The sequence below is a fragment of the Motacilla alba genome, chromosome 2 (assembly GCF_015832195.1).
Source record: "Motacilla alba alba isolate MOTALB_02 chromosome 2, Motacilla_alba_V1.0_pri, whole genome shotgun sequence".
NCBI classification, from domain to species: domain Eukaryota; kingdom Metazoa; phylum Chordata; class Aves; order Passeriformes; family Motacillidae; genus Motacilla; species Motacilla alba.
The window spans coordinates 144,735,255-144,807,343 of record NC_052017.1 but is presented as its reverse complement, the minus strand read 5'-3'; the positions used below and the strand labels follow the sequence as shown (position 1 = coordinate 144,807,343).

Here is a 72,089-nt window from a genome sequence, read left to right as displayed (position 1 = left end):
CTTATGATGGCATCCTGATGGATTTTTGAATGTAAAGTTTCTTCTACTCTCAACCATGATCTATCAATTCCTTTCACCTCACTTCTGCTCACTAAGCATGGCAAAGAGGGGCAGGAACATATGAGATACCCCCACCTTGATTAAGGCTCCTGATAACCAACAGCAGGTCCACAAGTATATCTGATATTTGGAACATTTCTTAATTCACTGCTAGCCTTCAAGAAACTTCTTTGTTTCTGCTGCAGTGCTTGTGTGTCCCTTCTCTTGCTATCCCTGTCCCTTACAGCAAGCACAGATGCAGCAATTTACCCAGTAGTGCCTGGAATTGCTCTCCACAAAAGGAGGCTGCGTTTCACCGTTGCGTAGTTTGCTTTAATCAGAGACTTCAGCGTGAAAGCCGACGTACGCCTCCCTTGAAGCTCACAGAGGTGCTGGGAAACTCATTCCATTCAATTCTGCGAACATCCATTGTGGCTCGGGGCTGCGGTCAAGCATCCTTAATGAAAAGCTGTTTGTGCAATACATTTCCTGCTGATCACGAAGAACACCTCCTTGGAAAATAAACACACTAAAATAAAAATCCCAGGAAGCTTTCAAGTTTATAGACTCTTCCATGGTAACTGAACTTTGAAAACTACAAACTCCATCTCAAAGCAGCCAGAAGACTCAAGTAAATGATGACTGAGAAGTGTCTCTGATAAGACATAACTGTTTGTGTTGAGCAGCTCGTTCATTTTTCCACTGCAGAATAGTTTCCAAGCATGGTAAAAGAAAAAAGCATTTCCATTTTACTTTCTCTCTTCTCCCATGCTTTTCAATAACCCATATCACAACTCCCTGACTCCAGAACCAGCACTGAGTTTCTCAGAGCTGTATCACTTTCTGCAGCAGTTTCATGCACATGGGCTATTGAATGTTTTGCTTAGCCAAGGGGAAAGGATGTGATACACACTCATCTGAGTGTACTCACTTTGAGTTTCATTGAAAGAGAAACATTATCATATGTATAGTGACAAGCAGAAATCTTCCTCAGTCCTTCACAAGCTTTGCAATTTGCCTGGGGTGCCAGTGCTAGTACAGTGCTCTGTCACGACATCCTCAGGAAAATGCAGCACAGTGATGCATGGGGACCATGGAGTTTGGCAATCAAGTCATGTTAAAAAGTGGAGTCTCTTGCCCCCTTTCACTGGTCAAACCTTGCTCTTTCTCAGCTCTCAGGTTTAATGAGAATACATCCTTTTGTCTTCAAGTCTCTCTAAGTTACCAGAGGTCTTCTGAAAGCAAAAGAGGAAGTTCTTCTAATGAAACAATTGCAAAACTTGAGTCACAAGTTTCAAAATACACTAAAATGTGGTGTCCTAAAGCTTAAAGGAAGGGCTGAGTGTCAGAAAGTTCATAAACTTTTGTTCCAAGATCTCCACTGTGAAATATTGCCTGGAGACTGGAAAGACTCATCCACTCCTATAAATATCTCCTCTTAGTGCAAGTACTAAGGATATACATAAAAGGATAAATGCTCCTGGGTACTTTAGACAATAGTCCTGCATCAGAAAAAGCTGGTCAAAATGAGCAGTAATAGCTTTAACAACTGGTTTTCCTAGCTCAGGCTTCATAGCTGGTTTGTCAGATATAGAATAATTTTCAAATTCTTCACTTAAATGATGCAAAATTTTGCGTGAAGAGAAAAGGAGGAAGAAAGGACAGACTTTGAGAATAATATTGCCACTAAAAAGCATGAGAGGGTCAACCTGCTACACTTGGTGAGCTGTCTGTGAGGAGCCTGGCCATTGAGAGCTGGACTGCATGGAGTAGAAATGGCTGCTGCACAGGGGCAAGTGCAGACATTGCTACCTTTGCATCCAGCTGTGTGCCCATAGCTCTGATGGCACTGAGCATGTTTCACTCCTCACCATCATACCAAGGGCTCTGTCTTCAGTACCTGCTTTTCCTGCTGCTAGGAAAAAGGCTTATTTCTACAGACTTCTTTCAAACTTTCCTGGATTGGACTTGGTCTTAGCACTGTCTCAGAAGGGTATATGTTACTACTTGAATGGCTGGGAGAAGGGATTGGAGCTTTTTTTTTGTTTAGGTTTCCTGTTGGTTTTATTTATAATTTTACACTCCTTAGTGTTTAGCTATTTAAAATTCTGCTATAAGCTCCCTTTGTTCTTCCTTGTTGCCAGCAAAAAGAACTTGAATGTCGACCAAAAACACTGCAGACATTGTTTGGCTTGCTTGACTCCTTGCATGGTTTGGTTTGAAGGGAGGAAGGGAACGGTTGGACTGCAATTACCAAACTCTGGCAAGTTTTGTGTTTTGCTTTCCTCAACTCCTGAAATGTAACTTCCGAGAGAAGTAATTTAGCTGGGAGCTTTAGATCTGTAGAGCTCTTTTACTCCAAACACAAATCTCAGTATTTAATAGATTGGGTGGGGTTCGATCTGCTGAGAACTAATTGAAGGAGCTGCAAATACAGACATTCAACCCTGATTAATTAGAAGAGCAAAAAAGAACACTCTAATTCCATTTCCAAATCAAACCAGTTGTACCACAATTATCTCAAGTACCTCAGAGATGGCTGAGTTCACATTTAGTCCCTCCCTCCTTTCCCTCAGGGAGGAATGGATAGCCTTATGCACAAGGAGAATTGAAATGCTTTGAGCTCTATATTTGCAGAGTTCTTTGTCTCCCCCAGGAATATAGTATCTTAAAAATACGTCATTTATATTTTGCAGTTTTCAAAGGTGCTTTGTATGCGTGTTCAATAGAGTTCAGCTCATGGAGAGTTCTGATTTCCCTGAAAATCTGCCCACTTTTTAAAATAGCTAGAAAGAAGGAGTTCTGCAAACCTGATTTTGATAGGCATTTTGAAGATGGGATGCTTCAGAAGTCTATATAACAATTTCTGCCTTCCTCAGCTTTCCAAATGATCAGGGTAACAGTATGTATGGGATCTCCAAAGCTAGAAAATCTAGTTTTTCCCTGTAAGTAGAAAAAGTCTCATCTCCTGGAGATTCATCTTGTTCCTTGAACAATTCCCATGTCTGCCTATTTCTCCAGCTGGAAGGTTTGGTACTGCTTTGCTGGTTTAACATTTCTGACATATGGTAAAACAACAACCCTGGGTCCCTTCCTGACCACACAGTCCTTCTACGTCTTGTCATTCTGGGTTCATCTCCATCCACCATCAAAATGCAGCTGTCTTTGCAGCAGACCGCAGCTGTTTTAAGAAGGCTGCAAACAGTACACAAAAGCTCAGAAAAAGAAGAAAAAAGCTTTCCCAGTTTGTAACCGCAACAGGAATTTCAGGCCAAAGGCAAGAAACGGACCATTGTTTTCTAGGTAGCTCTGCAAGCCATTCTTCAAACAACCACAACTGGCCAGGGCTTCTCATTTTGTGTTTCAATTGAAAGACAGCTGTTCCATTTTCTAAATGGGAAGATAGTTCACCTTGATCCTGGCTTCAGCTGCTGCAGCTTTTTACCATTAAACATAATTCTAAATAAATTATCATCATGGGGAAAAGACGGAGAGTGTTTGAACAAAACAAGTCATCAATTTTCTACACAGAAGAGAACAACTCTCATCCCAGAGACACTGCTGTGCTGTTGTCTGAAACACAATTTTCACCTGAAATTGGACAAACCATTTGGGAAGTAATTCAAGTTCCTCCAAAGGGAGGACATATTGCATACAGCCAGTGGTGGAGGGATTCAGCACCCACAACTATATTAACCATGTGTAATGAATTAGAAGCATCTTGTTTTAATAGGTCCTAATTGCAACACCTTTTCCCAGCATCTCATTTGCAAACACCCCAGGTGTTCCACCTCTTTAACTCATTATTAACAAGCTTCACTTTGCTCATTCTGCTCCAGTGGCATCTCTACAAACTTGCCTCTCTTGTCGTGGAGCTTATATTCACTCATGATCTAAAGTCAGGAAAACAACTGCCAGGAAGACCTCCTAGAAAGAATCTGTCTCTGAGCACAACATCACCAAAACATGAGGACTCCCACATTCAGAGTGTTATGACTGATGTGTCAGCAACTCTCTACACATCTCATGGCATGACCAGTGTTTTAGGACAGATGCTCACCAAATTAAAGACCAAGTTGGGCAATGCATCAATCCTTTCCTAAGACACAGATACACACAGAGCTTTCCACACTCTATCTAGCATTAAAGGAAATAAAGGGGACTGGAAGCCCAGAGATGATCCTTGTGAACAAGTTTGCCCGGTATTTGACCTCTCCAGTGCCTCTTACTCTGAATCAAAACAGCTTCCTTCCCACACAAGGATGGCTGAACACCCCACCTCCACCCAGCGCAGTCACAGGCTGATGGGCTCCATGCCAGCCTCTTGTAAATGACATGCAGACATGATGCAGAAACTCCTCCCTGCCAGCTGTAGACTGTGAAGTGCCATTTCTTGGCATTCCTTTCCTGAGTTTAGTTTGGGAAACCATACAGAACTGTCCATCAAGTGCCACAGGAGCAAAGGATATAACCCAAGATTGCTGTGTAAACCCAAACTATATAAAGTAAAACCAGATTTTTATTTTGATTTACATCAGTATCTCCAAACAATGGAAGATTCATCTGAGTTTCATTTTTGTGGATGCATGTGATCAAAACTTTTGTGTTCCCTGCAATGCTGACATAAACCTGTAATTTTCAAAAATCAGAATACACTATATACAGAGTGATAGATGAACTTCTACTACATCATTGCTTGCAATTTACTCCTAAAAAAATTTCCAGGGTTATTTTGCCCTCTGAATATCAATCAAGCCCAGGAGGAGAAAAAGGAAGGAGGATGGATGAGGGAGCAATTGGAGTAACAAGCCTTTCTACTGTAATTTAAGTAACAGATGAGATTGCATCTGCTTCTTTGCTGGATCCTAAGCAAGCACAGGGAAAAGATGGCTCCTACAGAGTCAAGCATAAACACTGGGTTTGTGCACATGAAGACAACAACAGGGTAGAAGGCAGCATGTGAAAGACAAATTTTAACAGCTAGCTTTGGATCTGTCTTAGATTTCAGAAACACGTTAAATATAAACTTACTGAAATGCTTTCAGCCCAGCCCTGGCTACAATTCAATATGCTTTCCATTAACTGCTTGGTTGTAAAGATTTTTTCCCAAACCACCTTAATAATTTTTAATTCAAGACAAGGTATCTTTAGTGAAGTTAATTATAAAATAATGAGCAGTCTTTTTGTGGCTTAGGAAAGGGTTTATTTTGGTTTAGGTTAAATCAGCATGGAACAGATTTAAACTATATTGAAATAAGGCATTATTTAATCAGAATAGACACTTACACTGGGGTTCATACAGACATAATTAAAAAGAGCTGTACATGGGTACAGTCTCATGTGGTCCAAGCATCTGTGTTGTATTGATCTAACAACAGCAGCATAACATGATACAGCCTGAAACATGAGAGGCACAATGCTTATTAAAAGGTTACTTAAAGCAGTGGGTCTAATTCCGTGGGAGAGAATTTGTCTATGGTTTGTTTTTTTTTTTAAATTACCACTTACCCCCAAAATTATTATGAGCACCAAACCTATGTGAAGCAAAACTGTACTTGAGCACCTCTCATGGACTAGAGCCAGGTGACAGAACAGACACACAAACAGGACAGACACACAGAAGAGCAACAGAGTGCTGTGGAAATGGTGCTGTCTCCAGCATCACTCAGCTAAACACAGAGTGCTGTGAAAATGCTCTCCTTTCTCCCACCACCACACCTCTCATGGCTTCCTCCTATTGAATTATAATGTATTTTGTCTACCAGACACCTGGACAAGAATTAGTGCTGCCTCATTGCACCGATGTGCTTAGCCAAGCCATCTCAGTATTTCCAAGGTCAGTGTCTATACTCTTCGAAGGCTGTTGATCCTTTGGTTTGTCTTTAGAGAAGCAGGGGATATAAACTTCAAAAGCAGAGATAAAGGACAAAAGACAGAAAAAAATCAAAATACATGTCAATTTTATATAATAAAAAAGATGGAGGTCAGTTAACCTTGGCTGAAATGCACTGCCATTGTTCACACCAAAAAAAAATTCTAAAAAGTAACCAAACAGAATTCCAAACAACACATACAACTCCACCATATATTTAGTGGTGGTGGATTTGTTGAGCTTTTTTTTTAGTTTTATCCACAATGCAGACAAGGACATCTGCTAGAGAGACTTTCTTCCCAAAGGCAGTGACTTCATAACTTTAGCTTGAGTAAGCTACTGCTGTCTAATCCCATTCATTTGCACGACCACCTCTCTCCTCACAGCAATAATGAGCTGCAACAGACCTGCTGGTAGGTGATGGAACAACTTGCATTTGTGCACTGAGCAGAAACTGATTTTCTTTTTTTTTTTTTTTTTTTGGTGTTTCTTTCTCCTACCCCATCCTATGCAGACAAAACTGCACTCTGGTTTACCAAATGATTGCTCTTGGTTGGTGCACAAAATCACAGGGTTAGCACTGCCATTCTTGCTATCTTCTGCTTTCAGCCTTGCAAAAATCCACAGGAGCTGAACCATGTTGAGCTGGTCATTGAGTGGTGGTGGAAATCATTTGCCATGAGGTCTTTAAAGCATTTGGCAGTTGTTAACTGGTTGGATGTCTGGTGTTTACTACTGTGGTGAGTTGACCCTAGACAGCAATCCAGTCACCCACTCCTTCCCCCTCCAGCAGAACACAAGGGAGAGAATCTGAAGTACAAAAGCTGAAAACTGATGGAATCAGACAGTTTGATAAGTGAAACAAAGCTGTGCTCAAGAAAAGCAAAGCAAGCAAAGCATTCATTGCTTCCATGGAGTGGCAGATGTCCAACCACTTATTAGAAAGCAGAGTCTCATCACATGTAAAGGATACTTGAGAAGACAAATGTCATAATCATGCATGTTCCCATCTTCCTTCTTATTTCCCCCAGTTTTATTGATGATCATGATGCCATATGGCCTGGAATATCCCTTGTATCAGTAAGAGTCAGCTGTCCTGGCTGTGTCCCTTCCTTACTCCTTGTTCCCTCCCAGCCTCCTAGTTGGTGGGGTGGGGTAAGGAGCAGAAAACACCTTGGCTCTGAGTGAGCTCTGCTGAGCAGTAATGGAAACATCGCTGTGTTACCAACACTGTTTTGGTGACAAATAAAAACTAAGGCTGACATCCAAGGCAGAACCACTATAAGAACCATGTTTGTATTTGTTTCCTTTCCTTTTTTCCTATTCTGCCTGTTTCATCTCAATTTTGTATCTCTGCTGTTTTGGAAAAGGTCTGTCTTTATCTGATATTTACCTGCAGATGAGGCACGCAGTACAAAAAGCTGACAGTGGCAGAAAAAATATTTTTCTAAAAAAGTAGTTAGGAGAGCCATGACTTATTCTCCTTTATTTATTTGTTTTACTGTATTTTGTTTTTAGTGCATGCAGAAGTGTCTTTTAAGATGGGGAACAATGTTGTATTGGGTGATATAGAAATGCTTACTAAGGAAAACTCTATGCCTCTATGCAATTTTAATCTCCGTACACAACAGGAGAAAGGTGAGCACAGCAAGTCATTCTGCAGAAGCTCTGCAGTCTTAGTTCATTGCCTTACTCAGTGATCCATGCTGCCTCTGCTTTGAGCTGTGAGGCAACCTCTGCCTTTCCCAAAAGATGCCAGTTTTCACACTTCTTTTCCAAAGGTCTTTGTTATCTGGAGATAGGATTTGAAAGCTATTTCTATAGAAGTCACCAGAATGAAGAACTCTGCTTGAGAGGCATTTAAATGTCAGGTGCTTCCCCTAATAGAAAATAAGACACTATGTTTGAAAGATTCTTTGAGGAGTTCTATTTATAGTCAGCCTTTCCAGCTAAATGAAGACCTATGTACAAATATTTTTAAGAAGTCCCATGAACTATACTAGCAGATAACAAGTCTTGTCTCTTTCTTCCCATGGAGATGTGATTATTTTATTTTTTGCTGAAGCAAGAAAAAAACCTTTAAACTAAAGAAAAAGTTGATTCATAATAATGAAATGAGGAAAATGGAGTGCATAGTTTTTTTTCAGTAGAAGTGTAGCATATTGGCTGAGTTTCTCAGTGGGTTCTGGTTTTGACTGCAGATTTACCTGAAAAAAAGGAAGACATGAAGCCAGTAAAATACTTGAAGCCACATTTGGAGCTTTAATCATGTGAACAATCTCCTCTAAGCCTTAGAGTTGTCATCCTGCACTTCTGAAGATAATTGGAGTTCTATTATGCTGAAGGAAATTGAGAATACTTAAACATGATTTAGGGATGCTGCCTGCAACTTGGGAATCAGATGTATTTCTTATTCCTGACTCCATGACCCCAGTCAACTCACTTGCATCTCTTGGCTTTGCACCTCTGAAAATGGAACCAGGGAGCCCTTCCTTCCTTCTCTGGAAAGAGTCTTTCTAGAGGAAAAATGGTGTGTCAATCTCCACAGCCACTCAGGCCTGAACTTCTGTTATAAAACCACCTGTAATAACTTCCAGTACCCATAATGTAAAATTTAGACCATTAGCACCTGAGCTGAGACCACCAGTTCCTTTTGTGTAAGCTGTCAAAAAGCTGTCAAGGCGACCTACTGCAGAGCAAAACTCTCTGCCAGTGCCACTTTCCTGTGTCACTCCAGCAACCTGTCCCCTGCCTCCACCCAGGTTCCACTCTGACTGCTACATTTCTGGGGTTTATTTAGCAGCTAGACGAGAAATGGGACTGTGCTTTTGGGCAATTTCTAAGTAGAGGAAATAATACCAAGGGGAGGCACAATAACTATCTGCAGATAGAGAAAAGAATGTTGCACCAGAGGACAGGAAGCAATTATTATCATTAGTCAGCAATGATAGAGAAAGAAGTAATTAAACTTCAGCTGCATCAGGGAAAATTTTAGACAGAATATTAGAGAAAACAGCTGAAAAAAAGACATGTCTGTGCTGCCAAGGAAAGTGGTGTTGTCACTCTGATATTCAAAGTCACATTTCATGAACTCCTTTCCCTAAAGAGGCTAAGAACACACTATGCCTAATCAGCATTCTTGGGGGCTGAGATGGGAAAATGTCTCTATTCACAGGAGTAGCTAAACATGCTTAAATCCCATTCACCTAATCTGAAAAGGCAAAGAATTTAGGTAGAACTGCAGCTATTGAAGGGCACTGGATGACAAGGGAGTAGATGTGAATCCTCCTCAGGCACTAATATTTTTCCCAGTACTTGAGGACTGGTGAGTATCTGCTACAATGAACCTTCACCTCAAATGGATATTGTAGAGCCAGATTACCTGCTCCTACCCAGACTGTCGCCATGCAGTTGAGATTTCCTCATGACAAGCAGGAGGATACGGAGCAAAGGGAACACAGTCCCCATCCCAGCACAATGTAAGGACAGAAGGGAGGCAGCAGATGTTCCCTGTGGCTGTGACAGAAGAGAGCAGCCTGATCACAAGGGCAATGGGGGAGACTCTTTCCTTTCTACCGCTCTGCTTTAGCCTTGCAGAAGGAATTACCCTTGAGGGTTACTCCAAGCAGAAAACGAGTTAATATATTCTGAATTCTCTCTAGAAAAGCCTCTATCCTCAGGAAAAATACATGAAAGGGAAGAGCAAGTCCTCTTCCCCTCCTCCCTGTCCTCACCCTACCTAAAGCCCAGGCAAGGGTAGGTCACAGACTTTCTTTCTGTTTTGAGCTCCCTTCCCTGTTGCAGTCCGGCTTGCTGCGGCCCCAAGTCCAGTCCAGCCGGGGGGAGCGTGGCAAAAATAGAGGGATGGGAATGATGGAATTGCCTGGAAAATAAAGAACTTTAATAGCAAAATAACAAACACAGAAACCACACAATCTGAGGGGCAAGATCCAAAGATGGTGGGGCGTGGTGAATGTACCAATATATAGGGGTATTCTGAGGGCAGGGCTCCAATCACAAATGTAAACTCAGAACATGACCTTGTATGTGACAGGTCCCGAACCAACTGAGAACAAGAACCAGAAACACGACCTATTATAGAATAATTCCATTAACATACCATTAAAATACTAACTCACATCACCACACTTCTCGCCATGACCTGACCAGGTATCTCCCTTTCAGGATTCCACTTCCCATGGTCTCAGGTTGATGCCTCCTGTATGTACCAGTGAGGCTAAACCACTACTCATCCTAGCCAGTTGTGGTCCCACACTTTCATTTTGGTGGATGAGGCAGAACAGAGAGACAAATTACAAGGAACTCTAATTAGTATTTAGAGTAAAATAAGAAAGAAGGAGAGAGAGAGCGAGCATGTAGACCTAATGGCATTGTTTCTACTGCCCTAGTGTCTCCACATTTCATTCATTTTGCTAATCCACTGGAGAAATGGCTCACTGACAGGCAGAATCTTGAAGTAGCCATTTAAATTTGCTTGATGGCCCCCAAGGCAAGTCAATTTTCAGTCTGACTGGCTTTAATCCCAGTGGAGAGCCCTGCCATGCCATTACATGGCACAGCAGGAGTAAGACTGGGGAGGCAATCACATTATAGTGCCATTCCATTTAGCCATAATCTGTAAGGATCTCATGAAAGCATCAACCATTATTATGACTCCTCATGTCCTTCAGGCAAAGTCTTTGTGGGAAAAAGGAAGAAGAAAAAAAAATGTCCACCTGTCAAAAGGAGACAGGCCCTTTCATTCAAGGAAAAGGGAGGTGAAATGTAAAAGTGACACAATATTATTTAAACATCCTATTACTAAAATTACAGTTCATCTATATAAAACTGAGCTATAGGACCTTAGTCTGTCAGCCAGATCGATGTACCTGCCGTGGTCACAGAGATGCAACGAGCTGAGGAAGCATTTGGGAGACAGAATTTGCTGTAAAGGCTTCCAGCCTCAGTTCATCATGCCTGGTGTCCTTCCCATGGCACTAAATAGCTGCAGGAAGCGATGCTGAGGAGGGACAGGATGGCTTTTCCTCAGCCCATTGCTGCTACATTCACATCCAGAGGCTTGAGGCAAATTTAGCATAACCACAGCTGGTTTGGGGCCAGCAGCTTTATTCAGAATTGTATTTAAAATCCATCTCTGGCACATGACTCTCTGACCTCTCATGGCAGATGCAGGCTGATTGCACTCTGTGTGTGGAAATAGCTGGCATCTGGGGCTGCAAATCTGCACAGCTACTCATTAAAGTGGCCAGCTCCAAGACAGAGTGTAGATGAACTGGACAGGGTATTTGGAGAATTGCTCCTATTTCCACACCTGCTTTGGACGTTTGGTAAATCAAGTCAGATTTTTGGCCTCTGGTTCTCTGTTTGTAAATGAAAATTCCTGCCCATGTGTGTAAATGGACTAGCAAATGCAAACGGTCACAAATGGGATCATGGAAACAGCACGTCATCTGACCATGAGGCAAGGGAAAACAGTCCATTTCTGTGGGCTTTTTCTCCCTTTTTTTAGCAGCAATATTTTGTGAACTGGCCTAAGAGAGGCAAATAGAACTAAGGAATCTCAGTTTGGAATGGTGGCATACAGAGGGAAACCAGCAGGATCCAAAGAAAGAGCACAAGGAGTGCATCCATGAAGATGACTGTTTTCCAGAGGTGCAGGACAGGGCCAGGGAGAAACAAGGATGACACAGTGGCAGGATTGAAAGTGTTATACATTGGCATTCAGCCTGTAGGAAAGGATGCCAAGAATGGCTGTATTTCCTAGGAGGGCATTGATCCAGGAGATGATGTGTAGTACCAGTGACGCAGCTGACAGCAGTCCAGGGCATCTGAATTGTGCAGGGACTCCTGATTCTCAGGGTAGGATGCACATGGAGCACCACAGCAGGAAGTCTAGGCATACCAGAGGGGTAATGCCGGGGATGCTGAGGCACAGCTGCAGTGCCTGTTGGTGGCCTGGGGTCCAGGGGAGCTCAGTCAGAGCAGTGAGTTCACATGGAGGAGAGGCCACCATTCCCTCACTACCATACCCAGCGACCTGGGTGCTGCAACAGATATCTCTGGCAAGAAGAAGGCAACCAAGGAAGGTAAGACTTGGATAACTGGGAGAATTCAAAAGAGCTGGAGTGCAGATCGGTCTCAGAAGGAAAAGGTGTTAAGCTTCCAAAACTGGGAAAATTCACGAAAGGCTCTCCTCCTAAGCTGCAGGTCTGGTTTCTGCAGTGGACTCAGGAGAGGGGCGGATGAAAAAAAAGGTAGAGGAGGAGGTGATGTTCCCCTGCAGGAAGGCAGAAATAACAATCCATAAACAAACAGTGGAATGGTGTGAGAGAAAAGCCAGATGAGGAAGAAGGTGCTTGAAATAATATCTTCAGTCTCCCTATCCACTAGAGGGATACAGGGGAGGCCAAAGGGGCCCAATCTACAGACACTTGTATGGATTTTGTTTGCCTGGTACAAATGGGTCATGTTGTGCCTGACCTGCCCAGGCAACTGAGAAACAGGACATCACACCTTCTGTGAAAAGTTCCATGCAGACCCAGGGAAAAAGCAAAATAAGAGCCTGGATGGATGCAATACTGTTCTGGCAGCTCATTGAGAAGGCAGCATCTCAGACTGTGCAGGGCTTTTCTGTTTATAAGAAAAATATACATATATATATGTGTAACCAGAGATTTATGGGGAGAAGGGGCATGGAAAGTTTCACCCCCCTGCTGTATTTTAATGTGGCACTCGATGACTTGTAATGGAAAAGATCTATTGTTTCTCCAGTAGCAATAAAGTAAGGTTAAAACAAACTCAAACATAAATTTTGCAAACAACCCCATATAAACACAGCTGTTCAATGAACTCATAGGACTGGCTGCTAGCTGAGGACTGCCCCCTAATGTTATCATTTCATGGAAATGTCCTTTACAATGTCTTTTATTAATAAAACACCATTATCATGTAGAACAGTGGAGGAAAAAAATATAATTTTGAGATTAGGCTACATTTAACATAAATGTAACACTTACATTAAGAGATGTTGTTTTGGCTTGGCTGCCTACAAAGTCAGTTATTTTCTACATCATCAAATAGCTGATGTTTACAAGGACTTTTAGAAACTGGTTGTTTTTTGTTTTTTGGGGTTTTTTTTGAGAAAAAGCTTGCTGTGGTTAGAAGAAGTTGCTTGGAAAGCATACCTGGGAATTAGTTCATAAACATCTCTCTTTTTTTGTGAGCAAAATCAGCCTGAATGTCCAGCATCTGGAACAGATGGACCTTGCTCACAGCCTTTCAAATGTTCTGGTGCTTCTCACAGCCTCTGGGAAATTGAATTCCAAAATGGCAGGATCTCCTGGGGGTTTCTGGTGCTTTCAGCCTTTTAGAAAAATGTGACTCTCCCCTCCTCCAAGATTTTTATATCAGTCCACACATAAAATTCACCTTTCATACTATTTTAGAGTACACATGGTTTGTATAGATATCCAGGCATATTTTCCTTTGTGGGTCCTAGAGGTGCAGCATCACGAGAAATAACTCATAAAGTTAAATGTTGGCTTTTGCCCTGATGGGGAAGATTTTTATCCCTTTCAGTCTTTTTGTGTAGGATGAACTGATCAGCGCCATGCCCTCGTGGTGCTGGAGAGCACTCCGGTATGGCTGAGCCCAGTGCAGGGCTTTAAAACAACAGGAAGGTGCATTTCTCATCACTCTCCCCAGCCTTCATTGCTTTCCAGGCTTCTACAAACCCTTCTTCATTTTTACCCCTGATGGTACCATTTCTAAGCTTTTATCCTGGTCTACTGGTGATTCTCACCAAGCCCTCTCTGTTCCTCTTGCTATCAGAGTCCCCAGCTGGCAGCACATCCCATGACGGTCCATGCAGGCTGTGGGGCGCACAGGCTTTGAAGTCAAACTGTGGCACAGCTGCCTTGCAAGAAGGCACCAAGTGACAGATCTTGCTCATGGCTCGGGCACTTATTTTCCCTGATGGCAGCTGGCTCTGACTCACCTTTCCTGAGTCACTCTTCCTGACACTGTCATACCTACCTGACAGCATTAAGTCCCCCACTGTCACTTTACCAAATCCTTCCAACGTCATTTGCCTGGGACAGAACAATTTTCTTTGGGGGGCTATTTCTCATTCTTTCTCCTCTTATTGCTGCTTGACAGGAAGCTATCCCCTGTTGTTCTGCTCCAAAATGTCACCTGTCTGTGGAACTGCAGTCCCAATTTGCCTCCCTTCTTCCCACACCCTGCTGTTTTGCCTGACTTTAAAATGGCAAATCCTTTATTTATTTATTTATTTATTTATGCACAGGAAAATGTAAATATATATATATATATATATATATATATATATATATATATATATATATATATATATATATATATGCCAAAAATTAGCATCTGATGTGGGAATAGGAAGAAGAAGTTTCGGGGCAGACCCCCATGGCTTGAATTAATAAGTATAGAAGCAGAAGGAAACACTGAGGTGTTGACTAGGTAGATAGATAAGGTAGTTTTCATTTAAGAGCTCTGCCTATTACAGCTTAAAGGCAAGTGCCTTTATGCAGATGTGAGGTCTGCTGCCATTTCAGAATGGATAAGGCTATGTGCTCTAAATTACTGCAGGAAAAAGAAGCACAAATAGCACTGTCTCCTGGATCTGGGCAGATTCCCTTTTTATTGTCACCAGCCTGACAGCCAGGCTGCTGCTGCTTACTAAAACCTGTCTGTAACTGAAATCCCTAGGGTAATAAGCTCCCTGTGAAACAGGTTCCTAAGTGGAAAAATCTGCACATCTCCAGATTAAATCAATAACAATTAAGAATTCTTTGAAATCTAATTGGAAAAGCAGCTATTTTGATCAGCACCATGATGTTATCTGGAAATTGTATTTTGTTTATCTACAGCAGAATGTTTTCTTCTTTGTGGGATTGGTTTGCCAGCCTCAGACACATCCTTTGATCTCTGAGATGATACAGTGAACTGAAACATGGGGGCAATCAGAGGGATTATCATGGGATGGGGAAATCATTTGATCTATTTTTAAAAGTAATTTTTATGAATAACTTTGGAGATTGGTTATCATTAAGAAAGGAAGAGACGTCTCTCCCATCTTTAGCAGTGTTATATTTCTCTGAAGAAGACTGATTCATGTAGTTAATAATACTTAGCATTTATATAGTGCTTTCTAACTTCAAAGCACTCTACAAATGCTGCTCACTAGAACTGCACACAAAACTTCTGTGTTATTACTTTCAAGGAGGGATGAGTCTATTTGATGTCTCTCATATTCCTGTGGATGGTTTTCTGTTCAGGGCCCTCTTTAGCTGCCTCAGGTTAACTGGGACAGAAAACCTCAGTGAGAGAAGAGAAAAGACTAAAGTTCTGGTCAAGAATACAGTGAGACTCTTTCAAGCACATCACCTGAAAAATCTCATGCTCATCTTCAGAAGGCCTCCTACACCTTGCAAGGACTATCCTACCAAGTTAACTGAGTTCCTAGTGCTTATTGTAAGGACAGAACCCTTGTCTGAAGATATTTAGCAATAGCAATCCTTAACAAAAGAAAGAAAGAAGGGATCATAAGAACTCAAGAACAGAAGATACACTGTGCTTTGTGTGAGCCTATCCAATATTTGAAACAAAACAAAATCGAAACCTTTGAATGAACTTTAAACTCTAAAAGGTTGGTGAGGGTTTTTTTGTTTGGGTTTTTTTTTACCCTTGAACCTAGTTTCCTTATAGTACTCATTCATGCCAACAAATAGCAGATGGTGATGGCAGATATGTACTAAAGCAGCTAAAACTGTGTTCTTTGCAGGAGCATCTATCATGCTGATAGGGCTGAACAGTCTGTACTGGCAGCAATGTCTGGTCCATGCCAGGAAGGAAAAATCAAAACCTTTCTCAAGATCTCACTGGATGATATTTCAAGGGGCTCCACAAACAAAGGTAGAATTGGTCCTGTGGTGCCTGGGCAGTGCTCAAGGCAGGAATACAGCCGTGTTAGCCATGTGTCTGCTCTGAAAGGGTGCCTTGGAACAAGCCAGCATCAGGGATAGAAAGGAGGGACCCTGGGTTCATGGTGCTCCCCTGCTCTGGCAGGGGCCCTCCCTCTCGTGGGGAGTTGAAAGCAGCTTTGCTGGCCTGACAGCTGCAGAGCCTGGCTGACCCAGCGCTTCTGCTTGGGCTTACTGTGGTGTAACCTTTCCTCCTTTCCAGAAAGATCTCCTAAGAGGTCTCTGAGTCTTCAGGTCTTTGGATTCTGTCTGGTTTACTGCAGTCAGCTGTGACAATGTTTCTTGCACACATCAATCTGTTTACTAGGAGCTGGCATAAGACCCATTTTGGAAAGGGTGCTAAGTCTGTCATGGATAAGAAAGAATTAAGGGAAGCTTAAATGTCCAAGGAGCTCATCAAGAATTACAGTTGCCCTGGCCTCCAGGAGATCACTCCATCTGTGCCAGCATATTAAAGAGGGACTTTTGAGGAGTTTTCAGATGCTAAGATTTATCATTCCAGTCTCTCAAAACTTCAAGTGGCACAGACCTTGCCCTTCCCTGTTATCTTCATTCTCCAAATACTTTGGCACAAGACTGCAGGGTAGGATTATCTTACAGGAAGAGCAGGTGGTCTGAGAGTCACGGGTCCTGAGCTCTGAGCAGATCTGTCTCTGGTTTGTGATGTGGTCTCAGGCCAGTCACTGAGTGCCTGGTGTTGGGAGAAGCTGGACACCCACATCTCCCGCTGGCTCCAGAGGAAGCATTGTTTGGTACCTTGGAACCAAAAATCCTTGACTGTCTGGATTTTTTGATGTCTGTAATGAAAAGATGTGATTTCTCATACCTACCTCCATGGGCTATTGTGCCACTTCACCGGTATTCATATGGCACTGTCACATATAAACATTGTGAAAGAAACTACATTAACCCCGTTATGTTCCTCTCAGTGTTGGTGTAGCACAAAGCCTTGGCTTTGAGGAATTGGCCAGATTTTTCTCTACAACCCTTCCAGCACCTCAGCAAGCTTATCTCTCATATTTGACAGAGCTGGCTTTCTCCAGGCATCCTGGCTGGTGATTTACATGGACTTTTTTGTAGTGATACTCATTTTCCTCTATTCACACTGCCTACTGATGAGCTGATTTGAAGTTACCTCTCACTCACAGGTTCAGTCTCTTGTTCAGTCCCTTTGCATTCTTTTATCTGATTGCTGAAGTGGAAACTGGGCCTTGCTCTTAGGCAGAGGCAAAGTCACAAAGCAGCACCAAATCCTGGCATGCATGTCCAAGCTTTGAAAAATGCAAGTGTGTTGGGCTCTAATAGAAGAGAAGGCAGACCCTGTGCCTGCAGGGAGCTCAGCCAGATCCAGCATTCTTCATAGATGCCCCATGCCTTCATCAGTATGCAGATCCATCTGCGCTGCTGAGATATCTGCATAGTACAGACAGGGAGTGGGGGAATACATTTATAAATAGGATCACTTCATCTTTCCCTTTCCTGCTGTCCTCTCTCTCCTTTATTCCCTACTGATGGAGGTACTTCACTGCTGAGAGCTGCCAGTCCCACCCTACCTTCATACCTGCTCTCATGTCATCAAACTTTGCATTGCAAACGTGAGAAGAATGGATGGAAGGAGAGGGAGGGATGGGCTCCAGGGGCTGTTGGGACTCTTAAAGTAACTTTTTACCTTTCAATTAACAATGACAGGTACTAGAAATTATAAGAGTCTGACATTAGAATGCCTGCCTGCTATTTGTAATGGGTGTTTTTTTTTAATTCAACAGCTAAATTCTTAGAAAGGTTGCACACTATCTACCTACCTGCATAGCACAGCAGCCTGCACCAAAATACTTCAGAACTCCAAGTGCAGCTCACTCTTCCTGCTCACTGTGCTAGAAGGTTGTTAAATGTTGTATGGTCACAGAGAAATTAAACATTGCTCCTACTCATGCTTACTCACAAGAGAAGCTGTTGGAGCTGGAGTCACACTGAATGCAGCAATCATCTTAGTACATCACAGTAACAGTTGCTTGGAAGAAAAACACAGAAAAAAAAACCCCAACTATATGAAACAGAACTCTTCTGCAATTGGGTTGAAGTTTTTTTCTCCTAGCATCTCAGTGTGATTTTCTGGAAGTCAGAAGAATTCCAGAATCCCAATTCTCTACTCCTGTGCCCCAACACATGAAAAACCTCTAGTGAAGTTGTCCCACAAACTATTGTGGTTTAGCTCCATGGCCTTCATGTATGGTTTTTTTTTTCCTCAAGCTTACACCAAACACCCTTTGGTTAACAGATTTGTCCTTGTTTTTTTCTGATTGTAGATGTAGAAACTGAACTCGGTCCTCTGGCATCAGAGAACCCAACCCAAACTCCTTGGGAGAGACCAATGTCCTTCCAAAAAGTTTTAAAAAGTCACATTTTCCATTTTAATTTTTTTTCTTATTAAGGAAGTAATAGAGGAAGTTCTACAAATTTGATAATCTGACACTGAGGATGTAAATGTTCACAGATAATGAAACTATGCTTTGAGAAAGTGACTTTTGAACAAAAGATGAAAAGGACACTGAAGGAATTTAGCCTCTAGACAGATGACTGACAGATTTGTCAAAAACCAAAAGGTCACAGCAAACACTTGGGGCAGTTCTACTATTTCCCCTGGAAAATAGATGTCCTTGCAATTGTTAAGTGATGCTTCTTGAATCACATAATTCGTATACATCAACCCACACAGCCATGAAAGCAAGGGAGAAAAGCAAGTGTCCCTTGGACACAAAGTGTGGAGAAACTCCATGGACTGGCAGTACAGTGGCAATGACGGTCAGTGGCAGATCTGTCCCTGGATCCTGTTATGATTCAATGGGAAAAACCTGCTCTGAAAGGCTTTGAGAACAGCTTTGTGTAAGATGAGACTTTCTCCTTTGGAAGACAAGTCCATCCCCCAGGACCTTCACAAGTGTCCAGTGGAACAGATCAGCAGATCTTTTTTTCTCAACTACTGTCTCCCAAAATGTCCATGAAAAAACTGTTCCCACTGCAAAGAGCTGCTGACCTCAGCAAGGAGCCTGGGACAGCAAGATGAGCTTGCATTAGACAGGGAGACAGTCCATTCCGAAAATTATTCCCCCAAAAGAGAGGGGCACAGACTGCTCCTCACAGACAATCTAACTCAAATATAATGCTGCAGAACAGTGTTTTCTAACCAGCAAGGTGCTTGTTACTGAGAGAAAGCTCAATGACACACTGTCCTCAAGGTGGCCTTGCAACACATCCCTGGATGTCAAGAGCCCAAAACTGTTGCGGATGGGGTTATCTGGCAGAAATCAATGCCCTGCCTGGTTTCCAGCCCAGGAAAGGAAGAGAAAGCAGACACAAGTGATCTAAGAAGGGACAAGCAAAGGCACACATGAAGGAACAGAAAGATGGGAGGGAGAAGAAATCTGGGAGAAGAGGATGGGATAGGCAAGCAATAACAGGAATAGGAGATAATGGAAAAGATGCAAAACTGGAGGTCTCAGAGGAGAATTTAACCTAAGGCTGCCCACTGGATTGTTGTACCATAACTCATGAGCTTCAGCCCTTCTGCAGTCTTGTGTCTCTACACTGCTGCTGATGTTCCGTGCCCGTTTGTGTTTCCTTCACCTTGGCTGATGGAAGTCATCTCAGCAGCCCAGCTGGCCATGAGCTCACTGAAGGACATCTGCAAAGCTCTGTGTCTGGTCACTGTATCAGAAAAGGTGCTGCTGTCAGGGTAGACCCAGAGCAGAGTGAATATAAACTCAGGGAATGTGCTGAACACCCCTGAGCACACATGCTGAACAGCGTGTGCCTAGCATGACAAATGCTTCCTAGAGGGGCCAGCTTTTGCTCCATATGTGTTTGCAGGGCACCCAAACTGCATTTGCACAGATTTACATCCAGGAAAACCCAAGAAAAAGTATGGCAGTCTTGGACATTTGCACTGCAGGCTGACACTTGCAGGATGCAACAGATGGGCTGGCTGCCCATACACTGCATAGCCTGCATGTGCTCACTTCTGACAAACCCTGATGGAAAAAGTGGCAGTCCTGTGTCAAGACCAAGCACACAGAGAGCTGTTGTGATATTTGATAATGCTCTGCATTAAAAAGTGCTTGTGGTCATAAAAAGTAATAGAAAATAAAGTCTTTGAGTCTTCATATGAGAAACTCGGACATCAGCAGTGCAGATCTGTGGTGGCAGTTTTCCCAGCTGACACCTGGCTCTGGAACAGCAATTCACTCCATCAGCACAATAGCTACTCTGGTGGTTCTGCCCATGCACTTTCTCAAGCATCAAAGTCCAGCACAGACACACCCTGACACAATCCTTGTGAAGCAAAGCAGCAATGATATGAAGATTTAGTTGATAACAGGCTGTCAGGTCTGAGCAGAACTTTAGGACTTGCTGACACACTGCTTTAAGTCTACCAGTACATTTTCTGGTTGGTAGCCAGATTCTCACAACTTTGTAGTTGTCACTGTAAGATAGACCCTACAGATCAATCACCTTTCTTGGCAATGTCATGTCAGATTGGGATGACAGTGGATTTCATCAGAACCTGGCGTGGGTGCTTTTGTCACTTACTTCACATATGGAAAATCTCATCTATTTTTGCCAAAATTTCATGTGGATGATTTGGGAAAGGATGAGGAGGTGTAGAAGGGGAGAGGTGTGATAGCAGTGTCAGTCTGTCCCATTTCTGACATTTGAAAACAAGGGATTTTCATTTCCTATTCCGTGCTAAGTCCTGACCAAAAAAAAAAAAAAAAGAAAGAAAGAAAAAAAATTGCAGTGTATTACAAATGGAAAGTCTGAACTAAGATATTGTGTTCTGAAAAAAGTATTTAATTTCTCCCTGAACTTTTCATTCATGGAATTTATCAATATTTTTGTTTGGTTTCATTCTGACTTGGAACAAACCTGGACTTCAAAACCATATTCCTCCCTGAAACAAAGTTCTCATGGTATCCTCCTGCAGTGCCAAACCAGTGTGGGCTCAGGAGGATGGCGCTGCCAAGAGCACAGTTGCTGACTCCACTTTTATGTCTTGGCCTCACCTTCTGTGTCAGAATGTTAATTTTAATTCTTGTATAACCCCTGAATATTTCGTGGACTAAACTAAGGGGGTGTAGGTACAGATATATGAGATTTCTCTCATGCCAGGTAAGACAGAGGGTGTCAGAAATCAGGGTAGCTGGAAAGCATCACGCCCACCACTAACTCTCCTCATTGCCACCCAGGCAATCCTGGACACATTAAACTCCAGGGGAGTGAATAGAGTTTAAGGCACAAGTAAGGGGAGAAACAAGCAGAGAGCCAAGAGGAATAACCTTGGCTGATGAACAACAGGATGTGTGCTGATTTTTCATGTGGAACAAAAGGCAAACATGAGACTTCATCTGTGTTCTTTCTGCCTGAAAACCACTTCTGATTGCACACTGCAGAGGTGAAGTTAGAAGTCAAACGCAAGCCCTCAGTCTCTTTTACAACCACAATCAGACAACAGACAGAAGGGGATAAAAAATGCAAATGTAGAGCCTTGCTAGAGGAATCCTAAATACAAGGAAGGGACTGTAGGCACTTTGTAATTTTGATGTCCTCTTGGGTGTTTGGAAAGGAATTGCTGGAGGGAGAAACTATAAATCCATGAATTACTGAGTCTGTGTTGACTTAGACTACCCAAGTACCTCCTTCCTTTTTTCTCTTTTTTAATTTCTTTATTTTTTAAGGATGTGTGTCATTGTTTGAAGTTAAACACTGAACAAAAATAGATATAAGCAAATCAAGAGATTCCAGCTGAGTAATGGCTAGGAGAGACTCTCCAGATAAGTGATGGTGTATAACATTGCAAGTCTTTCAGAGCTCTTCATGACCTGATGAGAATCAGTCAGCAGCCCGCAGAGACACTCACAACACAATATTGCATTGACCAGAATAACCAATAGGCCAAACTGGACTTAGGAGGGATCTTGGTTCACATTTTCTCTTGCTTGCTTACAGCGCTGGACTAAGATCTGCCTCTAAACTTAGCTTCCAGCTGGTGTCATTACTGTCTTGGCTCTTCTGCACCTTTCTAGTTTCTCTGATTTTGCTCAGAAATATTGCCTTAGGATCTGCTCACTCCAGCACCTAAGTTCTAGGGGAGCAGCAAAAAATTAAAAAGTCATTTCTGATGAATTTTAATTTCTGAATGGAAAGCTAAAAATAATTCCCAAGTAGCTGTAATCAAAGCACAAGTATAAATCACACATGATTCACAGTTCAGCATCCAGTGGGAGTTTCTTGGGAGGGATTGCTTCCCCAGAGCCCTGGTTTTCAATGTGACACTGATGTGTTTGGCTTCTCTCCCACTTCTGTAGAGCACGAGTAAGATTCCAGCCTCAAGACTACAAATTCACTTGGGATGTTGACATCTGCAATCAAACTGAAGGATTTAAAATGGTTCCTTCATCCCCACAGGAATTCATTTATTCTAATTTGTGGTAGGTGAGACACCTTTTCCTGTTTTGGCAAAAAATAATAATAAAACTTTCACTTTTGTTTCTCTTTCTTCTTAAATTTTCCATGTGCTTTGAGCTCTTATGGACATGAGAATTCTCTGCTAATGTAGGCCCAGGAACATCTCTATATCTGTACCCAGAGATTTCTTTTCCTTTCCCTCCACATTTCACTATGTGTCTCGGGTATTGTTCTACTTTCTCAGTTGCCAATGACTAATTAAATCGTTCCAGTTTTCAACTCCCTCCTGGTAGCCTCCCCCAGTGACCCCAGAGGAATTTCTTGAGACACATTCCCTCCTTTCTTTCTCATACTTTGTCTCCCCACTCAATATCTAATAATTTATTTAAATTAATTCATCAGTATCAAAATAATAATGAAGGGAGAAGGAAGGTCTGACTGATCATGCAAAATATGTGGACAGATCTGGGGAAACAGTTTTTCTTTAAATCTCTATATCCTGCAATGCACCACCTAAAAACTGCCTTAATCAAGACTGCTCACGTTAGCCAGTGATACTTAAACAATTTTAAGATAATAATTTTCAGGAGAACTGCATTTTCCAGGCAGTAACTTCCTGCAGCTCAAGCTTAGCAGATCATTTCTAATCCTTAAACCTGAAATTATCTTCACTTATAAAACTGCCTCTTTAAAAGAATACAATCCCTAAAAACAACACTTTCCACAAGTGTGTCTCCACATGTTCCATGCAGCAGTACGAAAACAAAGATTGTTTGCTGATGAATCTTTGGCGTTTGCCAACCCTCAAGCTGTGTAATTGCCAGAAAAGGGTTTCTCTGAGGCATCTGGAATGCCACAATCCCTTTTCCCCACTGGCATCACTGCTATGACTAAGAAGTTGTCCATTTATTACACAGAGGTTCATCTATTTCACTATCTCCTCTGGTAATTTTAAGTTGCTCTGTATTCAGATTTTATGCTGCAGATATATCAGACTTGATGAATGCAGACAGGAGTTTTATTTCATTACCTTAAAGTATTCAAATTACACACGCACAATAAATATTGACAGGGAGATGAGAGGAAGACTTCCCTGTATCTCACAGCAAAAGTTATAATGGCAGAAGGGAGTGCGTAGGGTGGGTGTGAAAAGCACAGCAGAAAGCCTTGAGTCTTTGACTGGGGCACTGAGTGGGGACTGATGCTGCTAAACCCCTAAAGAATTATGCCCTGCAAATGAGCCATCCTCTCCTTAGACCCATCTCCAAGATCCTTTGGGGGTATGGGATCTTTCATGTTTCTGCACTCATTAGCAATACCAAGGGACCAGTAAGTAATTGCATAAATTCTCTTGCTCATATTTTGGTACTGTTTTGCTTTAATTGGTACTAGAAAATAAAAAGGGAAACATAAGATAATTCAGCCTAGGAAAGACCTCAGGAGTTCTGCAACCCAGCCTCCTCCTCAAAGCAGGGTCAGCTCTGGAATCAGGGGAGGTTGTTTGGAGCTTTATTGAGTCAGGCCTTAAAAACCTCCAGGGATGGAGAAATGGAGAATGCACAACCCACAGCCTCTCCAGAAAACTTCTGTTTCCAAAAGCTCACCTTTGCTTGCAGTGTTGCATCTGGTATAGCTGCAGAAATCGTTGTTTTTTTGGTTTTGTTTTGGTTTTTTTTTGTAAATTTTTTTGTTTGTTTGGTTTTGGTTTTTCGTTTGGTTTTTTTTGTTTTGTTTTGTTTTTTGGGGTTTTTTTTGTTTGTTTTTTTTGCAGTTCCTGGAAGCTCTAAATAGTCAACTAACATTTTCTAGTTGAGGACCTTAAGCAACTTGCACTCTACAAGCTGCCATTGACTTCCCATGCTGGGTTTCCAAAAGCTGTCCTACTCCAAGCCCTGGGCTGCCCCCACTCCCTGAGGTGTCGTCTATTTCATAGTCAGGAAAAGCCGTGTGTAGAGAAGTTTGTGATGTACAGTGTAAAGTCACTAAAAAAGATGGGAATTTCCATTCACTGCCCTCAGTGCCATTCTCTACATTACCTCTCTTGTGTCTATGCAAACTTCAGCCCAAGTCTGCTCTTAATGGAGTGGATTTATCCCATATGGGATCCACAGTGAACTCCTTAGCTGCCACTTGCTTTTAATGCCTCATCTTTTTTACTGTATCTATTGAAATTTTGACAATTAATGACTAACAGTTAATTCATAGGTCTTGTTCCTAATTTTGATTCTGTTCTCCACAAAACCATCATTCCCTGCTTTTCAAAGCTTTTCTTCACTGTGTTCTGGGCTGGTGTGAATCAGACCAACTCCAAGACGCTGCCAGGGGCAGCATCAGGGTTTGCATTTTTATGTGCAGTTCTGAAATCTGGCAATTAAGATGCCAAGAGACAAAGTCCTGCCTCTGGCAGCCCCTTTGCCCTTCACAGCAAGACATCTGAGCTGCTCATCCATTAGGCTCCTCATCACTGCAGCCATCAGCATCACACTTTATGGAAACTCACCGCCAAGTCTGCTTTCCTGAAAATTCTGCCCTGTGGTCCTGGTGCTGTTTGAAAAGTAGTTTAGTTATTGGTGAGTGGGATGAGGGTAAAGTAGGGCAGTTTGGGGAGGGAGGAAGGGGGGAGTGAACTGGCAGTGATAAACTCATCAGCTCCTCAAGATAAGTCGCCTCCTCTCATCGCTCAGGGTCCCTAATCACAGAGGAGCACCAAAGGAAATGCAAAACTTCTTCACCAGAAATAACCCTTCCTTTGCAGCTGGCACAGCACTGCTGCCCATGTCCATGTAACAGGGGTCTCTGTTATGGGAATATTTCTCCTCTGTGAGGAAATTCACTAATCAAATTTATTTCAGAGTGATACAATATAAGGTAGATATTCTCACTGAAAGTAAATTTTGCTTTCCCCTCCAAAATACCTTTTTGTGGGGTGATCCACTAACTCCATCTGAGCCAGAAAATCAACATTTTGTTTTCAACATCTTTATTATGTGCCACGAATTACTTTAATTCACTTTTCTTTGTTGCATAAACTTTCCCTTTAGAAATTTTTGTTCCAAAAAGAGAGAAAAATGTGCCCTGATATGACCGGCATTTTATGAGTTTTCTCCAAACTTAAATCCTCATTAGCTGATCTAATTTCTATAAATATTTTATCTTAATGGAATCATATATTTCAAAAGGAACATGGTTCTACCCCATGTCTTCTGATTTTTACCGTACCAGTTTAAAGATGCTTATTCCAGGCTGCTGTGAGAACTTTGTTGGATTTTGCTATAACATTTTCATGGACCGTGTAATGCCAGCCACAGGTAAGTACGATGAGAAATGCCTTTCTGACCACATTTGCCACTCCAGCCTCCTCATGTGTTATTTTCATAACAGGGGGGATACGAGCTGCTTTGATTTCCAACAGGTATCCAAACTTTGCTTGAAGTAGGAAGGTTTAATTTGTGTGAATTCTTGGAGCCTTATTCCCCACACGGAGCCATGCACTGCTCTGGCCACGTCGCTGTCGCCAGCGGGGGCTCTGTGAATCACAGGGGCCCCCACAGCGAGCTGAGAAAGAATTTCCCCCTGAGCTGCCTCTTTGAAGTGCTGCTCCAGCACAGCCCTCGCAGGCCATGAGCAGGCTGACATTTTGTGCAGCTCCTGTTTGGCAACCAGGCTTGAAATAACAGCAAAGGAAGATCTTTGACCCTGGCTGATATTGCATACAACTAGATGCACTTCTGGAAATGCAGAGTTTTCACTGGCACAATATGGGAGAGGAAGAGGCAAGACAGAAAGAAACTTTTAATAAAGAAAAGCACAGGTATTTGTTTAAAAATACTGCATGGGAAAGAACATTGCTTGTTTGGCTGAGTTCTAGTCCTGAATCTGTTTGCTGTGACATTTACTGTTAAATCACTACCAGATTATCTTCACTATTTAAGGAAAAGCTAAAATCCACTTGTTTTATCTCAGGGTAATTAGTTTGAGGGCTGTGAGGTTGAACTCAGTATGTTCAGCTTGTAAAACTAGTGTCCTTTTCCAAATTTTCTCTTCTTTATGTTGAAGCTGTTACTGTTTGTAGCCAAAAATTACTTGTTCTCCACCCCCATTTCAGCACTGTTATATCTATGCTCTTCAACCCCAACTAGCTGAAACAACTCTAATCACCTATTTTTACTGTTTGAGTTAGGGAGTGTTCACAGGACTCATTTTGCCAGAAGAGCTGAAATGCTTGCAGAAAGGAAAAAGAGAAAGGGATACAAACTCAGAGCTGCAAAATAGCAGCTGAACATGATAATATCATCAGCTGGCAGAGGTGGCTGCACACTGAGCATCTGTCCATAGCCTAAAATGACTGTTTTGTTCGGGGATTTGTTTGTTTGTTGGTTGGAGTTTTGGTTTGTTACGCTGCAGGATCACTCCTAACTGCAAATACAATTAAGAAAGAAACTTCAGAAAAAGAACACTAAGTCCTATGGTTTTTAATTCCCCATTGGGTTTTAGGAAGAAGTAGTTTGTGGCAAACAAGGAAGACAAACTTGAATCCTTTGCTGCATCCTTCCTCCTGTTTAAGAAGATTTGTGATTCTACATCTAAATCCAAGAACTTTCCACGTGGCCCTGGTAAGTTACATAAGCTAAACTTTTCACAATTTGATGTCTAAAACTAATCCTTTAATCCATATTTAGGATCCTGTAATTAACTCGTCTTAAATGTTATCTGCAGGTGCTCAGACATACTGAAAAATTGATAAAGTGTATACTTATTATTACTTAAGGCACCCGAATTTGAATTTTTTGACCATAATGACTGCTCCTAGGTGTTAATGAAGACTTTCATACATTGAAGGGTTCTTCTGATTAAGAAATTTTAAATCACACTTCTCTGTAACTGCTGAAAAATTATGCTTCAAGCACCAAAAGAAGTCCAAAGTGGCAAGAAGCAAATTCTAGCAATCTTTTTCCTATTCCATGACAGGTGTTTTTAGTCAATCTTCTTTTTGCAGTGTTTGGGGGAACCTGTCTCCTCCCGTGAACTCTGTATAGGGCTGGGTGGCTCATGTGTTTAACAGAGAGACACTGGCTGAAGGTCATGGCACTGGAGATGGAGGGAACAGGAGCTGTCTATACAGAGATTCTGGCTGAACTGTTGGTAAAACAAGTTTGTCCTAATAGCTAAGGTGAATTAATTTAACTCTTTGTTCTCTGACTCGTGGATTACAGCTACAGAGAAAACTCTTTTTTTCTGAGAAACTTAAATTTTTCAACAAGCTCCCATTAGTTTAGAAGTAGCAATAGATTCCCCCCTGTTCACACAGTTCAAACACTCTTAACCTCCTTTCCCAACTGTCATCATCTCCCTCTTCCGAAGATTACTGGATTGTTTTCCTTTTATAGAGGAGTAACTGTGGGATTTCAACATTGCCTAGTAAGTAGGAGACAAAGGGGGAAAACAAGCCTGTAAAGCAGGAAAAAATAAGTAAAAGTGTGGTGTGTTCTTCTGTCAGACTCTTCTTAAGGTTTCTTCCCTCCATTTCTATTACAGAGGCACCAGCCTGACAATCCCTGTCGGATGATTTAGGGTGAGTAATGAGGGTCTTGGTTACTACTTTTCTATGGCCTGATGCACAGGATTTGTCAGGGGGGTGGATTTTGGGGTAGGAAGAGACAGGTGAAATCTCAGAGGCTGCACTCCTAAGCACTGGCCATTATCTCTTTCCCCAGGGCCGAGCCATAGGACTAGGAGCTGAAGGACTGGTGTGTCACAGGCTTTTGTTTCTGGAACAGAATTTCCCCAAGTGGCTGATAACAGGCTCAGTCTATTCTGTGAAGGATGTCTTTAGAGCCTGCCCTGATACATTTATTATAAACAAAAGCTACAGAATGTTAAATTTTGTCTCTAACAAAATGCTGTTCTGGCTATTCAGATAAAAGCAGGTTTGGCTTCGGGTTTTTTAGATGCAGAGCTGCCTTTGCTGTAGGAATTCTCACGTATTAAGGAAAGATCAATACCACAGCTAATGGCCTAAGGTATCAGAAAACCTCACTGGAGGAAATGAGAATGTTGTCTGGAAACCAGATGATGATAATCCTCAGGATAAATGGATTTAGAGATTTCCGAGGCTGTTTTAGTAAACAGAGGACAGACTTAGGCAGTTATTTCAACAAGTTCCTTTACAAAAGAGAAAGAGATTGCCATTTTCCTGTTTGGTTTTAGTCTTGACATTGATGAGTTGCAGCGAATACTTATTAACCTCTTAGATGCAGAACCGACCTTTTAATAAAGCAACCTCTTCTTCTTCACAGAGAAAACTTAACACCAGTTGTTTTGTCTTGCAAACATTGTCCTTACACATGCTGTTGACAAAAGCTGGCAGAGAGCCATTGGTTTCCCAGGAGTCAAGCAAAGGCAGGTGGAAAACTCAAAAGTACTCAAGGCAGAGCTCAGACAAGTACCAGGAAGCAGAGGTGCCTTGACTCTGCTCTGGGTTCAGGGCTGTGAACCAGCAAGAACCAGAGCAGAGCAGTAAGTCCATCCAAACAGCCCTGGTGCCCAGGGTCAGAGGGCCATCCAGCCCACCCAACGCCATTCATCTTCTCTCTCACTAACCCTGCAAACACCTCTTCCCCAAGACAGTGATTCATAGCCTGGGTCATCTCTTCCCCTGTGAAAGCTATTTAATTATTTAGTTCACATGTGCTATATTTTTTACGTTTACTGCTTCTTCTATGAGAACAAAAAACCCCAAACGCAGCATCTGAGATCTGCGAGCTTGTGGTTATTCTGCAGCTGCTTAGCAATGTGCTCTGCATTGCTCACTGTTCTTTCCTGTATTTTCTTTCCTGTTACAGAGGGCTGAGCTTAAGTGTTTCATTTTCTCACTCTTTGAATAGAAGCATTTAATCTGCTTTTCAGGTTTTCAATGGATTTTGGTGCATCAGCTAAACTCCCCAGGCTGTGTGCAGAACGAGATCATCAAAAAGGTGAAACACAGAGGTTTAAACCACTCTAAGTGCCAGAGCAGTTATCTTGCAGTCAGAGCAGGGTCAGCTATGCCCACTGACTCTGCCCAGAGAAGCTGTGGCTGCCCCCTCCCTTGAAGTGTTCACGGCCAGGTTGGATGGGGCTGAAACAACCTGGTCTGGTGGAAGGTGTCCCTGCCCATGTCAGAGGGGTTGGAGCAATCTTTAGGGTCCCTTCCAATCCAAGCCATTCCATGATGCTGCAGCATGCTAGATTTGGTCCAGCACTGCCATTTTCCACATGTACCACATCCTTCTGCTCACATGATTATTGGGGCAGTAATGACCCATCCCTCTGTCCCACGGGGCCTCATTTTCATCAGCCACTTTGTCTGAAAAAATTATTGTGATACTGTTAAACTGAGAGCAGTTACATCTTGCCCTACCTAGTTTCTCATCTATTTTCTCTGCTTGAGAATTGTAGAGGACTATGTTCATGGAAACTCATCTGCTTTTTTCCAGGTCTCTCTGTTGGTCTAATAAATTATATTACTTCTCTACAGTAACTTTTCCTTTCACACATCCTTAAAACTTGGTAGTTGTAAGAATACTATCACTACAATATGTTATTTTGGCTATTGTATTTCTTACTGAGCTGTAAAATCAAGGATCTTACAGTCATTAAAAATCCCCCAACACTCCTCACAAAAACAGACATGTTAGTTCAGGTTCCCTGGCCCAGCAAGCACAATCTTTACATAATGTTTCAGCTGAATTGTGGCTCCCTTTACTTTCAGTTGTAACTGAGGGTTGTTAAACAGCTGCCATGATTGCCCCTGCTCCCCCAAGAGACCAAGCTGCAAATGAATTATAGATGTAACACAAGCAGTCTTTCACATGCGTCACCCAAAGCCTCTTACGTGGGTCAGAATCACATGGTTGTCCCATCAGATCACCAAAACAAAAATCCGTGGGCTTTGTGAGACGACCCCAGTGTATTGATCGCTACAAAGGAGACAGAGAATCTTTGACTTGAGATAAAAAGATATCAGACATCTGTGATTAACGATCAGCAAAACTTGAGTGTTGTAGAGAGAGCTTTTAATTGATTCTGTTAGTGTTCCTCTCTGTCTGCATATTTATGCACCAAATGCGCATATGCAAAGTGTTTTGATGTGCAGATCCTACGTGTGTGTGACCATAGATAAAATCTGTGAGAGGAATATGTGGCAGGGCTACAAGAGTCCCCACACACCGAGGGTCTGGCTGCTGGCTCAAGGGATCATCATGGATATCTCAGGCTGTGTCATCCTGGATCCCCTCACTGATCTTTATCCCCACCCACAGGTGGAATCCCAGCCTGGATGTGGCCAGGGGAGGGGAGAAGAGGGGAGAGGAGAGGATTCCGAGTTTTCACATGTAAGAAAGAAGACAGCAAGAGAGGGGAGGAAGGAGAAGGGAGAGAAGGCAAAAGAAAGCAGGAAGAGGAGGAGAAGGAAAGGAGAGGGGGGAAAAAGGAGAAAAATTGAGAAAGAACTACAGAATACAGTGCAAATATCTTCTTACAACTACAATTAAATGTAGACTCCTCCGAAAGAAGAAACAAGGAGATGACAGTGAGTACTGAAGCTTGGACTCTGTCCAGATGCTCAATTGACTTTGTCGTTCCTGTCCTATTTTGACCTTTCCATTTTTCAAGGGTAATTAAACACTCCAGCTTCAGATTGGATCTTGCTTCAACTAGTGATTCACCTCCACTGACAAGGTAAAGAGCTACAGAGGAAAGGTCCAACCTGGCTGCCCAAACAGCCATGTCCATATTGGTCTTATTTTATGTGAATATAATGCCACCAAGTAATTAGCAATAAAAATACTGAGCAAGAGCTGTATGTGACATTAGGTTTGAGTAATTTGGTCTTTAACCCATCTAGCAGCTACTGCAGGATGCACTAAGTGACTGAAAATCATATATCTCATTACAATAAATATTTTATAGATGACACCTCAGCCCAAATCACCTTCCATGACATTGTTTTTAAATCCACTGGCAGGTGATGGGGTGATTTCAGTGGCTGGTCATTGGAAAAGTCTTCGTTACCATGTTAAAATGAACCCATATTCATAACAACCAAGTGTTTTCATTTGGTCCATGTCAAATGTCAACAGTGCAATAAATTGGTGACCCTGCTTCAATTTCTGTCACTCAGAGGATGAAGGACCACTTTTTCCCCACCTTGGGTGCCTATTTACCATTTCTCACCCTTGGGCTGACGCCTACTTGTGAGAAAACTCTCACAGTGGACATCCTGCTATATTTGTTTTGTGGAGAGGCAGAAGAATTTGCTATTTAAGGCTGTAAATCTGGCATTTTCACAAGTGCTGAAATTCACACCTTTGCATTTCCTGCTAGATCCCTGCTATATAAGGTGAGCAAAGGTAACCACACTGCTGATATTTGCAGTAGTCCTTCATCTCACTCCTGTTGGGATTGTTCCCATGCACATAAGTACTCCTCATCTCTGACGTCTGAAGGCAGCTCTTTATCCATTCTTATGTGGCTGTGAGTGAAAAAGCATCAGAGAAAGCTTTCCAACTGTGAAATTTATTAGACAGGAGAGCAAAGTCCTCTGGGGGAAGTGTTGGAACAAAACTCCATCAGAGGAGGTTTTGGAGGGAATAAAACATTATGGAGGGAGGTGTAGTGTTATGGTCCTGCAGTGACAAGAGTTGAGCAGGTTCTTAAAATGACTTTTCATTCCCAAAAATAGGGCAGAACATGGGAAAAACCCCTCTCATCAGGTGGGCTCCTTTGCCATTGTGCTATATGACATGTTTCATTAATTAAGTGCATGCTCTATCTTTACATCATTCAGGATTCTCTCCACATCCTCCAAGAAGGATATCTGAGTGATTAAAGCATCTGGGTCATTGATTCAAGTACCTCTGCAGACATGAGTAGAAGGCCATGCTTCATCCTCCTGTAAAAGGGTCATGACTATTCAGACAAGAGTCTCAAAGGCAACCTGAAGAGATGCTAATCAAAATATGAAAATTTAACACACCTGATGCAACTGATCTCCTGGGCTCCTAGGAAAAAGTGAGAATGTTTTCTTCAAAATAATAGATTTGTACAAATACAGCTCAGTCAAAGCCAACCCATGATCAGTAGATGATCCCAGGGTCTCACTCTCTTCATGGCTAAAACCTTTCTTCTACTTATCAATTTAAATTAATTCATTCTCAATATTCTTTTGTTCTTTGGACAAAATTTTTCTTCGGCTGAAAATGCTCTTGCTCTTCACTGGTGTGTATCCTAGTGCCCATTTATAGATCGCAGTCGTGTCCCCTCATCCTTCATTGTGTTAAAATTAACAAGCCAAGCTGTCTTGGTGTAAGACAGGCACTTCCATTTCCCAGATCACTGTTAGGGAGAAAGCAATGAGCAAGAAATGATTGCTTATTGGCTTTTTAAAAATAAGAATTAGTGACATTAGAGGAATTAAAAAGGATTTGTTTCCAAAGAAGCAAAAGCTGATGTTTCTCCCACATCTTGTGTCTGCAGAAATCCCTGCTGCTGCAGACATGCTGAAAGGCAGCTGAAAGCACAGGGAGTAGAAGAAGGTATAGGAGGAAATCCAGCAGAGGAAACCATTGTTGGAAGAAAGCAAAAGCAGAGATAATGCCTCTTGCTCAGGAAGTTTTAAATTGAAATTTGCTGAAGACTGACAGTGTTTTGGGGAGCTATTACTCATGCTTATACGATCTTATACTCTTTGTTAAGCTCTTACTCTTGCTCACCATCAGAAACACTCTATTGCACTGCAAATGCCTTTAGTCTGATTCTTTATGGCTTTTCTTATCATAACTAATAGTTTTTTACTGAAACTCTCCCAGTCTGAGTGCATTACTCTTGCAGAAGTTTAACTAGCATGGCAGTCAGTATTCCAGGTGAGTTTTCAGGGAGTCTAGTACTATTAAATTCTTCACTCTTCCCCAATGAAAATATTTTCCCTGACACAACACAGGCTTACGTTTAACTCATGAGATCCCTGATCAGCTGCCATGTTCATGCCATCTTTCTCCCATCAAGTCACGTCCCCACCTATTTCAGAATGGCCAAAACCAGGTGAGTTTGCATTTTGAACAGTTGAACTTCATCCCACTGCTGCTTCCTCAACACTTGTGATCCCTTTGATTTCCCTGTGTGATATTTCCACCTGCTTTGAACACCTGCCACCCCTGTGTGATCAGATGTTAGTTAATTTGTACAACCCTCTGGCAGCATCCTCATGGGATACTGTGGGATGGAGTGTCACCATCATTCACACCCTCTGCCACCCTCAGACTCAACACAGCCAACAGCCAAAACTGTGTTTCATTGCAAAATTACAATTAGTCAAAAACAAAAGCCTGTGATGGCAACTTTCAAGTTCCCTTGAGGAATATAGTAGTAATTGCTCTGATCTGGGGAGTCCCACTCCTTCTCCTAAAAATAAAGCTCGTATTTGTAACCTAGACTTACTATGTCAGAGAGAAATTCTATTTTTGTCTGTTTTTTCCTCTGTATTTTTTGTTTGAAACTTTACGCTTTGCTAATTTTGTCTTAGCAAAGGTCAATTGTTGGAACCTCAGATTTTCATACACTACAAAACTCATTTCACACTTGATTTTATTACTTCCCAAACAAGCTGAAGCAGGATTTTTCATAACAGTACATATAAAGATGCCTTATAAAAACCAAAGCAACTGTGGCTTCTTTTATAGCATTTGCATAATTTTTAAAGTACCCTCTACTTACCTTTCCAGTTGATTCCTAATCTATTTTTAATCTGTACCCTTAATAAACTTCTAACTTTACCCATATTTTCCCTTTGTGTCCTTCCAAACTATCATTAACCACATGCCTGAGTTACTTTTTGTTCAAAAGAATTCATCAGAAAATGACAAGTTATGTCTAATCAGTCAGTCTTTGCTCCCTCAAAGGCCTCCAGCTGTTGTTAAGTAATATCCCTTGTCACACTTTAGATAGCCCAACAGGCCAGGAAAAAAAAAAACAAAAAATACTTGTTATAACTACAACGATAAACAAAATCTGCTCTGAAGCTACTCTAATTGCATTCAGAGTCCAACACAGCCCTTGGACTGACCTCTTTCTGGGGAAACATAACAGCCAGAGTAATTATTAAAGTATCAGCCCAGACTTAAATCCAAATACAGATTTCCAGCTGAACATTAAATAACTCTTGGTCTTTGAAAAATTGGGCGCTACAGTCTTCAATCAGCTTCTGTCCCTCATGAGCTTTACAGCACCAGGGAAATAAAGGACAAGAATTTCCTGGACACACGATGTCAGCAGCTGGAACACTGACCTGTGCTTGCACAGGCTGTTGCCCTACTAGGCAGGGTACTGGCATTAAGATTTTAAAACTGTTATCACTCACAGGAGTTCAAAGACTTTTCTTTTATTCCCACGGAGGCTTCTTTTACAGTGGGCTTTGCCTGCCATTTAAATGTTTTCACTCTGGATTTATTGCTTATTTTATCTGGTCTGCAGACAAGGTTTGTTTTCGGTGGTTTTTTTTGGTTGGTTTTTTTTTTGCAATATGAGTTTCTAAGCTTGTTAAAGCAGCCACAAAATGTTGTGCTGCATGTTATCCCAGAAAATGTAAAATGTGTGATATTTCAGCTATGGTAGGGTTGGTAATAGGAAGACCATAAATTTAAAAAGATGAGTATTAATTTTAGACTTCATGCAACCCTTTGAGGAAGCTCTGCTAAACAGAAAGCACCATCTCATGCTTCAATTAGACATATTAAATATTCCTTCTCTTTTGAAATCAATTTAATAATTAGATATGCTAAGGGATCAAACTGCAATCCAGTTCCCATCACCCTTTGCCATTACCAGCTGTTCCTTACAGATACTGGCCCTGAGATGAACATTCACGAGGTGTTTAGATTAGGGGAACATGCATGATGGTTTCTTCCCTGCTTGCTACCACAGCTCATTCATTCTGTAGCCTCAGAAGAGGCTCTGAGACACCACTTTGTACTTTCTGTCTCCCAGACCAGCTCAATCAGCTCACCCAAGTATGAGAAGCTTTCCCAACAAGAGCCTTACTCAAGGCAAAGATTACAAGCTCCCCAAGTTAGTTCCCTTTTCCACTGATCACTGAGACTTTTGGAACCAGGGAAGAATTCCCTCCATTTCCTAAGCTTTTGACTGACATCTCATTCCTGACAATGACTGCATTCATCCAGGTGAAATTTGCTGCAGGCACAGATGTGTGGGCACATGGACACATCTGCCCAGCAGCCAGGGATGGTGTGAAGTCTCAGCTTCTCTGTGGAATGCTTGTCTCTGCACAGACCTTGTCAAGGACACAATCACCCCTCTCCTCAGTGAGACTGAGACCTCAGGACAGGCTATGAGAGAGAAAATTCTTCTCTGCTCAATCCCATGCTTCTGCAAGGGAGCTGCCTTCAAATAAACACATTGCTGCTGCTGAGCTCTATTCTGCAGACAGTTTTGGGCTAAAAATCTGTTAAGAGTTTCCCATACTGATTCTGGGTGTTATCTAGAGGGAGGAGAGACATGGGCAAGTCCCATATTTACACACAGCAGGACAGTGTTGGCCTCTCTGATTCAGCTCCCTGAAATTTTTAAAGCAACTGATACTATTCTAAAACAAACAAATAAATGGAAGGAATATACTTTTGAGCTTTCTTATAGATGAAATAGAAAAAAAAGTGTTCCTCAGAAATGCCACACAATATTCAATCACATTTAAGAACAGGAAACCAGCCAGTGGCCTCCTCACTTACACCTAAACGTGTGTCCACAGCTCCTGTTGAAGTGGCTTTTAAACCTAGACAGAATAACAACCTTGAATTCAGGAGAACAACTATTTCTATTAATCACTGTAATAAAAAACCTGCAAACTTGGCAACACAGTTTCACTCAAATGCCTCCTCAATACTCACTGGTAAAACCACCCCCAGTATTACTCAGACATTATTATTTTATCATTACAGTGTCTCTTAAACTCTTCTTATTGCCTCACAGAGGAAACTAATCAATCAAAGTATGACTGTTCTTGAAACAGATCTTTTAAATAAATATCAGCTCAGAAAGTACTGGTGGCCTTCTTTGGCCTAGAAGTTAACTCCTGTTTGTAAAAATATAAAAACTGAATATCATAAATAAGCCTTTAATTTGGGTTTAATGGAGGCTATCATTTTGGGCTGCGGCATTCAACTAATGAAGAGAAACTTACAGAGATTTTAAACTGGATCAATTCTGCTGTCACATAGTTAATAAAAATTAATAATTATTTACTTACCAAATAAATTTCATGGGGATTTGTCACATAACAAGGTGATTGGGAGTTCCATTCAAAGATGAATTGGGATTTTAATAAATACTTTAATTGATCAACCACCAGTGGTGGATGGCTAATCCAAAAATGCATCTTGGTCACTGTACATGAAGCAAGTAAATTCATATTTGAGGGTAAATTCTGAAACCTGAATCCTGAGCACTTTCCTTGTAAATCCCATTGCCTAACACATAAAACTAAAATGAAGTGCATGAAGTCCAGCTCATTGAAGGACTAAGCATATTCAATCCCTTCTAATCTGAGCTACCATTTACATCAATCAGTCTTCTGGAGGGAGACTAGTTTGGAGTCACCTTCCTCATCCTTGTTGTTCCTTAAAGGATTCTTTTAATTCAAGGGAAATTTCATGGATTTCAATAGTAATGCCACCAGAGCTGCTATTATCTCTCTGAGCAGTAATACAAGCAAATACAGCCACTGCAAAAATAGAAAAATAATTCCTACATGCATCTCATGCTTGTTAAATCTCATCATGGCATGCTGTGATTAATCTCTTGCAGAGAGTGTTTTTAATTCTCATTTAAGGATAAATATCTGCATTTCTTCATAGTAAAAAATAAGCTTTTGCACCACCTCACTTGTGACAAAAATTAAAAATAAACCGTGAATTGAAAACAGTTAGTTTTGTTCCTCTACAGATCCCATGTCAGACGAGCTGACCATTCTTCTCACTCTGTATTTTTGTTTGATGGTTAAATTTATGTACAGATTAGTTTTCAAAGGCTTTTGATCACATTTTAAGGACTAGGTCTAAAGCTGTTTTATGTACATACAGGTCTTGATATCTGGGATGGTTTTTAAAAAATATCTTCCTTCAATAGCCTGCCATCCTCATCTATTGCTGCTTTTGAGTAGAAAGCATGAAGTTTGCTTGAATTCCTATATGCAGTCCCCTCAAATGAATGTTTCAAGCAAAAAGGCAGAAGAGAGGAGTGCAGCTAGAGAGAGGAACTCATTCCTGCTGGTTGTGGTATCCAGAAAAGTCCACTGGGCTGATGTAGGGACAATGGTTACTATTGTTGTCTGTGTCTAGTTACTAATCATGCACTCTTTGTTTAAGAAAAGGAAATTAAATTTTTCTTTCATCTTCTGCTCCTTCCTACTTAACTCCTACATGTCACTAATAAAGCATAATATTGCAGAGTATTACTCCAGGGGTAAATCTTCTGTTTCCCTTCTCCTAGCCCCATGCTTTGTTGCAGCTGTGCTTCTTTCCCAAATGAACATTCCAGATCTCTGGGATTCTCTCTGCAGTCTCTTAATTCCTGACTGCTTGACCTCAGAGCTGAGTGATGAAGGTTGTGTCCTGACACCCACCTACAAGAGGCTCTTCCAAGGAGCTGTTTAAGCCCCTGACCATGTGAGCAGGATGGCTGTGGGCAAGGAATGCAACAAAATGCTGGCCCTGGTTTCCACTTCACTTTGGGTTGGGGCCATGGGGGAAGCCTGGGATGACAGTGGGGAGCAGAGCAGCTGAGCAGTGTGAGTGACTCTGTAGAGGCCCCAAGTGACAGAGAGGAGCATCCTCCCTGCAGCCCCCCTGAGAAGTGCAGCACAGCCCCACCCTGAGTGCTCTGGAGGAGGCAGGTCCAAGAGGCTCTGCTGCATTTCTCTGTATGGTTCAGCAGTGGCACATGGGAACAAAGTCACTGTGGCAGTCCCAACCCCACTGAGGAGAAATTAGGAGCTGTTCATGGTGGCCCAATACAGGAGGTCACTTGACAGGTGGTTTCTTTGCCATCTTCAAATTTGTGGCACTAAATACGGCACTGAGTTTTCTTGGAAAACTCAAACAGGAAGAAAAATGAAACTTCTGCTCCTATCAAATTTCCTAACTCCCCCTTCCTTGAAAAAGCCCTTTCTGAGCTGCAGATGCAGCATCCTTGGAGACATCAGAAACTTTTGCTAAATGAAGGACTTTAACAAAGGACTTTGTCAGGTTGTCCCACCAGGCATAATATTTTCTTTAACAGACATAAGGTTGGGAATGCCACAAAAACTGCACAGGAGCTGTGCAGTTTGCCCAGGCAGAGGACCAGCCAGGGGCCCTGCTCTGAGCCTTTGCTTTGGCTGCCAGCCCAGGTGAGCATTTGATCCTGGGTGCTGGATGACTTTGCTGATGCCACCATAAATTCAGGAAGGGATTGCAGTTTTAGTGAGATTTTTGCTGGGTGTTTGGTAAAGCACCACCCATAGCATTGCACAGCTTATGGAAATCTTTTCTCTGTATCACAGTCTCACTTATATATTATTAATTTTTTTCCCCAGAAGATAAAACAAAGGTATCATCATTTGCTGTGAAAAAATACAGGTTAGAAATGTGTCTTGGGGTTTGTTTTTTATTTCATGTTATTTCTCTTCCCTTTTAACATCCAGGAGAAAGAGTAGCCATGTGAGATCAGCTCCTCTGCTCTCCCATAATCTACCCTTTGATGTAACTAACTGGCAAAAACATATTTCTAATCAAATATAGTTTCTCATCCTTAATCAGCTCAGCTTTAAAATGCAGATCAATGAGATAAGAAAGAGCTGATTTAATTAGCCCAACCTCAGCAATGTTACAGCATATTCTCATTTACAGAAATAATGGGGAGCAAGAGGAAAGAGATTCATCATCATGAAAAGACTGGGGAGGGCAGAGGAAAGCAGGATATTTCCTATGTTAGCTAAGGGTGATTTTCATTCAGGCTAAAGAGCCAGCACATGTTTTATGAGCCATTTAAATAACACTTAGGTCTTGTGCTTCGTCCTTTAGCCTAAGGATGAATTTCTTTCACTAAGCAGCAATACCTTTGGAAATCATCACTTCTGGGTTTAATTGATGAGCCAGCGACAGCTCCCACCACTTGGTGAATAAAGAAGAGGAAATATGGCAGGCAGGATCATGGCAATAATGCACATTTATAGAGATGCTTGGGAACACTCTCCCACACAAGCACCAGGTCAGGCACTCTCACTGGAGAGGCTTTAATAGGAACAGCACAGGGTGTGCTCCCTCACCCTGCTGCTGCCTTATGAGTGGCCACAGGCAGGTCACTTCACCTCAGCATTTTTGCACAGGCAGGTCACTTCACCTCTGCATTTTTGTTTCTCTTTGCTGCCTTCCTCTGTCCCATTAGAATTTGGAATTTCCTGCAGAGTAAATATCTTCCTTCCCCCACAAAGTGGGATGGTGGCACACCTGGAGCTCTGTGGGATTGCTGTGCAGCTGCTCAAAGAGCAAAACCAGCACAAGTTCTCAGCTTGCTCTTCCTGCTTGGTGACTTTAAAGCAGCAGAACACTACCTTACCTCCACCAGCCCTGTCTAACCTGACTCCAAATGCTCCTCCATCTCCTCGGAGCAGGGGACTCACAGGGGACTCAGGTTAGCCCAGGTTTGGTCAATGCAAGCAGAGAAATGCTGCCTCCTCCACAAAGAACACCCAGGACATTTCCATGGCCACATCAATCCTGCAGAGGCCTCAACAAAAGGAAAATCAGACCTGTCAATGTCCAACAAGGCTTTTCAGATGGGCTCCAGCTATCTGGAGTTGGGCTCAGGACCTGAACCTTTGGTGAGGTACATCTTGACATTTGTGCTGTTACAAAGTCAAGCCAAATCCACACAAATGAGGATATGCCAGCTCCTAATTTGAGTTCTGGGAATGAAGTTTGTCTTCGTTTGTGCCCATCCATCATTTCAAATGGAGCTATCTTGTGACAGCCACATTTGGTAGTCTCTGCCTGGGAGATAATTGCTCATCACTGAGGGGAACTCACACAGCTGAGATAACCCTCAGGCACTTTCTCTGCAGGGATGGGAGCACCAGAGGCAAAGCAATTAACAGAGCAATTAAGCCACTAGCCAATCATATCTCTTTTATTTTCCCTCATCTCAGATTTGTGCCACTCTCCAGCTCTCTAAAAACAAGCAAGGAAAGGCCCTGCTCTCTAGAGGGATTATTCCCTCAGGTGGGCTGGGGCTGAGATTAGGCTCTAAACCCCATTCCTGACCCTTACTCATCATCAGCCTGGGCTTGGGGGACATGGCTTGGCTACTGCAAACAGAGCCAGTGGCCATTTCCTTTCCTGAGAGCCAAGAGACAACAGTGGTCACTTAGAGCTCTTCCCTGTATTCTGCTCCTTCCCTCCCCCAGGCTTGTTCTCCAGGGAATAAATCAATCTTTTCAGAAGTATTAGATCAGGTATCCAGACTCTGTGGTTTCATGAGAAAGTTTTGCAGAAAAGATGTTGGGACAGTCTTACATGCACAAGGATTGATAAACTGTGTCCATAGGTGATGGCATTCACCTTTGGGGGAATGTAAAAACACGAGAACAGAGAGGAGAGAGACATGAGATAAGAAATTCTGTCACAGTCAGGCCCTCAGGCCCTCCCAGGTCTCCCAGAGTGTTCCTTCCCCATCTCCCTGTCTGAACCCTTCCCTGGGCTGCAGCCCTTGGGGGACAGCTGCTCTTGCTGGGGTTCTCCACAGCCTCAAATCCTGCAGGAAATTGGGCTGTGGAGCTCCAAGTGATGCAAAGGGCCAGAGCTCCCTGGCTCCATGGAGTTCGGCGGTGTTATGGAAATTACAGCAGTGCCCTCCATCTCATGCAGCAGCTTGGTTCTAAATGATAAGAGCCTGAAGGACATTGGGCTAGGCTGCAAACCCTAGCAGGGACTACATTTATTCCTCCAGAGAGCAACCTCAACTGCTGGAACTTAGGATCAAGTCACCAAACAGCAACCAAAGAAAGATCACCTTCTCTTTTCAAAGCCTTGAGATGAAGCTCTCCATCAGTGACTCCTCATCAGCAAGAAATTTGCAGAGTAACACTCACCCCATCCCTGGCACCTGAAGCCTGCAAAGCCCTTCATTTAGAGGATGCACAATGCTTTTGTTAATTAGAGCCTTAGTTTAATATGAGCTGTCAAAGTTCACTTAACTTCAATTAATTGTTTCTCCTGTGCTTAATTTCTTTAGTTAAGTATTGATTAATCATTGCTTAATTATGCTGAAGTCTCACTGGGTGATATTTCAGTTGCATACTGCAGCAATGCACTCCTTTCTAAAAATACTCAGAGAATCATCAGAAATTTTATGTATTGCTATTATTGGGATGTTTTTAATATTTATCTTTTCATCCCTTATGTTCCAAAAGATATATTTAACATTTTGTGTTTAATTCCACTGGTTTACAACTCATTTTTCTCTATGTTGGTAGGTCATACAATGGAGTTTTGCTCTGCATGGTGAGGGGAGAAAAGTTTTGCCTCTGGCATCCAGAGTCTTATGCCAGGAAGAGTAGGTTAGGGAACACAAGTAAATGATCTTTACTGTGGCACAATATAAACAACAAAAACATTGATGGCATGTTTTGTTTTTTTTCTTTGAATGTTTACTTTAAGTGACATACAATGACTTTGGCTCAAGTATTATCTGTATTTCCTCAAAACTACAATACTGGAGCTCTTATGAATATGGCCTTCAGACCAAGGTGCCTCCAATCTGAAATATCAGTCTGTTCTGAAAAATCAGGGAGACAAAACTACCTCCACCTCTCTATAGTATCTCAACAGCTCTGCAACATCTCTGTCAGGTTGGATAGCAAGTATCTTAATTTCCACAGATAAGTATAATAACTATCAAATATTTGCAAGGTCTCTCTTGAATTTCAATATTTACCCAAATTAGAAGTTAAGTTTGATCTGTAGTGAGAAATTAAACAATTACCTTTTCCCCCACAATAATTTCCCTGGACTCCATTTAGGCATCTCATTTTACCTACTCACAGAAGCATTTTTTATTATTTTTCTAGATGAGAAAGAGTCATTCCCCAGGGAACACTTCTTGGCTTGACACGGTTTTATAACAGTCAAGTTTTAACTTTCTCCCTTTGGTACACATTCAATTTTTCAGAGATCTCTCAACCTACAACTACTAAAATTTAATTTTGAACATGTTCTGTGCTATAGGAGTACTCAGCATTATTTACTACTGTCATCCCAGATTCTCGAATGAGCACTGGTAGGAATATGCTGTAAAGAGAGTCATCAAAATGACATCCTTTTCTACTACCTTTCACCTGCTCAGTGGTGTAAACATCTGGCATCTTGGGAATGCACATCTTTGCTGTGTGAAAGGCAAAATAAACTGGTGAAAAGACTTATTGTTACATAGATCATGGAAAGCACTTCTGTTCCCTTATGCTGAATGACAAAATAGACTGAATTTTCCAGAGAGGGATGGATGAATTAGTCCAGGATAAAAAAGTACTGACTAAACCCTTGCTCAGAATTTCAACAAGTGCTAATCAAAACATTTCCAGAGTACAATTAATCTGTCCTTTGTTATTAACTTCCTATCACAACTCTGTGTTTCTGGATTCTGATCAAAAGCAGAAGCCCCACTTCTATAGCACTGCTTGGTTGTAATAAATTTGTACCACATAATCAAGAAACTGAAAAGCAAGTCTGTTGTCATGGCTCTCTTTGCAGCTTCATCTAAACTCTGTCTCCTAGTCCAGGTCATTACTGATGCAGGTGCTGAACAAACACACTCCTGCCCTGACATGCTCACTGGAAAAGAAGAAACAAAGAATTGGAAAAAGGAAGTTTTGCCTTCCCTGCTTTCTGTAAAGGAAACTGAAGCACTGAGACACAACAAGCTAAATTTCCCAGTGTGATTTGGATCCATATTCATTAAAATGACAAGTCATTGATCTTAATTACAATCCCCAGGATCCTGCCACATGGAACTCAAGCTGTTTGTGGAAGTTTAGCAGCATCAACTTGATGCACATCCTCAACTTTCTTATGCTAATTTCTAAAGACAAAAACATTCCCATTTTGTCAGCTTTCTTGGTGTCAGCCACAATTTTATAGCTCGGCATTATTTATTTATATTGTAACCTACCTAAACAGACAGAGTCATCAACCACAACTGTATCAGGGGCTTTGCTACCAGGAAACAAAACTTCTAAATCCAGGTGTGAAGATGAGACCACAGAGATGAACAGGCAGTTAAGTGGGAGGTATGAGTTTATCAGTGCAATCAGCCTGGTCAGAAGGGACCAGAGCTCCTCCAATCCCCTTCTGCAGACTAAACTCTGCCTGATTAATGTTAGGAGAGATGGCTAAATCTTATGTGCCTATGAATGTTTCAAACATTCCAATACTCTCTACCAAAGGAATACACACAAGGCTTGCATGAGCTCTTCCATCTGTCACATCCAAATTGCAAAATCAAGCACAGTACCATGCAACTCTATACCCAGTGGTCTGCTGGAGTTTGCAAGTTTTCTCTCCCGCTACATTAATAATGTGATATGTCCCCATTAAAATAATAAAATAAATAAATAAATTTAAATGAACGAAGCCATGGCTTATTTCTTTCAGCATACCCTCAGGTGCACAGAATCCCTGGCTGCACAGGCTGGGCTGTCACTATCTCCTTTCTCTTAAAAGTCTCTTAACCACTTTTTTCATCCTTCCAGCTCATCTGAGAAAAGAACAGGAGGACAAAACATTCTTACACCTGCCTGTGAGCTTATTCGTTGAGAGTGGCCTGTGGGAAGTCTGCTGCTCTGCTGTGGATTTCTGGTCTCTGGGACACATGGTCTGTGGGGCTGACTGCACTCAGGATACAACACCTTGTAGAGGAAGTGCTGTGATTTGCTGAAAAAAATCGTTCAGGCATAAGAGGAGAGAAAGAAGTTGTAAAAGTTAAAGCAAGATCCTCAAGAGGCATCAGCACTGCCAGCGTCTCTGAGTTCAGTGTGTAGCCTCTTTTCTCAGCACATTTGCTTTGGGCAAAACTATAATAATAATTCATCAGCTGAAGTAGGTAAGTTAACATATCTATCCTATTAACATATCTATCCTAAAATAGTTCTGTTATTAATAAACAATCAAGTAAAAGCTACAGGTCACCATAACTTTATCAGACTTCTCACCCTAATAACCTCTTTCCATTTTGAATTACACTGTGCAATTGACTGCACAATGCTTCCTTGCTTTTCAAAAAAACCCCAAACAATTGCTTCATTTGGATTTTGCAGATTTTTGATGACTAAATTGGCTTTTTTTACTGTAATCATTTCCCTTTCTATTTCTCCATCTTTCACTTTACAGGGGCTGTAGTTTGGTTTTGAATCCTGCTCTCCTGGCACCAGCAGCATTTTCACATGGGCTGAAGCTCTTATGGCTGTTCTCATCTAACTTGGTCGAGCAGACTAAAAGGAAAAGAAATGCAGCTGAATTCTGAGGGATCAGGTTCTGCCCACCTCTAAAATATTATGTAACTTTTCATCCTTTGAGTAGTCTTATTGATTTCAGTGGAAGAATTTGTTATTTCAGAATGTGAATGAGATGTCCAGTGGTGTCCCTCAGGGGTCTGTGCTGGGGCCAGTTCTGTTTAGTATTTTTATTGATGACATTGATGAGGGTTTAGAGTCTTTCATTAGTAAATTTGCAGATGACACTAAGCTGGGAGCGTGTGTCGATCTGTTAGAGGGACGGAGGGCTTTGCAGAGGGACTTGGAACAGTTGGATGGATGGGCAGAATCCAATGGGATGAAGTTCAATAAGTTCGAGTGCTGAGTCCTGCACTTCGGCCACAATAACCCCCTGCAATGTTACAGGCTGGGGACGCTGTGGCTGGACAGTGCTCAGGTGGAAAGGGACCTGGGGGTGCTGGTTGACAGTCGGCTGAACATGAGCCAGCAGTGTGCCCAGGTGGCCAAGAAGGCCAATGGCATCCTGGCCAGTATCAGGAATAGCGTGGCCAGAAGGAGCAGGGAGGTCATTCTTCCCCTGTACTCGGCACTGGTGAGGCCACTCCTTGAGTGCTGTGTCCAGTTCTGGGCCACTCAGTTTAGGAGAGGCGTTGAGATGCTTGAGCGTGTCCAAAGGAGAGCAACGAGGCTGGAGAGGGGCTTGGGACACAAGCCGTATGAAGAACGACTGAGGGAGCTGGGGTTGTTTAGCCTGGAGAAAAGGAGACTCAGAGGTGACCTTATCACTCTCTTCAACTTCCTGAAGGGTGGCTGTGGTGAGCTGGGGGTCGGTCTTTTTCTCTGGGCAACAACAGACAGAACAAGAGGACACAGTCTCAAGCTGCACCAAGGGAGATACAGGCTAGAATTAAGGAGGAAGTTTTTCACAGAAAGAGTGATCAAATACTGGAATCATCTGCCCAGGGAGGTGGTGGAGTCACCATCCCTGGATGTGTTTAAAAAAAGACTGGATGTGGCACTTGGTGCCATGATCTAGTTGAGGTGTTAGAACATGGGTTGGACTCAATGATCTTAAAGGTCTCTTCCAACCTAGAAATTCTGTGATTCTGTGATTCTGTCAGAATTTCATCCTAAATATTTCACTTTACAAAGGAAGCCATGATGCAAAAGAATGAGCTGCAGCAGGACACAAAATTTGCAGTTACAATATAAGCTGGGAAGCCTTTTTCTTCTTTGTGATGGTGGCCTCCTATTGAAAATGTTTAATAAACAGAACCAGTTCTGTGTGAATTCAATGAAAGATGTTCATATACAAACTGAGAGTCTTCTAATCCTTACAGCACCACAAATAATTCAAAGAAGCCTTGAAGTGCCACAATAATGGCACAAGATGGTTATCTCTCTATTATTGGCTTTGTGTACATCAAAGAAGGCTCTGTGGGAAAAAATAATGTTGCATAAAAAAACCGAAACACATTTCTTTAAAAAAATCAGACAAAATTATCCAGAAGTTAAGGAAAATATGAACTAAAAATATTTGCCTTTGAAAGTCTGTATTACCCTTAAAACAATTTTATGGTGGATATTGCGGGCTCTGGATTAACATAAATGTCTGATTGAAAATCTTTGTAAGGATGTTAAGATTAAGTACACAGCTCTTAAGTTCTACAAACACAAAACTGATTTCAAAGGAATCAAGTGATGAGAATGAATGTCTATGAAACAAACATAATGTATTCATAAAAGCCTTTCTCACAAATCAGGACATAAAGCGACAACTACTGGACTTGTCACCTACTTTTAAAATTGCTTAAATTAAAGATTATGGGCAACACTGAAAAAGGAAAGAGAGAAATATGAGCCAGCTGTACCTGTGGTGTGATAACATTGCCTTCAGGATAGACAAGGCACTGCTTGGTCAACTTCTATGTTGTAATTTTGGATGTGCCATGAAGTAAAAAAAATGTGGTGCTGATTGAATGACCAAAAAGTGTACAGGGCAAATTCCACCTAGTACAATGTCAGCAAAGCCTGGAGACTTGTGGAGAGGGAAGGGAAACAGACCTTACTCTACATGACGTTATAAAACAAATCACAAAACTAGGCATGCCCTACACCAGTGGAAGCACGATACACCAGGCAGAAGAGCTGCCCCCAGATGCCATTATCTCTCCCACAATATTCAAAACCTTTCACAGATGTAGAAATTTGAGTTCCTGGTGAATCAGGGCCTCCTGATGCTTTTCACAGTCCTAGGAGCACTCCATGTGGAGATGCAGTGGGACTGCCTTTCATTTCTCCAATAATCAAACCACTGGACAAAGGAGTGGGCAAAATCCTGAATGTTTTGTGCCTGCCTTGTTGTCAGGCACAGAGCTGTGTGTTTGCCTTCATCCCTTATGCACGTGGGGTCACACCCCCATGTCCATACTGCAGCAGAAACCTCAGCAACAACGTGTGACAGCCTTTACTCCACACAGAGAGACACTGAGCTGTGGCTTCCACTTATTTCCTGTCATACCTTTAAATCAAGGCTAAACGAGGTGAAAAGCAAATAGACTGTCAGCCCTTGTAAACTCACAGGGCAAGCTGAATGGATAAACTAAGATGTTTCACCATCATATATTACCCTGGTGTGTTAGAGTTGGCTATTTAATAGGTTCATGGCCATCTCAAAATGAGTGGAAAGGTGAATGCTTCCATTGTGATTACTTGGCTAAAAAAATACATTTCAGTAATCCCTCTTCTGCCCTTCACCATTTAATTGTAGTAGTTTAAGGTTAACAATGGGTAAATGCTATGTATTTTTCAGGGAAAACTGACAGGGCTTTTTTTTTTTAGAGATAAATTACTTAGAAACAGAGGGAAAATAATATTCTATTGAAAATGAGTCCTTAAGGTCCATGACCCTGTTGGGCCAGGTTAAAGGATGTATGGGCACACTTGCACAAAGAATTGCAGCTCTGCAAGGCTGTGACTGGAGGAGAATTTCAGCTTCTCTGCATGAAGCTGAAGGGAAAAACTGTGTAGGAAATTTCGGTTCACCTGCTTGGCTGGGTGAAAAGTTTCAAGAAAATAACCAGAGTGTATCTGCTAATGTGCCTGAAGACATCATCAAACTGAGACAGCAGCTCAGATTAGGGTCACCTGGCATGCTCATTTCCGTAGGATCCTAAATCTATAAGCATCTGTCCTCAAGGGCCTTTAAGGATCTGGTCCCATCTTCCCTAGCAAATGGCTATGTAAGAAAAGAGGAGGAGCAGGAGGAGGAGGAAGGATGCAGGAACTGATTCTCTTGACAATAAGAATTACTGAGCTACCACTTTTGCCTTCTCTATGGTTCAGAATGTTTCTCCCAGCCCATCTTTATAATTAGTGTGAGGACCATTTCAGTGGGAAAGCATAATCATAGTGCAAAAAAAATCTCATGGCCACAAAGTCATTCTTTAAATGTGGGCTGAACTGCTTATGGGGTTAAGCTGAAGTGGCATTTTGATGTCCAGCTCTGCTATTTGATTCCTGGAGCACCTTTTGTACTGATCTGGCTGTGGCCCACTTGTTCTGAGTGTGACTAAGGAGCTGAATGAACTTCTCAAGTAGACCCAAGTAATGTTTTTCACTCTTAATGCATCTTGAAGAACTACCAGATTCATTATAGAAGTTGCTCTTTCATTCCTGGTCTCTACAGAAAAACAAAAAATAAATATCAAAGCACTTTGGAAGACAACCTGTCCACATGTTCCATCTGCCTGTTCACAGGATCAGGAGGATCAGATAAACCTCCTGCTTTTCCATTCTCCACTAATACCAAATTACAATGTGCCGGCCATTTTTCCCTGTCATGTTTTGAGCAGTTTCAAATAAGGTAGATTAAAACCTTTTCATTTATTTATAACAGTTGCAGTAAATTTTAGGGTAAAGCAGGAGGCTGTTGGACAGCAGTATTTTTTTTTCATTCCCTCCTCAAGTTAGGGCTATGGAACATGGGGAGCTGATATTAGGTTTTGGCAATTTAAGTCTGTTTAGCAAGGTTCTTAATAATCTCTGCATGTATATCACAGAAAACCTTTCGCATATTGCTTTAAATAATTCAAAACTGCTCCAATATTGTATTAAATAATTCAAGAATCGGACAGGCTTTGTGATTAATGATGTGTACCTGGAATTTCTGCAAACACAGCAAGGAGTCAAAGTGTGCTCTAGATACAAGTGTCCTGGCATAAGATCCCATTTACTCCTTGCCAAGGCAAGAGTATGTATTAGAAAATTGGAAAAGTGCCTGCTACTCACTGGGAAACTGACTGAGGCCAATGGTTAATGTGGCAGCTGCTGAAAGAGTTTGTTCTTCCAGACAGACAATACTAATTTGGCTGAGAACCTCTATTGTCTTCTGACTTCCATTTCTAATCTTCATGAATAGCATTGGTGCAGGATGTGATAATTAAATGGAAGTATAAATATTTCTGCAGGAGCTGGACATTTGTCCTTGTATTTTACCAGTCTTGATTTGAGAGCATGGAAAGGGTTTGCTTTGTAAAGCAAAACACTTAAGCTTATTTTGCATGTTAACTTCATCCTACAGGGCTGGGAAGTTGCTGTTCTGCCCAGATGGGCTTGGGTCTGCCATCATGAAAAGTACCTGGAAGTCTGCTGTCCTTCTCCATTTACTTTTATGGGTAGATGCAAGTGGAGCAGCATTATTAAGGCAAAAAAAACCCAAACCCTAAATGCTAGAATTGCTGAGTTTTCACCCTGTTGACGCAGCAACCACTTTCCCTTCTCAGTACAAATGAAACAATTGTAGTTTAGACAGTACCAGCAACAGCTTTCCCTAGGAAATAGATTTCTAGATTTCCCTAGAATAGATTTCTGTAACCTCAATGTATTTTTTGGTTAAGGGATTTCTTAAAGACACAAAGAAAATCAATGCTACATTGAGGTAGAAATAAAGCAACCAAATCCTTCTAAATAGCCTTTTTTAAAAAAATAAAGGATATGCTAGTGAGCAAAACGGAATACCCAGGAAGGAGATTACCATGATCAGCATTATTGGAAATACTCTGTAGATATCTTTATGGGAGTCTGATATTGGACTCCCAGCCCAGCCACCTCAGCTAGCAACCTCTTCACAAACATCAAAAGAACCAGCTGATTTTATTGGGGTTTGGATGTTGTCAATGAAAGACTCCACAGGGGATACACTGATATGTGTCCAGCTTTAATATTTAAACACATTCAAGATTTCTAGAGGAAGAGACAGAGAAATAAAGAGAGCTGCTGCTGTGGCAAATGCATTTGGCATGCCATGGCCAGTATATTCCCCTCTATGTGCCTCTCTGCTCCAGCAGCAGCTGGTGGCCTAAGGGCCATTTGGATAAGGTGAGGGACCAGCCTGGATGAAACAAATTTTTACAAAAGCTGCACAGGGAATATTGACATTGGGTGCACCAGCTGGGGAGAAGATTGGTGGGTTGGTTCTTAGGTTTTTTCAGTTGTGGTTTTAGTTTTTGTTATTGGGGGGTTTTGTTGTTTTTGTTTTTGTTTTTTTTTTTAAGAATGTGCATCTCAGAAGGAATCTCAGATATTTAAGGGCAGGGACAAAGACCAAGTTGTTTTAACTGACTGATATCTAGAACAAAGCTCTGACTGCACATTTGCATTTAAATAGTAGGAGCTATTGGAAATTTCCCACACAAATCTTTATTTCAGTGGTTTAGAGATCCACATCACAATAAACTTCAGCATTTTTACATAGGCTGTCTTCAAAATGCTGCCCATTGTTTCTTAATAAATTGTAACCTCAGAAGGATGACCAATTAAGGTGTCTCTGTAAAAGTCTCAGGGATGAAACATCTTCCTTAAATAAAAGGAAAACATGCTAATTTTCCATCCCTGCAGATTAATTGAAGGAGCCATAGTATTCCTTTTGTGTTTCAGGGAAGAGCATGTGGGAAGGAAAGAGAGAGGATATTGCAGGTCGGCCACTTTTGGATTTTGATGGAGTCTGCCTCCTGTAAAGAATGAATAATTTAACCACCCACGCCCCATAACCATTTAAATTACAGTCTTCCTGTTATTGTAAAGCAATGTCTCAAAGGAATAAATAAAGTTGACAAAAATAGTCTTCATAAGGGTTGACACTGATTACATCAGACTGAACTCCCTCACTGATGGGGCTCGTCCACCTTTAAATGTCATCATGAGATGACACCTGTCTATCCTGCTGTCATTCTGAACAGAGAATAAGTCTCTGTTCCCAGTGGCTTCTTTTCCTAACAAGACCAATTCTAAGTCATAAAGCACAGGATGACAAGTCCTAAACCAGCACAAAGTGAATGGTTTCTTGTTACTCCTACTCATAGTAGGAGGGGGGGAAACCACTAAGAGGAGGAGTGAAGGGGATCTTCATGGCAGATAAATTTAAAATAAATAAAATGCTGGATGTTGGTTCTGTAAAATTAACTTCTGCAGAAGACCACGTAGGAGAATGAAGTGACAGATATTACACAGAAATTCTTTCCTGTGAGGGTGGTGAGGCACTGGCACAAGTTGCCCAGAGAAGTTGTGGACTCCCTGCCATTGGAAGTTCAAGGCCAGGCTGGATGGGGCTTTGAGTAACCTGGCCAAGCTGTCCCTGCCCATGGCAGGGGCATTGGAACCAGCTGATCTTTAAGGTACTTCTAACCCAAGTCATTCTGTGATTCTGCGACAGAAAACATTGTCACTTCAATGCTTTGGAGCAATCAGCAATGGTAATTCATAGCCAACTGCTTATCAAGGACTACTGACCTTGTGGCTCTGTACTTCATGAAACTGGTCTGTTGGCACATATTTTATTTTTTTAATTCATTTTTATTGTTGATTGTTCATCTTTTAAGATAAAAGGATCAGAAGAACACAGGTACTTCCATATCAAATGGAAATCAAAGGCCTAACTAGCCCTGAAGGAGACAGCCTGTTGAGAAAACAAATCATGGATGGTCTCTGTGACATGGCTCATCTGAAACAAAAATGAGAATGATATTCAACTTTTCTGAACAAGCCCCAAAACCTTTTTCCTTAGTCAGAAAATAATTTATTTCCTGATGACTTCCAGTTGTTTTATTAAATTTCTAGCACTGAGGACAAAAACATTCCAAAATGTGATTGTTCACCGAAACAGATTTTTTCCCCTATTTTTGCTGCAGTTCATATTTCATCACAGTACAATAAATTGACATAGTGCCCTCATGTCTCTTTCTCTTTGAGGGTGCCTCAGATATTAACAATTCATTTGCCACAGAGCAGCTTAACTGGCCTCCCCTGCCCAACAGCACAAAAGGGAATGGTTATGGACACTCTGATACAAACTGATATCCCCTGAGGGCAGCACATACATTTATAATTTCAATCCTATGGCTTATTTCTTACTAATAGGATGGTTCTCTGTGCTGGTAGGAAATCCTAACTCTGGTCCCATATGGACAGCTCAGATAAAGTGCCTGCCTGCTTGTGCTCCTTTTGTCCTGTGCACAGCAAGTGAGGCAGGACACGGAACAGCCTCACTGCCGTGGGCATGAGAGGGAAGGAAACAAACACACCTCAGGCTCCCACTACCCAGGTTCTGCCAGGCTCAGTGTGGTCATGATGCTGTAAAAAGACACATTTAAACAGACATGCCTACACAAATTCACAAAGAATACTGCATCCATTAGCTCATGGGAAACTTCAGATGTTCAGATGATGTGGCTTTTTGCTATTACCCAGTCCCTTTCCCTATGTGCCATTTCTCTTCTTTGAAGCGCTGAAGGTGCACTGCAATCCAGACTCTCCAATTCAGAAAGTGTGTATGTATAAATGAAAGAAGGAACTAGTTGCTCTGAGCTACTACCAAATCTAAATTAAGTTGCACTGACCAAAGAACGTGTTCAACAGCAGCAGGAGCACCTTGTTCATATTTTGTGTGTATTAAAAAAGAGCCATCCCCATTTTGTTCTAATAACATGCTATTCAATAACTTCAGGTAAGAATACAGAGGATTAAAATGGTTTTACATCTCTCCCAGCTCCTCAAGCAGCTGTGCTATGCTGCAGCTGCACACATTGCTCAGACAAGATATAGCAGCAGGTAATTCTGCAGTCATTGGCCCACAGCATATGCTGGGATCCAGCAATCCCCTGATTAGTCTGGGTTTTAGAGGAGAAGTTAAATCCTCTAAGCTAAGTCCTCCTAAGGAAAAGGAAACAAACCTATTTTATTAAACAAATATATTTGACAATAGGATTATCTGAGTTTCTAAGGTTAGCATCCTGCCTTTCTCAGAAAGGCACTAAGCACACCTAATTAACACTATGAAAGAAACTAAACATATTGGTTGGGTACTAAGATTTTCTTTTTGCTCTAGTTGCATTGTCATGACTAAATAAAGAGGACTGATGTCTGGCTTTAAAAATGGAGGAGGGAGAGGAGGTATGGCGAGAGAAAGGAATTACCCATTGATTTATTTTTTTACTTAACAGCAAAAGGGAATGAGCAATTTAAGGTCAGCAGCATATTGTTCAGCTGGCCTCAGATCCTGCAAAATTACCAGCACTGTGTGTTGCAATAAATTGCATGCTTTTGTCATCCCTGTTTGTTTGAAATATGTGTGAAATGAAGAGGGAAACAGCTAAGACCAGCATTAAGAACAGCCCTGATCTGCCTAGAAGGTGAATGGAGACAAAATAGTCTGTTTTGTTGCTGATAGGAGAGCCCCTCTAATGCACAATCAGTCCCACTGCTTTTGTAGCTGCTTCTTTCCCCTGTACCAGGGGCACACACAGCCAGGTGGGTCAGAAGGGCTGCTGGAAATCCCAGCAAAACTACTCCTCCCATTTCTCTCCCTCTGTACCCCAGTGATCCACCCCAAAGGGCTCCTGTTTGATTCTGCACAAAGTCTGTGTGCTGTCCTTGTAGTGCTGCAGGCTGCCCAGCCGTCATGCCTGCATTTATTCTAACAGTCCCTAAAGAACTCACCCTGTGCAAAAGGGATAAATTAAACTCAGAGGTGTGGCTCAGCCGAGGCACTGCATCACACAGTGAGCAGGTTACTGACAGTCCAAGTAACTTTTCAGACTAATGACTCTCTCATCAGTCCAGGAAAACAGGTCCTATTGCTCCAGAAGGTCATACTGGCCTTTATTTTCCTCCTGGTGATGCAAGCACTGATTATAGTGCAGTATCCAAGACAGGCAATTCATGTCAAAATGTGGAGAAAGTGGCTTTGCTTATTGATGTGTTGTCATCGCAACGTTCAGCCGTTCTGTTCATAGCTATTCACGTGAGTTACAGCAAACAGAGCCTGTGCCTGGCATTAGCCTGCTCCCCAGGCAGCTATTACTCAAAATGCACAATGGCCTGCAGGACACTAAGAGATTTGCCATTGCTCTATTGACCAGACACAGCCTTGTGCTGCACTGTGTGATGAAGTAGTGTCAAAATGGCATTCCAGACTGGAAAGGTGAGAAAGCCACAGCCTGGACAGGTGCACTCTTTGCTGAGTCAAGAACTGCCTGGGTGGCTGGGCCCAGAGAGGGGTGGTGCTGCATCCAGCTGATCATTGGTCCCCCAGGGATCACTACTGGGCCCAGTTCTGTTCAATATCTTCATTGATGATCTGGGTGAGGTGAGCGAGTGTTCTCCCGGTAAATTTGCGGACAACAGCAAGCTGGGTGGGAATGTCACTCTGTCAGAGGCTAGGAGGGCTCTGCAGAGGGATCTGGAGAGATTGGATCGATGGAATGAGACCAGTTGTGTGAGGTTCAATAAGGCCAAGTGCTGGGTCCTGTCCTCATGTCCCAAGAAGCCCCTGCAGTGCTCCAGGCTGGGGGGAAAGTGGCAGGAAAGCTTCCAGCAGGAAAAGCCCTGGGGATGCTGGCTGATAGCAGCCAAACGTGAGCTGGTGTGTGCCCAGGTGGGGCAAGAGGGACAAGAAGACCAGTGGCATCACGGCCAGCTCTGGTGTGGCCAGCAGTGACCAAGGCAGTGATTGTCCTTCTGTGCTGGGCACTGGTGAGCCAGACCTTGAGTGCTCTGTCCAGTTTTGGGCCACTCAGCTCAGGAAGGACATTGTTGGGCTGGAGCAGGTTCAGGGAAGGGAAATGAAGCTGGTGGAGGGTCTGGAGCTCAAGACTTACGAGGGGCAGTGGAGGGAAATGGGGCTGTTTAGCCTGGAGAAAAGGATGCTCTGGGAAGAATGTATCACTCTCTACAACTCCCTGGCAGGAGAGGGTGGCCAGATGAGATCAGCCTCTTTTTTTTTTTTTTACCAAGTAACAAGTGATGGGGCAGAAGAAAATGGCATCAAATTGTGCCATGAGTGGTTTAGATTGGATATTATGAAACTTTTCTTCACCATAGGTTGTCAAGCAATTGAATAGACTACTCATGGAAGACCTGGAGTCACCATCCCTGGAGATATTTAGAAGACATATAGATGTGGCACTTGGGGATGTGGTTTAGTGCTGGACTTGGCAGTGCTGGGTTAGCAGTTGGACTCGATGACCTTAAGGATCTTTTCCAACCTAAATGATCCTATGATTCCATGTACATGCTTGTCCTTCCCTTGTATATTCTTACTTTATGGGCACTGTAGCACCTAACAAAGGAAGTGCCATGAAGCTCCCCATTTTTCATTTAGGCTTCACTGGGCAACAAGATGAAGCCACCCTAATGCTGCAGCTCAACGAGCTGTGCAGCAGTGTGAGCCACAAGGTAGCATGCATGGGAGGACTGGAAATTGCTGTTTGTTGTGCCTGATCCTCTGTCAGCAATGACTTCAGTCTCATACTGCTTCTGTGTATGAAAGTACTTTTTCCCAGCTCAGCCATGGGAAAGGCAGGAAATGTTCTGCATGTAATTTACCCTTGCTTTAAAGAAAATAATTACAATTTTTACTGTGTGTCTTTGATTCTCTGAGTAGAAAAATCTTTTTCTTCACTTACATTTTACTATTCAATACATTGTCTCTCAGAGGACACAACCAGACTCATTGTCATGGTTTGACCCTGGCCCAATGCCAGTGCCCCCATGAAAACCCATCTTCCCTGGTGTCTGCTGTGAGATGTGATCAGAGACAGAGCAAAGCAGGCCTCCACTTGCAAACAAAAGGAAAAAAAACTTTATTACCACACAATTATAAAATTAACACACAGAGCAGAATGGAAAAACCTGTCAAACATTCCTCCTCCCCCCACTCAATTCTCACAGAATGACACAAAACCTCAGTTCTTTATCCAGTCCATCACTCTTCCGATAATCAACACAGTCCATCTCCACCCTTCCGACAATCACTTCTCATTTCATCAAGGAGAGAAGAGCCCCCCCTTGTGCCACAGGCCAATCCCCGTCACTCAACAACTGCACGTCGTGACTTCTTCCTTCCATGTTCAGTGCTCTCACCACTGCACATGGACCAGAGCTGCTTTTAGGGTTTCCCTTTCAAGAATGCCTAGTTCCAGAAGAGAATGACAGTCTCTCACTGTTTCGGGACACCAGTCCCCCCCAATATTTCACCCCCTGGGGCCGAGGGGTCTCACCATCACTCCTTGGCGCCACCTCCCCCTAAAATGCAGTCTCTGTATTACAGGAAAGATTCTGCTCATGGCTATACAAGAAAGAGTCCAGCCAAAAAGCCACTCTATCATCTCCTCCACCTAGGATTTCCTCAGCTTCTCTCCGTCGTTCTTCACTTGCACCGCTCTCTCATCCTTTATATTTCCTCTCATCCGTCTCTCTCTCCTTCGACTCCCGGAGGATCAGCATTTGCCAGGTTTCCACCTTCCGCAGAAGGGTTAAAATCACAGTCTCTGCTCAGCTTGAACTCCCACACTGCTACACTCTTCATTGGGCACGCTTCCCATTGCCCCCCCCCCCCCCACTTCTCTTCCTCGGCCCGGCCGGTGCTATCAAGTTCAAGATAGCACTGGCACCTCTCTCTCACTCTCTCTCTCCCGAGGAGGGGGGGCTGCCCACTGCTTCTCTGAGTTCCTCCACCCCTCTGTCTCTGTGGGGAACTCACTCTTATCCAAGCCATCGCCTCCCGTCTTCGGCCCATGGCTCCGGCCTACCTCCCTCGGCCGCGTGGCCTTTTCCCCTCCCCCACCCAGCCCGAAGCTGGGCAGGGGAGGTCTGAACTCTTCCATCCACCGGAACCAAGAGAGCGTTCCTGTTGGGAGCTCTCGCTTTTAACCCCTGTGTTCTCAGAGGCGGATCCATATGCTCAATGGTCAAACCAGGTGCCAATATCCACATCTGGGCACCTATTGGTTTGACCACTACCACCTCCCAAAAACTCATTTCCTCTCAAACCACGACACTCATCGATGGAGCTTTCTGGCCCTGCAGAAGCATTGGGATCTCCACGTGCCTTCTCAGCTCCATGCTCGCACTAAGAGTGATGGAGGTGGGGAGCCCTGAGCTGAGTTGCCCCACAAGTTTGGTCATTGCTAAAGGCCATTCCTCAGAAACCACCTTTCCCAGTCATTCCTCCAGTCCTTGGCTTGGTGTTTGTGCTTGCACACACCTACCCTCTGTTACTGTCGGGAACAGAAGCTGTGGTCCCTTGCCACTGTAAGGATTACACTTCTTTATTTTAGATATCATCCTTTCATGGCTTGTCTAGAATAATAACAGTATTCCAAATCTCTCATCTCTCAACAGACAGAAGGAGAAGTCATTGCAGCTCCACAACTTGAATTTGGGGGGCTGCTGCACCTTCTCCCAGCTCCTGCAGGGATGGGGGAGCTGACTGCCCCAGGAGCCGCTGTCTCACCAACACACACAACACTTTGTGCAGCACCAAGCATCATCTGCAGGCACTTATCCAAAGTCTTTGATTGCCTGGATCTTGCTTCTGACCTGAGCAAACCCCAAATTCAGTAGGACCCAAGGTCTCCAGCCTGTCAAAGAGCAACGGGCAGTCGCCTCTAATGGAAACAAGGTGCTGCCCATCAGCAACCACACTTCCAGCTCTACCCTGGACCCAGGTTTTAATTAATGATGCATTTAACTTGCATAAACAATAAAAGTTCCCCCAAAGGTTCTTATGATATTAGGTATGTACATTCATGGAGCTGTGATTCAGCCCTCATCTTCCAGAGGATCTTCCTCTAAAGAAAAACTCCAGTGTCATCTACAGTTTTGGAGGTCTAGAGGAAGCTCTTCTAAGGCTACACAAAGTATTTAGCACAGCCCCACTCACTCAAATGCCACTTGTGTAACTGACAGACCTCTGAAAGCAGCTTTTAATTTACAGCAACAGGACATTTTTTCAAAGTTTCTAAGAATTTTTTTCATTTTACAGTGAAAGGATATTTATTGCCAGTCTTATGTGTAAGCTGACTACAGCTCCATATTACTTGGGGTATAAAGCAGATGAGCAAAAGGCCTTTAAACTAGTGTTGTTGCACTTCTGATCTTGATTGATGTTGACACCAATTAGCAGAAAAGGAATCTTCCAGATAAAGGAAAAGAAGATTGTATTAAGCCCTAAATGCCAAGAGTCAGAATTCAATGCAAAATTCATTAGTGCTTATGGCAGGAGTTCTACCAGCTATTGCCAAGGGGTTGAAGGGAAATAAAAATTACAAAAATAGGATTTTCAGGACTTTTAAATCCTAGCTTGAACAGTAAACTTGTTTGGGTGATTTCAGCTTGCTGTTCTATACCTGATACATAAAAGCTATTCTGCTACACTCCGTAGCTTTAATCAGAGGAAACTTCTATTGAAGTCAGTTGTATTTCTCTAAATAAAGAGAAAAATATAGGTCATATTTTTTCATTCAGTCCTAAATCCATTTTTGTAAATACAACATTCATCGGGTAGAGGAAGAGGTCTTCAAATGATATAAATATAATTTTAAAATCTATAAATCTGTAAATACACATGTGTGTGTATGTGTATATATATATGTATATATATATGGGATCAACAGCTGATTGAAAATTTCTATTTCATGTACACATAGTGACAAAATAAAATAATGATACTTGCCTTTGCAGACTTTTACCCTTAAACAGTTGCTCAGAAAAATAAAGGAGCTTTGCAAGTTTTCTGATGTTGTATCACCAATAAATCCTAGTTTAACAAAGCTCTGAAACAAGATTTGAAAACCTTATAAAAACAAAAGGTAAATATGCTTTTCAGAACTAGAAATTATATAGTTTGTACAGTTTGAAGTCTGGAGAACTTTGAGTGGCTGCTCTGTAAGAGAAGTGACACAGCTGCCTGTTATTCTAATTCGCAGCTCTTACAGGAACTCAGTTTAGGAGCAGGAACCTATACTTGGGCAAGTAGAGGCAGCTCCTTCCTAAGGCCTCTATTCACAGCACTCAGGAATTTTCTTGAATATTTATATCTCTCCATGTTCACTAGATCATGTTTTCCATTTTAACACCAACCTCTTCAGCTTGGTAAGGAAAATCATAGGTCCCAGCTCCCAAATACTAGGCACTGCCTGCACAGAGACACACCATAGGTTTCCATTCCTCTCTGCTTGCAGGGTATCTGCTCTTCCAGTTCAAAGGACTGCACACACACACACACAAATTTCTTGCAATTCAATTTAGCCAACGATAACTCAATTTCAACATGTCCTGAGACATGTTCTTCCACTGGCAGAGGATACTGATGACCATCAGTTTACATCTGCTCGTCAGAAGCCCCAGGGCAAATGTTGACTCTGAATTTTCCTTCCAGCCTCATTTGCTGCATCAAATGTCATCAGTGCTTTTGACAGCAGCATCCTAGACTCGTAGCTGGAAAGTTATTGCCATTTCTTGCTTGCTGTGCACACTACAGATTTGGGTTGTACATCTCTCATCTTCCAGGGTTAAGCCATGCAGTTTTCTGTTTCATTGTACTGGGGTAGTGCTGTTCACCTGAAAAGGTTTAAACCAACCCAGATTTATTTTAAAAATCAAAGCATCCCTTTCCTGTCTTTACATCATTTGCTCCTGCTCTGCAGCCAACTCTTCCCCCTTCTTCAGCACACACCTGTTGTCCCCTGCTGCTTGGGGCAGGAGTTCATCTTCCTGTAGATTTGAGCAACTTGCAACATAGTGAGAGCTTTGCTCTCTGACTGAGGCTAAGCACTGATTTTATTATTAAAAATCCCTGTCAGGTTGATTATTAAAAAAAAAAAAAACAAAAAAAAACCAAAAAAAACCAAAAGAAAAAACCCAAAGCTAAATTAAAAAACCAAACAGACAAACCAACCAACGAACCAAAAATATCCAAATAAACAAAAAAACCCCAAAACAACAACAACAACAAAAAAAAACCCCACAAAACAAAACAAAAAACCCCCAACCAACCAAAAAAACCAACAAGCAAAAAAAAAAAAACCCCACAGACAATGCTGGGCTTTGTTATTAAACCACATGTTCTAAATATTGGTGAGTCTGTAAAACTTATCAGAAAAAGGAGGATGATTCTAAAAATGGTGATGTGGGATTTTATGGAATATGTTTTGCAGACCCCTACTCTTATCTAATACTATATTGCCTCAGTTTCTTCTCAATCCTTATAAACCACATTATGCTCTCACAGTATTTACATGTTCTGTGAAGGAAGGTGGATTTCTGCTCATTGATGGCTGCTAAGCTGCTCTGTTCCTTGGATCTTGGTTGTACTTGCAGCATACCAATTTTATAATAGCAAATCTTCCTCAACTGGAAAGAAAGAGTTCCTGTGCAGGGAGTAAAACCCATCTAGCAAAATCTCAGAGCTAGAGCCAAATGCCACCAGCTCCTATCAGTCCCTCAACAGCAAGTGGTGCATTGCAGAAAGCTGTCCCCTCTTCTGAAGGATCTTAGCAGCAAAAAGTGAGGAGATTGCCCAAGACTTGGACTGTGACTGCTGTCTGTGTCTGTACACAACAATCAAAAAAGCAACTGTGAAAAGCATTATGAATTGCTTCAGCTACTATATCTCTAGAAGGATCTCTCCTTCTGTGTTCACAGACCTGTGGAGGAATGTTTGAGAAACTAGCAGATTAAATGTATTTTTGTCCTCTTTCTGTTGCTTCTTGATGAGGAAAACATTGGAAAAAATGTGACATGGAAGTAGAGCTTGTGAAACTCTCTCACAACTGTGCTGGAGAACTCCTTGGAGGACCAGAGTAGGCCATTTACAAATCTGAAATAATGTAGCTTTGACTCAGTCACTCAATAGATATACTCTAAGTTGGTTAATTAAAGAAGAAAGAATTCTTGGTTGAAAACCTGCTTGCAGGTAATCAGATCTGTTTCAGTCTTATGCGCCGATTCTCTTAGTTCTTCCTCCATTGCAAACAGAGACGATAGAATTTCTTGGGATTTCATATTTGCAGTATATCAACAAGAATAATTTTAATCAGAGATGCAGCAGCGAGGCAAAATTTAGAACTCTGCCCCTTTTCTCACTCTGGAGTTGCCTGTAACAGCCATGTAGAGAATAGAAAATGGAATATTCTTCATAGATATTAATCTATAACAGGACCTCAGCAGAAATGCTTTTTCACTGCTATCCCTGTCAGATTCTATGAATCCACAAATCCTGCTAAATACCTAATATCACAGCTAAAGATGTGCCTAGATGTGCAAGCTGTCACTTACCCATAAAGGCTTCTTACCAGGACAGCACTGACAATAATATCTGCAGGAGCTGAAGGCCCCTCAGCTGCCAAACAAGAAACCATCACCCAGCTGTGAGATTAATGTAACTGCCAGGTGTTATGTCCACAAGCACAATGTAAGGGGATAAACATCCAGGTCACTAAGAATGAACCTGACCAGAGAAAAAGACACATGAGGAACATAGTAAGGTTATAGTTAATCCTGATCCTGAAGTCGTTGTCAATAGGGGACATCAGGAATCTACCTAGAGGTGTCAGCAGCATTTCTGTTACTTTTGTCTCTCTGTCACCACACTGAATGGTCAGTTTTGATGGTGGTCAAATGTGAGGCACTGGCACTAAACTTAACAGCTACTGATTCCACTGGTGCTTCCACACAAGCCATGATGTGTGGAAGTGATAGAAATAGGGTCGTATGCATATTTTGGATCAAGTCTGTGATCCGAAATGTCTTCAGCCAGGACTGACAATATAAGTACAACAATCTATATCAGGCCTCTGTCCTCAGCAGCACTGCTAGACGGAGAGGAGATAATACAACAGATCCCATTAATTTGTGCAATGTCTTCCAAAATCCATAGAAACTTTTAGTAACTGTGTTATCCTGTGGCAGGGAGCTCCACAGCTTAGCTGGAAACTGTGCAAATTGTAGGATGTAAAAAATACAAACAGGATTTTCTTGACCTGTAAAGCAACTTATTAAGTGAGGATATTTTTTCCTGAACTGACAGAAGATGGAAGTCATGCTCCGGAGAACATGTAGGCATAACCCACAACAGCAGAAAAACACCAGCAATTAGTCAGAATCCCTCTACTGACTGACAAGAAGTAGACATATACTATCACTGTAGACCAATCTTCTGAGCACTCAAAGTGTGTAAATTAGACCTAACGTGTAAATTTCACAGTAAGTGACAAGAATTTCAGAACATTGATTACTTTGAGACAGTCATTTGAGGAATGAATCCTTTCAAGAAATATAAAACTGCTGGTCTTGATGGCATCTGACAACTGAGTAGATGAAATACCTTGGTTGAATGACAAATATCCGAATACTCCAACCATTTACTGTGTATTGCTGTCAGTGTGCTTGTGCTTGTATCTCATGGCACTCCAAAAATCAGAGAAGGATGCTTCAGAGCCAAAGAACAGTGGGTTGTGTCCATACGGCATCATCTTCACAAATGGCATCAGCATCTGATCCTAATTAAATTAGTTATCACCATTTGCTAAATGGTTCCTAATACCAGAGCAAGCTGGACTGTTCCCAAAAAATCCCTGCTGTCTAAGTGCTTAACATCACTGAGCAGTTCCAAGAGAGCCTTGGGAGGGCATGGACAGATACTCTATGCTCGTAGATCCATCAGCAGCTGCTCATGACACTGGAAAAATCTGAAGTATGGTTTTATTTGTAATTATTAAATTACACAAATTGATCATCTCTTCATAAGGATCGCACACTGAAAAGTTTACATAAAACATGTGAGAACCAGATCCAATGGTTCAGACTGCAATATGAGCTATCAGAAAAGGGTACTTGTACCAACATTTTTGGCATCTGTCAAAATAAGTAACCAAGCTATGATTGTATCAAATCTAATTTCTTGCTGGTGACTAAGGCATCTCAATCCAAAACTAGGAATGCAGTTTTAAGGACTTCCTGCAAAATCATAGCCATGGTGACCTGAGCATCCTTCCTGGATATCTGATTGGTGCATTCAAAGCTGACTGTATATGAATTCAGGGGAAACAGATGTGAGTCTCCTCCACCTTTAGACTCAATAAGCAGTTTTTCACATCCAAGGTTGAGGGTGACTCACCCTTGACTAGCACATGATCTGTCTGGGTATGATACTGAATTCACACTTTACTGGAGGCCAGAGAGATCAAAATACAAAGTGAGTGCTTGTAAGAGCTCAGTTCCCAAATGAAGGTGAGGGGGAGATGAGGAGGCTGATGGCAACCCCACAATGATGAGGATTGCTGAACCCACGCAGTGACACTCAGACCTGTACGTGTGCTCTGTGTCTGAATGACCAGGGTTTGCAAGGTTAGATAGGCTGCAGGGGATCAAAATTACATTGTCTTAACTAGACATTTTGGATAAGCCAAAATCAGACTGTCTTTCTGGGAGTCACCCTATCTGATATCATGAAAGTATGAGCTATTACCAGAGAATGCACCCTGAATGTTTATGGTGGTGCTGAAATCTTTTCTAGTTGCAACAGAAATACAGGAGCTGTGGTAGCTACATGATTGACAGTGCACAAGATAATTAGTAGGGTATTTAAAATTAGCATAGATTAAAAGAAATTAAGAGAAAATAAGTAAAAAATTACTTTTCCTAGTAACCTGAGAATGAATTCGACTACTTGGAGACCTTCTCACACACAAGTTAGCTGAAAGAACGAGAACATGCAAAATGTGATTATTGTGAATAAACAGAAATGTGTGACCATAGAGCTGGTTGAACAATACAGCACATTGTGGTTCGTGGCATCATGGAAGAGTTGTAAATTATCAAGGATTTAGCCCAGGCAACCCACTGGTGCATGTCTTATATTGACTTTATGAAACCTCATCAGAAAACAAGCAAAGGATATGTACCAGGAAAAAGGAAGCACAGAAATAGCTGTGCAGGCATGGAAGAATAAACAACTCTTTGATTCCTTTTCTGCAAATCACAACAAGGCAAAGGACTGAGAAGCCTTTTTCAAAGCCTACCATTCCTTGACAGGAAAGAAGAAATAATGCCCTAATTGCCAAAAATGGCAAGGAGAAGAGAGGAGAGAGGGCAGAATGTCACGGTTACAATTTGTTTCCGATTCGTTCTCTCTCTCCAAGGTTCCTTCTGCCCTTTAAGAAATCTGTACTTAAAACATAATGGCCTAGACCATTTCCAAACCAGGAGCTTGGTATAATTCATTTTAATGCCACTCCAGCTGGCTGGCCAATACAATAAATCATCACACTGCAAGAGAACCCTTTGGTCCAGACCATGTATCAGACTGAACTTCTAGATCTATGGCATATTTATCATGAGTCTGTTGCCACACAAGGTTATCATGCTGGTAAGCAGTATTTCTCCATCTCTCAAATTTGGTTCTTTCAGCCAAAATTGAGCTATTCAACATTAAAAACAAAATAAATTATAATTTTTTAAAAGCCTTGCTGGCTTTGTCAGAGTCACATGGCCAGAGTTCAATATCCACCATGACCCTCAGGGAAAGTATCATCAGACAGTATGGTTTCACAAAATATTTAAAACTATCTTTTTTTAGAATGAGCCACTGTTTAATCTCTGAGAGATACACTCTAATTAGTTTCAGCAACACCAGATATCCTTCACTGCTTTTTCTGCTTAGAATAAGCTCTATGAGTAAACAGAGGATTTCTTTTTTCTTAAGGTTATTCCCCTCAGCACACAAAAAAGAAGAAAATTCTGCATGGTTTTAGGCCATTTTTTCCCAGATCCTGTGACAAAACCCTTGGAACACACCCCATTTGGGGTCACTGACAGTTTCTCTACCAGGAAACCAAGCCAAAAAGTCCAAGATGTCACAGGAGACATGTCGAAGACAAGGGATCAGAAAAAGTGTCACAACTAATTAATTTGTTTTGGAAGAAACTTGGTACTTGATGTTTCCACTTCATTCATGGGAAGTAAGTGCTCTGAACTTCTGACAAATGAAGTCATTTATTCAAACACTTTACTGTGAACTCTGCTGCTGGGAATTGGTGCTGGGATATTTAAGAGATACTAGTGTGACAGAAACAAAAATCCACTTTTGCTCAAAGGTCATTGTCAATAGTGAGGTTTTTTTTCTGGTCTTGTTTTCTCTTTGGCATACTTGCATTTTTGTCTATAAGTGACAAGTTTGGCTAGAGCAGCATTGATTAAACCAAACTCACAGACTCACTCAATATTTCAATGATTGAGGATAGCTGGAGGAAAAGAAATACTTATTTTCACTTTGCCTTGCATTTCCAGCTAGGAGTAAAGCCAGTGGTGATATAAATCTGTGTGCAAAGGCTTCTCTAGGCTGTTTCCATCCAGAAAACCTCAAGAATTCCCCAAGAAAGCCTGTTCCCATGATCATCCCACCTTGTTCCAGTGAGCTTCTGAGGTCTGAAGAGCTGAGTCATGGTACCTTCTGGCTAACTGGATTGCTACAAACTCTCTGCTGCCTGTTTTCCTCCTCTGCTTAACATTCACAGAGCTTCAGCTAAAACTTCTGATCCATTACCATTCAGATTGTGCATCTACTTACTGACAGTCCTTAACTCTTTTCATCATATTGCTAATTCTGTCTTTAAGGCCTTGTGTTGTTTCTTCCTGCCCATATTTATGCTCCTGTCTCTATCATTTACCCCTTTTTCTGCCCTCACACTCTTTCCTTGAGCTCATTCTTTCTTCTGGTCCATCAGAGCTGTATCACCCTCCTGCTTTTCCTCAACTCCCTCACTTTCTATCCCCTTGACAGACTTCTCCCTCCATGTCCTGCAAGAATCAAAATTACACTCTTGGAGAGCTCCTGAGAGTCAGTTGTTACTCCAGCATAAGACCCTCCTGAATCTCTAAAAGAGAAGAAAACAAAGCACAGGAGCAGGAGAGAAAACAAAGAAAAGAGGAGATGAGAAATGGAAGTGGAATTGGGAGAATTGGAATTGGGTGGAGCAACCCATGTTTTGTTGATGCTACTAGGAAGTGACAGCAACAGTAGTAACAATGCTTTTACTTCTTTTTAAGAAGAGAAGTGATGTCTGGAACAGGTCAAAGGAAAGGACTGTGGCCATCAGCATCCATAAGTATCTGTTGAGTGGGCTGTAATTCCTTTAGTGCTTTTACTGGGCAACCAGAAAACAGCATCAAGAGGGTGTGTACTGCAAGTGTTATCCCACAAATGCCCCATGGCACCTGAGGTGGCATGAGATGGCATGACTTGAGGGCAGCAAATAAGAGTCAGAGGTGAGATTTGGCAGCCTGTTCACCTGTGGGTAGCAGAGGGAAGGGCTCTCATGCTGAACCAGTCTCCCAGATCAGCCTTGAGCCCAGACAGGGAGAAAGATGGACTGATTTTACCCAAGCCTTTTTCCTGGGTTATAAGCATGAAGAATATAAGGCTGGTAAGAACAAAAACATTCTGTCTAGGGAAAGGTGACTGAGAAACTGTTGTCTCAGGGCACTCAGCTACTATATTCTTCATCCTGACAAATTTCATGTTTAGGTCAGGGCAAATAGATTTGGCCAAAACCAAGCAAAGCCAAGTTTCATGGGGTTCAGTGCTATGTGCCAGATGAAGAGCCTAAACAGGCTAGTCCTACATTATATTGTTAGATAATATCAAGGGTGGCAGATCTCAAATGGCAGTTCTTTAAATGAGAAGTGGTTGCTGAGAATTTCTGGCTCTTGGCTATACCACCCCTAGGAAACCATGAGCCTAAAGCTCTTTGAAATTATTTGGCTACTGCAGATCACCCTGCAGGATGCAGCACTGAGTAAAAATTCAGGTCAGATGGTCACAGCAGGCAACTGGAATCCAAGAGTCCTTGCATAGGCACATTATTCTCAAACACTGATATAAAGAAATTGATGTTTTTGTGCTTCACTCAACACGAGCTTAATTAGCATTATTTGAAATAATAGATGGCACGTTCCCTCAGTAGTGCCTTAAAGCTGTGAAAGTGTAAAGTATCATAGAACAGTAGAACAAGATACACAGATTGTTTCTACTGACAGATACAAAATTCAAGGCTCCTGTTGCTTCACATTTTCAAGGTAATGGTTTAAAAAAAAAAAAACCAAAAAACAAAAAACAACCTATTAGTCAAGTAAACTTATTAAACAATTTGAGATGTTGTACTACTTGATTTGGGTGCAAATTTAATCAGGGTGTAGGGGTGAATTGACACAGAACACATTTCCTAACTTCTGCTTTAGGGCCATTTTAGATACCACAGTAACACAACATTGTTATTTTATAAGCTACCTGAAAATCAGCATCACTCTATTTTGCTGGTTTTGACAACCACCAGGGAAACTCAACTTGGCTGCCCCCAATACCTTCTTCCCTTAGAGTGCCAGGCAGGATGGTCCCCTTCCCACTTCCACCCCCTGGTCTTTCCTCCTGAAATCACATCCCCCATCATGGATGTGTATGGTATAGAATATTCAACAGCAAAACTCTATTCCCTGGCATTGTAACCAAAACAGTGTATTCTTCATTTCCATAGTGGACAGAGGAAATCTTAGTCATGAATGCCTACTAACTATTTCTGTATTTAAGGTGCATTTAAAAAGTAAACAGAGACTATAAAGAGATTAAATGTCTCTCACCTGTACTGATTCCAGTGGTAGGAGGACAAGGGTGTGGTGCAGACCTGCTGGTACAGTCCATTTTCTGCTCAGGATTTTTGCACAAGCAGACAAGTGCAAAGCATGGGGACCTGTTTGGCTCCCTCCCATCTCACTCCTGGCATGGCTGATGCCCCTAAATTGCGTATCATTGTTTTGGTTCCATAAATGCAGCCCAACAAGCTTTCATCGGGCCTTCCAAGTGGAAGCTTGAGCTTTTCCAGTGAGTCACTCCAGAATGTGAGCAAAACCAGTCCTACTCATTTCAGGTAGGCAGCCAGTAATTAAATCCTGAGTCCTGTCATTGAAGGTCTTTCTGTTGTGTTGCACACTGCTTAGAAATTTTTTTATAGTAACTGTTGTGTTCCACTTGTTTCTTTTCAACAGTTAAAGCTTCTTCCTTCTGTGTAACCCCAGAGTGTTTGCTCAAGGCCTGCTTCTGTGCCCAGCAGAATCTGTGCTGTATTTACAAAGTAGAAGCCAATACGAAGAGTGCTGACTGTAATGAACAGTGTTTGGAACGAAATGTCTAATGAGTATAGATGCTATCAAAGCTGTTCTCTGGCTCAGAAGTGGATGTTAATGCCAATTACTCATGTTTCTTGATTAAACTCTCACCGAACATTAAGTACTGCAGAAAAAAGGTCCTCCATCACAAAATATGCACATTGCAGTTGAGTCAGAAGCTGGTACCAAGAATCCAAGGACACGGTGTACTCTGTTTTTGGTCCTTCAAAGAATACATGGGAGTGCATTGGGCATGATTTATAAAAGATGTCTGGGCTGAGTGTGCCACTGGATCCCAGCCAAATTAGTGCACACCAGACTAAGATGGACCTTCAGGACAATGGAAATGCTTCCATGAGTAAATAACTGGAAGAAGACATTTCACATGGACAAGAAGGATGTTCCATTAAAGATGTGACAGATCTCAAGATCTAAAACCAGGAATTTAATAAACCAGGAGGAGTCAGACAGCAAACTCTCATAGTTAGAGTTTGGGCTACTGCTCAGTTTGACTGGATCCATGTACACCACTCTCCTGGATAAACCATTCTGGGGTAAATTTGCAGTAATTTTATTCTATGAATATTTTGCTATGATACAAAAGGGTCAGAAACCTTGCTATATTTATATGTATGCTTGAACTCTGAAATAAAGGGAAATGCACCAAACAGGAAGAAAGGTGAACATCAGGTTTCTCTTAAAAAGTAAAAAGTTTTGTTGATCAAGCTACAGGAATGCGTTTGTTTCTGAATCATCAAATCAGAGTTTAAAAGCAGAAGGGATGCATAAGTTATCTATTCCCAGCCATCTTCTCTGTCTCAGGCCATTGCATTTATACAGCTCCTGCTGCCTTTGGTCAGATGTTTCCTAGAGCCATGACACAATGACACTCTAAACCCCTGGACTCAAGCCACACAGTGGATGTAATATTAGGTACAGATAATAACAAGAAAGTCTAAAGAAATAAAACTGAAGATGGCTGGTGAAAGAGCAATTTTCCATCCCTAGATTCAGACTAGGATAAAATCTTCCATTCAGGGTGGATCCTGAGGTCTCATGAGCACCCAGAACCTGCTATACCTGCCTCTCCACCAGCACCTGTCAGAGCACTGTTCACCAGCAGAGTTCACAGATAAGTAGATACTTTATATGAAATCTGAGAGGAGTGGAAGGGATGGGATGTGTCTTGTCCAGGGATAGGCAGGAAGCCATTAGCAGAGATGGAAAAGGCCACAGATGTCCCAATTCCAAAGACTGTGCTTTAAATATTAAACTACCCAGTGTTTATCCCATTTGTTATCAATAGATCACAGCACCTGGCTTAAATAATGCTTTACTCCTTGAAAATATCACTTCATAAATCTTCACGACAGGCGTGTGCAGAGTCATCCTACTTCTCCAAACTGGGGCACTCACACATCACAGCAGGGAGATGCAAAACTGACAAAAGATCCTCCTGCAACCACTGGGCTGGGGAGAGCCTGAAATGCCCACAGAACCCTCTCCAGGAGCCTTGCAAAGAGCAGGGCACTGTGATTTAAATCTAAAGCTGTGGCTGCTTGAGGATGATTTGCGGGAAGTGCAAGAGTGGCTCTGGCTGAGCAGACAATGCACAGGAATGGTTGAGCTGAACGATCTCTGATGGGAAGACGGATGGCAGAGAGGGATGGGTCGGGAAAAGGGATGCCTGGATGCCTGCCTGCCCCTGCTGAGCCCCTGACCACTGCCAGCACCACCACAGCACCGCAGTTCTCACACAAATTCAAGTTAGAAAGAGAAAAAGGAAGAGATTGGAAGTAATGGGGGACATATGAATCATATCTGCAAGACTTGAGTGTAATTTCATTTTGAAATCTAAGATTTAAACTAATGTATTCCTTGGCCAAAAGTTATTCCAGCTTCTCTGGGCAGGTAGTAATAGAAAGAAATGTGATCTTTTTGATTAAGCCAGAACATTTACTGCCACTGGGAAGTGCTGCATGTAATGTACCACGGGGACACAGTACTTTCTGCAACTCCTACTACAGCTGCAATATCTGACAGAAAGCCTTCAAAAATACAGTATATAGAAAGTCTCAAATAATCCTCCTTCACTGCATTTATACAAGAGAACACCTATCTATTAAGGTGTTAGAGGTGCTTCTAATAAAATAAATTAAGACTAAGTCCTGATTCTGCTTCCAAACACCCAGTATAAATCCAGACAACTTGTCCTACTTCTGTAGGATTACACCAGATTTAAATCTATTCAACAAGGCTCTTAAATTTATGCCTTACTTGGGACCTTGAGTATTTCTACCAGTTGCATCAGGGCTGCTCTCGTAAGCTTTAAATCTTCAAAAATTTAGGCATGTGCCAGGGACTAAAAACTGACCTCTGAGGCTAAAAACAACAGATTGTCAGAAAACTGAAAGCTCATACAAAACCATGAAGAAAATCAAAAGGCGCAAGAGCTTGACGAGAAAAAAAGAGAACTTACTTACAATGTTGAGGAAAACAGTAAAATTCTGAAAGGAAAATGGAGAGGTGAAGTCTGGGAACGTGTACCTACATTTCAAATACTCCAGTATTCAGTCCTGCCTTAGGATCCCATCATACAGATGTTTTCCACAGAGAGGCTGAGCCTCTGCCTCCCCAAAAGCTTACACCTGAGATTTTCATACTTAATATTTCCATTTGTCTGTAGCTGATTAGTCATTCTACAAATTCCACCATTATCAGCAATTTTCCTTCTGGGGAAGTAAGGTGCAGGAAAGAGAAAGAACTTACCTAAGGTGTTCTCACACGCTCAGTCACTAGAAAAAGAGACCTGGGCATCCATAAATATGGAAAAAATCTATATATGTTTGGCAATAAGCTTTTGGGGCTTTGCTTGCCATTTGGACTCAAGCAGGAAATGGAATTTTCCTGTTCTTGTCAACCTGAAATGCCTCCCAGGTCACAACTGCTCAGCTGGAGGATGGTAAATACCACAGCCTCGTTTCCTTAATGCACACAAGAAAGAGATAAACTCAGCCTAACCTTTTCAGTTTACTTTACTAAGTTTACTCTGGGATCATCTTTATGGCCCAGGTGACTCCCAGCTGAGCCAATGCAGGATGCTTAAGTGATATTGTAATATGAATAGTAAATCTTAACTTGAGGCCAAGCAGGAAGCTCCTGAATGCTGACAAACAGTGATGTAAAAAGTCACTCCAGAGGTCTGTGCAAGAACAAGGGAAAGCTCTGCCTGGCTGTGGGCATGTCAGGCTGCCCAAAGAAGCACAAGGATACTTGCCTTGCTGTCTGCAGGCAGGTATCTTCACCCATTTTCTCCCACACCACGCTTTGGATCACATACCTGATTGACACGTTGATTTCTTCCCTGAATAATCAACCCCTTAATTAAGCTGAATGCTGCTGAATTCCACCAGCTTGTAAATGCTGCATTCATTATCCAGAGATCTGAGGGAACTGAAGGGAAACAAAAACTCCTCACAGGATTTCACACCCACTCCACTGATCTGCAGAGATTTGAGGTGCAGAGTGAACCCCGCATCGTTCTTCAGACAGATGTGGGAAGGGGCAGTGGCAGATCCCCCACCAGGAGGATCAGGGGCTCTTCCTTTAGAGTCAC

General features: G+C 42.1%; 1 long non-coding RNA gene across 4 annotated transcripts; it reads left to right on the top strand.

The window, feature by feature from the left end:
• The first annotated feature begins 26,026 nt into the window (after window positions 1-26,026).
• LOC119698162 lies at window positions 26,027-69,119 on the top strand. 4 transcript variants are annotated; one of them, XR_005256076.1, is made up of 6 exons: window positions 26,027-26,218; window positions 26,902-27,020; window positions 27,943-27,979; window positions 44,237-44,586; window positions 44,874-45,014; window positions 68,354-69,119. It is a non-coding gene; the product is annotated as an uncharacterized LOC119698162 (long non-coding RNA). The 4 variants fall into 4 exon arrangements; XR_005256078.1 differs by lacking the exons at window positions 26,027-26,218; window positions 68,354-69,119 and adding an exon at window positions 50,915-52,292 and having other exon boundaries at window positions 26,410-27,020; XR_005256075.1 differs by lacking the exon at window positions 26,027-26,218 and having other exon boundaries at window positions 26,412-27,020.
• Window positions 69,120-72,089: the final 2,970 nt, after the last annotated feature.